Raw genomic sequence first — 72,089 nt, forward strand, 5'->3', positions numbered from 1 at the left:
CACAGATTGGTCCTGGAACTACAGGCCTCCTCCCCCCCAGCTCTCCAGCTGATGATCTCTTTCTGTCTCTCTCTAGCTTAAACCCCATCCCTCCCCCTGGCAGACTTCAGGACATATGCAGAAATAAATGCAAAGATGCTTTTACCCCTCTCTGGCTGTTCTCTCTCTCTCTCTCTCTCTCTCTCTCTCTCTCTCTCTCTCTCTCTCTCTCTCTCTCTCTCTCTCTCTCTCTTTCTATCTCCCTCCCTCCCTCCCTCCATTCCCCCCCTTGGACTGCTCAGTCAGTGGTCTAGAAGTGCAGGGTTAGGATTTACGTCACAACATGGACAAGAAAATATTCATAGAGCCACAGAGAAGAGCTTAGCCAAACAAGAAGCATCATTTTCTGTAAAATGACAGAACCACCCACTATGGACTGTTTAGATTTTTTAAGTCAAGGCTCATTATTCCCTATATTTTTTATCTATTTATTTATGTATATTCCCATTACTTTATCATTGAGATGCTGCTGCTGTTGGAATGACACGAATCATAAATGTCTGGATGTGTGGCCTGTACATTTGTATCTGTGCTTCAGAATCCAGAATTCATCTAGATTCTGTAACCTAAAATGTGATGTTTCTTGATCCAGAGACCTATTATTTAACTAAAACCATGAATTTATTTGCTCTCAAAATACTTAGCATTTGGTCATGGAAAAGGCAAAGGAAAATCACAATGCATTTCTCTATTTTGCAAAAGAACGATAAAAATACATAGAAAAGGAAGTCTAGCAGGCACAGAGGACCATTTTTTGATCCTAAGAGCCATTTTGTATTGTATAACATCCTTCTCTGGTCACACAACACATGCAAGATGCCGGGAGAAACTAATAAGAAGTGTACATGTTTGTCTTGTCATGGACCACAGCCAGGCCCTGTAACTTTGTAGGTCTTATATAACCTCTGCGCCAGCTTTTCCACTACTACATTCAGGAAGAATAGCTCAAAATCTTAGAGCACTTGCATTGCAAGCCTCTGGCCACAAGTTCAAATCCCTGATGTCACACATGAACTGAGTGGAAAGCAGGCAGCTCTGTTTTTTTATGTATGTATTTATGTACAAATGTACACATATATGTATATATATATATGTTTGTGTTTATTCCTTTGTCTGATCACTTATTTTATTTAGGTGATGGGACAGTGAAAAACAAAGCCTCAGTTTCCTCTTGCCAGAAGTTCCAACTATTCCCTTGCCTTAACACACATCCCATCTCCCAGAGCCTGGGTAATAATTTTTTTTTTTTTTAGTTTTTGGATCACACCCAACAACACTCAGGGGTTCCTCCTGGCTCTATTCTCAGAAATCGCTCCTGGCAGGCTCTGGGGACCACATGAGATGCCGGGATTCAAACCACTGTCCTTCTGCATGCAAGGCAAACACCTTACCTTCATACTATCTCTCTGGCCCCATGGGTAATAATTTACATATTCTCTCTGGATCTTAGAATTCGGCCCCACCATCACCATGGATGAATAAATTAATGGACAACCTTAAGGCAAATGGCCAAATTCAAAGATTTCAGACCAGTGAGACCCCTCTATAGGAACCTTGCAGTCTTTGTAATAGTCTTATGAATTGAAGATAAGGTCTTATCAGGCCTTTGAAGTCCTATCGTGAGACTCTGCTTTCCTTTAGCCCACCCCCAATACCCCAAAAGGAGCCATTTTGACTTAGTCCTATACTAAATTCTTCCCAATGTAGGGATTTCTTTTCTTTTTGATCAACTTTGCTACATTCTGAGTTTGAGCATCATGGCTACTCAATATTTTTATTCTTGAAAATATCAAGGCATCTGGAAACTGTGGACAAGCACAGAGAACTGCTGTTATGACTCCTATGTCAAGAGTATATGAAGAGAAATGCTCAGGGGTCTGAGACTTTTCCTAGCAATTTTTTGCCAGCCAATTTAGCAGGTCAGTGCAGAAATCTTAGCATGTGGTGTGCTCTATGGAACTCTGGGGCTTCTAGATTCAGATCTTCAGCAGTGCTTGTGGTGCTGAGGATTAAACAAGATTGGACACAAGCAATGCAAGTACCTTATTCTTTGGACTATCTCCCTGGTTTCTCTTTGAAATTTTATTTTATTGAAATATCATTGCGTAATTCCACTATGAAAGTTTGTGTCATGCATCATTGCAAAACTAGTGTTTTGAAGTACATTTATAGAACTTGGGAAGTCATGGGTATATATTATAATAATCAACGTCCACTGTGCATTAAAATTCAGCCCTAAACAAAATTTTCTTCAGAGGCAATCAATAAATCCATCAGAAACCAATAATTTGGAACGATTAAAGAAAGAAATGAATTATATCGAAACCTCTCAAATTCCAGCTTCTATTGTATGTGAGAATGGAAATGGGGTTGGGTTGTGGTCTTGAGACTCCCAATGGCATCCAACACCTCTTTTTGCTTGTCAAAGACCCCTTCAACAGATCTTTTTTGTATTCTTCCTTGAAGGCAAGAGTGACCTTTGTACAGGAAGGATGCTAAATAAGGAAACCGCACAAGAAAAAGTCATACAATGGTGGAGAAAAATAAAGTGGGAGGCAAAATACTGAGTTCCTGATGGTATTGTTGAGTGGATGGCACCATAAACCCTCCCTTCTGTCTGAATAAGCCAAACCAGAGAAAAGAACCTTAAGAAAAGTAATTTTTGAGAACACTATATTCTTGTTTGTGTTCTTTGGATTAGTTAGCATTACAAAATGAAACTCAATAGGATTTGTTCTGTTTTGTTTTGTTTTTCAGATCTCTGTCCCACCCACACCTCCAGGAATTTCACCTTTTCCTTATCAGAGTCTGCCACTGATCACTATCACCCCAATCCAGGTATATCCAGATAACCACAGGGATGTTTTCTTAATACAATGAAGATGTTGATAGAGATGTACAACAATTAGGGTGTGGGAGTATTTACAAGGCAAGAACAGAACATGTGACAGACTACTCAAGAACAGAAAATCCCAATGAACATAAGGTGTTATCTAGCACTTCAAAATTGTGGCTCTTTTTGGGTCCATTCACCTTCACATATACACATGTTTGTTCTCTATAAGGTCCTTATATGGTAATCCAGCAAACCATCAGCGAGGTTTATATATTCTATTCTATTAGCTATAATTTAAAAGGGAGAAATTATTACAGTATTTACTCCACCATGACGCTGATGGACATGCTCTTATGTATTTGCTAATGACTAATTCACTTTAAGAACTATCAGATCATTTCTTATGACACTAAAAATTACTGAGATCAAAGTTATTCTGATTTTCTCATCAAAACCACACACAAAAATGGCTTGAGTCATGCATCTCCAGAGATGATTTTGTGATTCATAAGTCAACAAAAGGTTCTGATGAATCTCTATTTTCCCATTTCCCTAAATTTAAAAAGTTATTATGTTCTTACATGGAAACATAATTATAATCTTAAGACTTCATCTTTAGTTTTATTTAAACTTTATCTCTAGTCTCAAAGAAGTTAGAAATTGATATGTAAATTAATCAGAAATGTGAATCATTGTGAATACATAGAAATAAAATGTGAAAGCAAACATAGATTATTATATTAGCAGATTATAGAACTATATTAATCTAAAGAAACAGACAATTGAGAAAAATATTCAAGGCAGCACATTAGGACTGGGAGATACCTCAGAGGGCTGGAATATATTTTGCTTGTAGAAGCCTAAAGCATCACATGAACACCAAGCTTTACCAAGAGCAATCCCTATGAGTATCTCCATGAGTATCTCCTGAGCACTGGCAGCTATGGACAAAAGAAAAGAGAGAAAAAGAAGAGTGAGTGTGATCAAGAGACAGAAGAAAGAAAGAAAGAAAGAAAGAAAGAAAGAAAGAAAGAAAGAAAGAAAGAAAGAAAGAAAGAAAGAAAGAAAGAAAGAAAGAAAGAAAGAAAGAAAGAAAGAAAGAAAGAAAGAAAGAAAGAAAGAAAGAAAGAAAGAAAGAAAGAAAGAAAGAAAGAAAGAAAGAAAAGAAAGAAAGAAAGAAAGAAAGAAAGAAAGAAAGAAAAGAGAGAAAGAAAGAGAAGAGAGAAAGAAAGAAAGAAAGAAAGAGAGAGAGAGAAGAGAGAAAGAAAGAAAGAAAGAAAGAAAGAAAGAAAGAAAGAAAGAAAGAAAGAAAGAAAGAAAGAAAGAAAGAAAGAAAGAAAGAAAGAAAGAAAGAAAGAAAGAAAGAAAGAAAGAGAAAGAGAGAAAAGAGAAAGAAAAAAGAAAGAAAGAAGAGAGGAAGAGAGAGAGGAAGGGTGGGAGGGAGGAAGGATGAAGATACAAATTAAATATAACACATTAATTTGTAAGCTCAAGATTATACAAAGAAGGGCCAAAGTGATAGCATAGTAGTAGGGTCTTGAATACAGCTGACCTGGCACCTACTGGTGTTAGATTCCAGCTTCCCATATGGTCTCCTGAGCCTGCCAGGAACAATTTCTGAGCACAGAACCAGGAGTAACCTCTGAGAGCCACACGATGTGGACCAAAACCAAACAAACAAAAAAGATTATACAAAGAAATACATAATACCGTGTTTTTTCTTCTGTTGTCAGAACATGAAAATTATGTTTCTAAATGTTGGGTAGTCAATTCTCAGCGCTAAAAAATCACATTTACTTGGATATTTTATTACAAAACATTTTATATGTCTTAGAAAAAGCCATTAAAGAAAATGGTCTTAAACTATAAACATATTTAAGAAAATACTTAGTGTTTCTGCTTAAAGGACAACATGTTGATTGTTAGATTCTTACTGTTGAAAATCAGAAAGAGTTGAAACCTCATTAGAAAGATTTGCCTCAGAAAATCATACTTTCTTGCACTAAACTGTGCTTGAATAAGTAATCTAGATTAATCATTTCATAACGATTTGTAAGCATAATGATAGTCCTCAGTGAAAGATGGACAGCTAAAAAATCAAATTTTCAGAAGGGGGATGAAAAGATATGAACCAGCATGATAAATAAATCTCAACTAAGCACACAGACACTTATTCCAGGGGAAAATATGTATACATGGCTTTCCTCCAATGAAGCCTGGGAAATTCTAGGGAATAGAAGTCAACAGTGATACCTACCAGTTTGTATTTTTTCATTTTCTTTACTTTTTCTCAACCTCATTTTTGGGGGCTCATCCCATCCAATACTGCTCAGAGGTTACTCCTGGCACTATGCTCAGAAATTATTTCTGGCAGACATGGGGGACCATATGGGATGCCAGAAATCAAACCCAGTTGGTCATAGGAAAGGAAATGCCCTACTCACTGTGCTATCACTCTGGCCCCTTTTTTTTACCTTCTCATCCAGCTTTCTGCACCATCTTTATTCTTCCATGAGACTCATCTTTCCCTTATTCACTGCTTAACTTCACTGTTCTCTTCCAACATTTAAACAGAAGATTTAAATATGCACGCAGTGCCTAAGCAACTAAAGAGTGGTCTGCGGTGATACAGATCAATCTAACTTCTAATGTTTCTTATTTTCAATATTCATTTATATAAACTCCCAGTAGAATTTAGGGCTTTGGAAAGTGTCCATTTTTCCTCAGAAGGGAGTCAAATTTATTGTTTTGTTTTGTGTGTTGGGTGTCACTGTTTAGTTTTCCTGTTATTTCTACAGAAGTGTTTTAAACAACAAAAAACCCAAACATGTTACTGAGATGCCAATGAAATAAAGTTCTGTCCCTGGTCCCCACAACCTTCTTATTCTTTGCTGACATCCAGTTCTGTCCTTGAACAGGTCCATTGTCATTCCATTGTAGATTAAGTAGCTCTTTCTTTTGTGTTGAATTTTCTTTGTATTTCCCCTCTGCTCAATGATCTCTCAACGGTTTTTCCATTTTAGAGCAGAGAATTATTCACATAAGCAAATACCTCATCTATTTAAAGTTAGCAGTTTTTACATCAGCTCTTTCAAAGTGGCCTTTTTACTCAGGAGACTTTGAGAGCCCTATTTGCTCAAATAAGACAATTATTAAAGGTTGAGGTTTCCTCAACTCATTCCCAATAAGTCTCATGTAAACAGGCTATTTCTTACTATCATCGTTATCTTCACTAACAGTTTTCTTCTTTCTCATTTCCCAATTTACCATCTTTATTTTCACTTTGTTTAGATGGTGGAATCTCTAGATGATTCAAAGCACTTTCCAAATGCTAATTGGAAACTTTGATTTCTACAAGAATTAATTTGGCTTTTTCCTACCTCAAATCAAAAGCATGTACAAGATAATCCATAGCAGCAAAGGAGTCAATCAACAGCAGAAGAACTGTGAGAATGCTGAAGTTAAAAGCAAACTCTCAAAAGTATAGTGTGGGGCATTGTTGAGATACCTGGTTTATCTATTAACACAGAATGCAGATTTTATAAAAACAAATAAACAAACAACCCTGCCAGACCACCTTTACCCTTCAGAACAATACTGGAAATACTTTCAATGGTCAAAGTGGAGAGGCCTTGCGTACTAGTAGCTGAGAGGTGGAGATGATCTGACTGACTCTGATATTCTCTCGAGATTTGCCAGTTCTCTCCTCATGATGTGGTATTTCTTAGTGGGGTAGCCAAGAAAATTGTCACTGAGCCATCTCTATCTCTGGCTTCTTTCTTGCCATTCAAAAAAAAAAAAGAAAATGATACATTCATATTCTCTTGATATTGACCTTGGTAAAGGTGAAAATGCGATGAACAGCTCCTCAAATGTGACTTCAGGTGAGGGAGAGAGTCCTTGACCCAAAGAACACTTGAGCAATTTAGGTTTCTAGAAGCATAAATGCTCTTTAGATACTTCTTAGAGCTTATTAAAATATTCCGCGGCATAAGCAGGAAACAGGGTTATAGAAAGAGAAGAGGTTGAGACAGAAACAAAATATCCTGGCAAATTATTTTTCCCAAGGCCACATAACAAAAAAATGTCCTCAGCAATTCTCACAGAAAATGCCACTATCTTGACATAATTTGACTACTTGTTCTAATATTATTCTTTTGTTGCTAAAGGATAAATCTAATTTCTTTTGTATTACACATAGCACCTCAAAGGTTGAGTGAGCATATATATATATATATATATATATATATATATATATATATATTCCATAGCTGTCAATAAATCCACTTACATAGTATTATATTGTTGGGGAAATGAGAATTTAGCAAGCTGAGGATTCTCTTCTTTCTCTGGACTCTTGACACTCAATGATTAAAAGAAAGTGGGAATTAGAATGAAGAATGAGAAATTATGTGTCTTATATTTTACATATGTCTTTACCTTTCATGAGTGGTTAAGATGTTACTTGGTTTCCTATTCCTACAGTAAAATTTATGTTATTAAATAAAGAAGAATTTGGAAAATGAGACAAGAGATAGAAAAATATTTCTGTGGTCTTACAGAAAAATATAGCCACTACAGGTCAATTCCAATATTGTGGAAAAATTAAAAGTCATTTTTGTACTTAGCTATCAGGTTAGAAAACAAAAAAAAAATAATGAAATAGGGCAAATGAACACAACAAAGAACTAAAGCTTACTTTTATGGTTACATTTTCTTTCCTGTACAACTGATTATGTACTCACTGAATTATACATGAGCTATAAATTCAGTATCTAGGTATTTATTACTCATATTACTATATATAAAATAAATAATAAATAAATATAAATTTAAAATATGCCATACATATTACATATCATATATTCATCAGAACCTTGGCATAATTTATTCTTATATGAAAGATATATATTTTTGTGAGGTTATAAAATTATATTTGGGGATGTAAATAATTGTAATTCCATCAGTCAATAATTGTAAATTCACTTAAAGTATGAGGTTGACTATGCTATGCCATCTTACTAGAGAAAGGTAATTATTATTATAACTATCATGAACCTGAGCAAACAAAATTCTTAAAAATTGAGGGCCATAGCAATTAGGTACTTGTGTTACATGCAACCAACCCAAATTCAATAACTGGCATCCCATATCACCCCTTTGCCCTGCCAGGAATGTTTCCTGAGCTCAGGGTCAAGAATATTACACTTGAGCACCATTGGATGTGGCCAAAAACAAATCAAAAGAGAGAGAGAAAGAGAGAGAGAGAGAAAACAATTCTTAAAATTGTCCCACACTTCACTTCCATATTTTTATTGTAGTGATTTGTTTGCTTTAACCTGGCCTACTGATAGAGGTAGATCCTTGTCATTGGATGGGTATGTTCAAACTTAGCTTAGGCTGCTTGTATGCCCCAGAATCTCAAGAGATGACATCACTTTATTTATCTTATTGAACTTGTCAACAACACAATGCAACTTATTCCCCACAATCTAGTCTAGAACTTTCCTTAGCAACAAGTCCATCACTCTCTGTGCTCCTTAGTAAGGAGCAATCAGAACTCTTAAATCACCAGAAGCTCATACCTTTCCTACTGTCTCAACTTCACCTTTCATGCCAGCCTCTTTGCTGAATTGGGTTATCTGCCCTTTAATGTACTTTCACCAATCACTGCTTAACTCCATTTTATTTATCTTTCATTTTGTTTGTTGCTTTTTTTGTTTGTTTGTTTGTTTGGTTCTCTATCAGCTCTTCCTCAAGAGGAAGACATTGAGCAAAGGGGGTACTAGAATCATTTCCAAAAATGGGAATTCAAACTTCATGTATACAGTGAATTATTTTTTTCCTGAAAAGGAGGAAATAAGTTACAAAAAGTTTGACAACCTCTGGTATATATCTTTTCTTTAACAGACAGATAATATCTGTCAGAATATCTCTGTAAAGGGCCCCAGATCTCAAAAATGGAGGCCTCTGCCACAGTTGCAGTGAAGGTTCTGTAGAATTTCCTGCTTCTTGAAAGAGAAGCACAAAAACAACTTTATTATTCTAGCTAATGCCCACATTTAACTCATCACAGTGTCTCATAATGGAGCATTAAATTATGAGGAAATTTAATTTAATTGTGCTATGAATTTATGGGAACACCCAAGTGAGCTACGTATAGTGTTCTGTATGTGAGTGAAATGGACCTGAAAGTGTCAAATGATAAGTCTTCACAAGTAGTTCTCACTACAAAGGTAGGGAATTTATAGACGGATTGAAAAAAATATTATTATGCCTACCTCGTAGTCTGGAATTCCCTGAGATATAAATTCAAATATATTTCCCTTCTCTTTAGGGGGAAAACATTTTAAATTGAAGAGCATTTATAAGAACATTGACAAAGGGGGCTGGAGAGATAGCATGGAGGTAAGGCATTTGCCTTTCATGCAGGAGGTCATCGGTTCGAATCCCAGCGCCCCATATGGTCCCCTGTGCCTGCCAGGAGCAATTTCTGAGCCTGGAGCCAGAAATAACCCCTGAGCACTGCCGGGTGTGACCCAAAAAACCACAAAAAAAAAAAAAGAGCATTGACAAAACAGAGAGAGAGAGAGAAACGCAGAATGGTCTCACTCATCTATGGGTTTTAAGAAAAATGAAAGACATTCTTGCAATAATAATTTTCAGACACAAAAGAGAAAAGAGCTGGAAGTTCCAGCTCACCTCAGGAAGCTCACCACAAAGAGTGATGAGTTTAGTTAGAGAAATAACTACATTCTGAACTTTCCTAATAATGAGAATGTATGAGGGAAATGGAGAGCCTATTTAGAGTACAGGCAGGGGTTAGGTGGGGAGGAGGGAGACTTGGGACATTGGTGATGGGAATGTTGCACTGGTGATGGGTGGCGTTCTTTACATGACTGAAACCCAAACACAATCATGTATGTAATCAAGGTGTTTAAATAAAAAAAAAGAAAAAGAAATGTTGGAAGAAAAAAAAAAAAAAGAACATTGACAAAAATGTTGAGCCATTTAAAGTCTGTGATGTGTTGTCCTGAGTATTTTAATCAATTATCTTATAAGTCATCAAAATGCTAACATAATATAATTAATTTGGATTCTCATATCAGGAGTTACATAAAGCCCATAATCATATTGTATATAGAATCCATAATAAGAATATTCTTCCAAATATTTTAAGCAATAAAAATTTACAAAGTGCTACAGTTTATAGTGGTAATAAGAATAATGACGATAGTGACATTTGTAATGCTTTTTCATAAATCTGTTTATCATTTTATCTAATAAATACATACTTTTTGAGCTATTTTTATGCATAAAGTTTTGAACAAAATTGGTGATTTTTCTGTCCTAAAGAGAATAGAAAGTTACTAGAATTATGTATATTCAGAGGGAACAGAAAAAATATGGAAATTTATGTAGAAGGGAGGAAACTAAGTCAAATTAGGCACCAGCACAGGTTCATATTAGGAAGAGGCTTTGGAACAGAAAGCTAAAGGTGGAAAGAACTAGACGAGGTTGTGTTAGGCGAGGTAAAGTATAGAGATAAGAATCAGACAGATACTGGAACCATCTCCCCATAACTGACAGCATTTCTCAACCTTCTGAAGCTTGTTAAAACTTTTGAGATTTATCCTAAGGGGAAATAGAAATACAGCCAACCCTGATTTGTTTTGTAAAGGGTATGAATCAATTAATCATAAAAGTTCCCAAGGTGTTGACATAGATACAAACAAGAAAATCTTGGCTCAATCCACATTCCAGGTACTGACAGAATCTCACGCACTCTCCTGATTAGCTCTTCCTTTTCCAATAACAATTTCAAAGTACATAAATGCTCCAAAATTTTAGCTAGCATCTTTTATTCTAGAATTTTTTGTCTTTTTCCTTGTGTATTTTGTTGTCAGTGGTGTTGCTTTCAGCCACTTTTCATAACTATATTTTTTTAAGGAAATAGAAGAATACCTGGCATCCAACTGCTATTAATATCATTTTGATCATTATCTCCTAGAATTTTCTAGCATGTGAATTTACACATTGTAATGATAGGACTATATGATTATTTTACTGGAATTAAATGATAATTTTTAAGTTTGGTTTTAGACATTAACTCCAAAGGCTTAGACATAAAAAATATGTATTCAACCATTGAGTTATATCCGTGACCTCTTTCACTAGATATTTTGGTTTTTTTCTTTTATTTTTAATCACTCCACAAATTCAACAACTTCTGAATTTTGTCAAACAGATTTTTATTTAAGCATCATAATTTATGTTTCTGTCATACATATTTTATTTTCATGCACACAGTGTTAAAATACTAGTCTCATCATCACCATCAACTTTCCTTTACCAATATCCCTCTATTCCTTTCATCCTTCTTTGGTCTGCCTCCTTACCAGGTACAATTGAATTATGTCTTCTCAATCTGAAACCACAATCTTCAACTTTTCTCAAATAAAAATCTGATAGCAAGGAAGTCCACTTCCTATACTAGTTATCCATTTACCAGTTAGTTATTTTCTTGTACGGGTCAGAAAAATCTATAAAGGTCTTAAGAGTATAACTATTTTAGGCACTGTCTTTTCTATGATCTTAGAAACAGCTCTTAAGTTTGTGACAGAAGCAGAAATATTCACAAATAATATGCAACTGAATGGCTTTATTTGGAAAAAAAACAACATGCTAAGCTTGGGCGCTACTTTGTAACTCCACATCCTTCATTAAGTTTTCTGTTTTTCAGTTTATGTAGGTTTTCTACATTTGCAGTGTGTAAAAAGTTTAATGGAGTACCTTCCATGCAATCTGTCTCACCAAAGTCATCATATTTAAACTCTTACTGAAACAACCCGCAATTGTCTCCTCACCAATGACCCAACTTCACCACATTATCACTGATCTTTGCAGAGATGCCTAACTAACCCAAACTCTAGGTAGGACAATATTGGGGACTAACATCACCAGGACTTTGTCAGAGTGATTGCAGGCTCCCCACTTCTACTTTTTCATACTTCTGTAAATCATGGAAGCCTTAGCCATGCCATAGAACTTGGAATTCCTGGATCATGTGGTTGCATATGTGGCTGCATAAAACCCACCGAGGTCTAACAAACAAATGATAAATTTGCAACACTGACTTCATGACACCAGTGCTATCTACAATAATTTTAATCAATTTTCTTTTGCTGTAGTTTTTTTTTTATAATTTTACTACTACTTTGCTGTAAATAAGCAATATAAAATAAATTATTTTGTGCCTTCCACTGGGGCAGGCTTGGGGATAGGTGGGAATCTGGAGGAAATGTTATACTTTTCATTGAATTGATGTTGGAATAAAATTAACAAATGTGAGGTTTTTGGTTTTTGTTTGTTTGGGGGCAACATCAAGAGGTACTCAGGGGGTAATTCCTGGCTCTGCTCTCAGAAATTCTGTCAGGCTAGGGGGACCATACAAAATCTGGACCAATTTTGGACCATACAGTCAAAGATCAAACCCTAGTAAGCAGCATGCAAAGCAAATGCCTTTCCTATTCTGGTATCATGCAAGACCCAACAAATGTATTATTAGCATCTATGTAAACCATAATGTTTAAATAAAGTAATAAACATAAATATCTCATTACTCCTAGACAATTGGCTCCTACAGCAGGGCTATCTGCTCGTGCCATTGATTTTATTTTATTTTTTTAATTTTTATTGTGACCAAAGTGCATTACAAATCTTTCACTGCATAACTTATGGTACATAGTGATGATGAATGAGGGGCATTCCACCACCAGTGCTGTCCTCCCTCCGCCCCTATTCCCAGCATGCATCCCACATCTCCCTCCTTTACCCCCCAGTATGCCAGTGCAACTGGTCTCCACTTTACAGTTTGTTGTAGATTGAGCATCCATTCCACTGTCATTGGAGATAAAAAGGATAAGAAAAAGGGGAGAAAAAAATTTGGTGACAACTACCAAAAAAAGAAAGGAGAATAGAAAAAAAAAAAGAAAAATGGAAGAAAAAAGAAAAAAATGGACCCGGCAAATAAAAATAAAAATAAATTTCTAAATAGTAACCACAAGTATGAAAAAGAAAGAGAAAAGTGGAAGAACAAAGAGAAGGAAAATAAAGTCAAAAACTAACAAATCAAAACAAAACAAGAAAAAGTATGGGTGCTGGAGTGGTAGGGTTTGGCGTTCCCCCACTTTTTTTGTTTGTTTGTTTTTGCATAGGCACAGTAAGCATTGGGGAAGAAAGGGAATTCCCATGGCCTAAGAGATTCAGGGTTTCTCCATCCTTGAAGCATACCATCATGGGATCAACCCCTGGCTCCATATATACTCATTACCCCATCCCAAAGGCTTTTTTGTGATGCCAGGAAAGTTTGCTCTCAGTTGTGTGTGAGAAAATCAAGACACTGTAGCTAGTGATCTTGGTATTTGTGCAGGTTATAGGTCAGGGTCTAGGATAGAGTCTCTAGGTTCTAGAGGTTCCTATCCATCATTGTTGTGGTGTTCAGTCTTCTGTAACACTTGCTCCCTGTTTTCATTCAGTCCCTAAGCCGAAGCCTAGGATATTATGGATCCAAAGGTTCTGCTCAGTCTCTGTTGTCCAAGTTGGACCTCTGCAATAAGACATCTTGTTGTTGTTGTTGTTGTTGTTTTTATGTGTCCTGGACTACAGCCTAGGGTGGGGTATTCCTTATTAGTGCCAAGGTAGGCTCTGTTCAGTCACAGTTGTCAAAGTCAGTTTTCTGTTGTTGGTGCTCTTATCTTTCACAGTTCAAAGAACGATAGCTCTTCTGATTTCCATTTAGTGTTAGGTGATGTGATAGGACAGCCTGGTCTTAGGTCAAGTTTTCCTTTCCTCATTGTCATATCAAAACTGGCACAAGTTGGTGCCAGAGTAGTGTTATAAATCTCCCAATGGAGCTTAGTTCCTGGTGGTGTTGCCCGGAGCTGTATCATTTCTACGTTGGGGATCTGGGATTTTGGATTGGACTAACATTGTCCAATCTCCTGGGGACTGGTCGTATCCACATGACACATGTTCAGGATGGGAGGCACCCTTCTGCTATAAAAAGTGAGTTCTTATCCCTAGAAGATAAGATCTTGTTTCTGTGTCTATGGTTTTCCCTTTTTTTACTGTGCCCATACAAAAACGTGTGATGCCATACTGTGTTGCTGGTGCTATTCTGGGTAAGGATGACAGGCTGCACACACAGTCTCTGTTGTCTGGTTTTGTTCTGAGCTTTTATCCCAGTCAAGGCATTTTGTACCAAGCACCGAAAATGGTAAGGAAAAATGTATATATTAAAATAGAACAAATAAATAAAACTGAGTTTAAAAGAAAAGGTATTTGAATAAAACAAGTGGTGGAGGAGGCTACTTGTATATTTAGGAATACACATCTTAACATGTATTGTTATACAGGTATTGAGCTTCCAATTGGCAATATAACACTCCCAAATAAGTCTTTTAATATATTCTTGTGGGGAGTAAAAGCCAAGGTACTTTTCGATTCACAGGCCTTGGAATTGAGTTTGAGAGATGCTTTGCTGCATTACAAGACCATATAGTGTCTTTGAGCTGGGAGTTTTGCTGAGGCTGATTCCTATATTGTGCAATAGTCCACAATTTGGTGGGGGTGAGAGGGGCCATCAGGCAAGAGTCAGCAGGCGTGCTGGTTGTAGTTCTTTGCCGATGCACGAGAACCGGGACCCAGAGGTATCTTTCACTGAGGAGCTGGAAGGTGGTCTGCTGGGGCAGGAGGTTGATCTTGGTGCCTACCGAGTTAGGAACTGAGGGTAAAGAGGGTTAAATTAGGGGAAGATAAAGTATCAGGATTGAAAATGAAGGGATAGTGGGGACACAGGGGAAGGGGAGAGGCAATACATGACAGGGGCTATATACAATATATATATATTGTATATAGCCCCTGTCATGTATATATATATATATATATATATATATATATATATATATAAATTGTTTGTGATTTCATCTTGGAGTCAGTACGGAAAGTCACGTCCATAAAGACTGACTTTAAAGATCTATTTGAGTGTTATCATCCAAATCTTTGGTATTCTGTTTCCTTTCCTAGGAACCGTCTAGAATGAAGAACATTTTTAGATAATGCTCAAAAAATTGCACCCGTGCGGTTATAAAAATGAGTATTAGTAAGAAAAGACACCGCTGCAGGGGGTCAAGTATGAATACGGGAGGAGTTTCCCTCTTTCCCCCTCCCCCCAGAGCCCAGTTGCCAAACCTGGCCCTGAAGACAGTTTGGCATGGAGGGGATCTCGATCTCCTGGACTAGTTGGTCAGCCCAGGAGGCCATTGGCCAGCTGTCTGTCCAGTTTCCCAGCCATACCTGTAGGAGAGGAACAGTAATCCTGGCATGTGAGATTTTCTGGGTCCAGCTGCAGCCTCCCTCTCCAGTATAAAAATGCATAGGGGAGGAGTTTGCCTCTTCCCCATTCCCCCAGAGCTCAGATGCCCGACCTGACCTTGAAAGCCAGCTTGGCGTGGGGGGCTCTCGGTCTCCAGGACTAACTGGTCAGTCCTGGGGGCCTTTGGCCAGCTGTCTGTCCAGATTCCCAGCCATGCCAGTAGAAGAGGAGCAGTAATCCTGGCATGTGGGATTTTTCTGGGTCCAGCTGCAGCCTTCCTCTCCAGTTTGAAAAAGCATGGGGTTGGAGTTTCCCTCCTCCCCCCTGCCCCCCCCCCCCGAGCCCAGTTGCCAAACCTATCCCTGAAGACCAGTTTGGCATGGGGGGGATCTCGGTCTCCTGGACTAGTTGGTCAGCCCAGGAGGCCATTGGCCAGCTGTCTGCCCAGTTTCCCAGCCATACCTGTAGGAGAGGAACAGTAATCCTGGCATATGCATTGATTTTATTTTTAGCACAAGAAATAATTGTTTTAATATACAAAGTGGAGAATTATTTACGATGAACACCTCCATATGTTCATGCATATAAACTAATTATTAAGTAAACCTATTAGGAGCTTTAGATCAGAGGAATGTTACAGGTTAACAAGAGAAATGAAACACTGTCAACTCAGTTCTTTAAAAAACATCAAGTTGCTTAGAACTCTGAAGGCAGGGTGAACACATGAAAGATAAATACTGGAGTCTAATGACCATGTTTTCAGGTAATCTGGTGATGTTTTCTAACACTAACAAATCATTCTCTGATTTTCCAGATACCAGTGGCAAATTTAACCATTTGATTGGATTTGACTGTAAATACTTCATGTTAGCACACACTTCTTGATGCATGGGCTCACTGCCAATGCCAGTCATAAATCCTGTGTCACCACTACATTAGATCAACTGGCTATATGTCAATCAAGATTTGCAGAATCTTCCCTTCAGGTTCAGTAGTTTTCCATCTCACACACAGAATTTGTACTTTACGAACTTTCCCTATTTATTATAGAGGAAACAGGTCCAGAAGAGTGGGATAGAAGAGACAGAAAGCACAATGAGCGGCAAAGAAGTATGTGTCTCTTCCTTGCCATTCCTGAATGTGCCAAGTAACATGGGTTCACTAAACTAAGAGCTCAACAAACTTCTTAAATCAAGAGTTTTTAAACAGTTAAATTATAAGGAACACCTTTTCATTGATTTGTGGGTGTATGTCCAATGCCTGAGCCCCCTAATCTCTAAATCTTTCTGGTACCACCTCCAGTCTGAGGCTAATTATGACTCAGAAAATGCCAAGAAACCATAGAGCTCTGAAAGAGAAAGCTATAGGATAACAAAGACTTTTTGCCATATACTACATCACTTCTATTTATCACACATATATTCTAGTTTGAGGCCTTTAAACTGATCTCAAATACAATGATGACTTTGTACACTTAAAATAAGCTACTAGTATGCTATCCTAGGCCAATTATTTCTTAAAATCAAAGTTAAAGCTAATCACCTAGGAAGCCAATGAAAATAGACCAAAACTTAAAGGAGAAAAATTTACTAATTAAAAAAACTAAGAGTGTTACTAAACATTACAACCTAGATCTTTTTTTTTTTTTTTTTGGTTTTTGGGCCACACCCTGTGACGCTCAGGGGTTACTCCTGGCTATGCGCTCAGAAGTTGCTCCTGGCTTCTTGGGGGACCATATGGGACGCCAGGGGATCGAACAGCGGTCCGTCCTAGGATAGTGCAGGCAAGGCAGGCACCTTACCTCCAGCGCCACTGCCCGGCCCCACAACCTAGATCTTAATATTTATACTTAAGTCATTTAAAATGCAATTCAAATGGCTTTTTATTACAAAAAAATATTCTTAGGTTGGAATGATACAAAAGGTAGAATGCTTGCTTTATATGGAATTTACAATGCCCATCATAGCAAAGAATCTCCTGATCACTGCCAAGTATGATCGTATGTACCACAAGCATTAATAGGTGTGGCCCAAAACCAAAATACAAAAAGATAAATTTTTCTCTCCTAACTCTAGATGATTATTCAATGTGTCCCATATTTATGCTACAGAAAAATCAACCTGCTAATTGGCTAGATTTCTTCAAACTTTTATGAAATATATTGCCTTACATGCAGAAGGCACCCATAAGGTAAGGAATAATGAATAAATCATATTTAATATTAAAAAAGAAGATCACAACCAAAGTTTGATGAAAGCATTTTTTATTTAATGCATATTATATGTGATTAATAAGGACTTTTAATCCAGATGATTTCTATGACTATATATTTCCCTGAACAATGCAAATTTTGGAATAAATATTCAAAAGCAATTAAACTTTTAATATAAAAAGTACATTTCCTGCTGCTTAGAATTAAAATAATCTGTTGATTGACTTCCTCAGCTTCCTCACAGGAGGGTGTCAATTACATAAGTACAATATTGTTATTTGGGTCAACAATATCTGAGTAGCTGAGGTTCAAGTTTATGACCAGTTGTTCAATGAGCTATTTAATTAGCCTCAATGGAACTAATAGGAAGACTGGCAAGTACAGGAGTAAGTGCTCTGGAGCACCCCGGTTGATGACTATGTTGAAATACAGTCAGGGGAAGCATTTAACTAAGGGAGTAAAGCACCCCCAGGGTTTCTTTATAACCATCCGGAGGGAAGAGAGATAAACAACCCAACCATACTGAGATAAAGGGAAAGTTGGAAGAGCCAACTGAATATAAGCTAAAAGGTGATTTGATTTATTTTTAAAGTGCAGTTAAAGGGACTGGAGTAATTGATTATTCAGTGGGTAATGTGCTTGTTCATATGTGGTTGAACCAATTTTAAATCCTCGGCATCCCATTGGTCCCCTGAGAGTCACCAGGAGTAATTCCTGAGTGCAGATTCAGGAGTAACTAGTGAGCATTGCCAAGTGTGACCCCAAAATCAAACCCAACCATAAAAATGTTAAAGAATGAGCCTAACTTCCTGGGGAAGGACACTATTAGACATATATTGGGCAAAACATTTATAAAATATTTTATAGCTTGCTTTCTCTTAGGAATGTCTTTGTTTTTGTTTTTGCTTATACAAATAAACAGATTCTAAAATTTATATGGAAAGAAGAAACTAGAAGTTCAATAAAGTATCAAAATTTAAAAAAGTTGATGAACTGATTTTATCTAACAACAGGACTTACTATAAAGTTATGACCTCATAATTTTGGGGTCAGAGAAATCGTACAGTGGATAAGATGCTTGCCTTTCACATAATATGTCCAAATCCGATCCTCAGCACCACCTAGGGCCCTCTGAGCCCTAATAGGAGTGATGGGTACCATGTGTATGTCCTTAGCACCACTAGATGTGCCCCCCAAATTTAACATAATTAATACAGCATAAACTCGACTATTTGGATAATTCTACGGTTACATCAAATCAAATCAGATTTATAATAACATAGGCCACACCTATATTTATTGCAGCACGATTTACAATAATTAAACTCTAAAAGCTCTAAATGTCCAATAAAAAATGAGTGAATCAAGAAACAAATGTATAATATATCTACAATTGAATACCACTTGGCTATTGAAAAGATTAACTTTTGCCTTTTGCTTCAATAAGGATGGTGTGGGTGGAAATTATAAGTTAAATGGGTGAGGGTGTGATCGTGAGTAAAATAGAACACAATCTGTTGTGTGGTATATAAAAAAAAAAACAAAGGAATGCATAGTGGCCAATGATAACAAACATTTGAAATTTGACTACAGAACTCAGATTGTCAAGCAAAGGGTTTGGGGAGAAGAACTGGAACGGGAAAGGAAGAATTAGATAAAAGTAACATAAGGATTTGAGGGGAGATTTTCTATCTATAGGGGTGGTAGGCGTGCAGTAATTTTATACACTATAAATATTGGGTTGATATTAATGTAAATATGCTAAACTAATGAAATTAAAATTTCATTAAGAAGATAGTAATGAAATTGTTACAATTAGTATAAAGTAGACTATTGGGTTACCTCACATTTTACCTAAAATGGTTTCTTCGTATCTGTTTGTTTACAACTTGGTTTCACCCAAAACAAAGATCCTCTTACTTGTAAACCGGGGTTCATTTACTGCCCCATCCAGGGTTGATGTCTGTATTCAATAAAAATGGTAGTTCTGGCAGGCAGGAGCTCCATACTAGGTAGAAGACTGCCAGACTACACTTGTTTCACCCTCAGCCTGGTCTGAATTGTTTCTTGTGTGACCCTGATTCAGACGTGTTCGCCCGGGCTTAGAGATATGATGCGTGAAGTGATTTTACAATAGAATAGATTAGAATATTGAAGATATTAGAAGTTGTATATCCATTAGAATAGTCCCATAGAATATAATGCTCTTAAATCTAGAATTCTAATTTAATCTACATTAGAAATCTAAAAGAATCCAGAGCACTGAAATGAACCCCAAATGTTGGCAAAAACTCTTAAAGATGTTCATTGGGGGGCCGGGTAGGTGGCGCTGGAGGTAAGGTGTCTGCCTTGCAAGCGCTAGCCAAGGAAGGACCTCGGTTCGATCCCCCGGCGTCCCATATGGTCCACCCAAGCCAGGGGCGATTTCTGAGCACATAGCCAGGAGTAACCCCTGAGCGTCAAACGGGTGTGGCCCAAAAACCAAAAAAAAAAAAAAAAAAAAAAGATGTTCATTGGTTAGAGTAGTCTGGGAGCAAAGAATTTGGGATACCACCATAAATATTGCTACTAAATAGCCAGGAAAGTGATTGGGAGAAGTTATTTAATTTCTCTAAGCATTCACCTCTTTTTCGTTAATGAGGAAATTAATGAAGCTTCCTCAATAGAGTCTATATAAAGACTGCCAAGCATATCTTGGGTGAAAGAAACTTTTTGATAGCTGAAATTACTATTCAGTACAAATCTAATCATTCTATCAACACTCTCTACATTAGAAAATGCAGTAAATTCCTAAGATCATATTTGAGCTTTTAAAATCATGATTCCATTAAACATAAATAAGAGTATCAAGTGACTAAACAGTTATTAAAGGATGTTACAGTGAATTAAAGAAATGGAAAAGTTAAATAATCTAAGCTCAAAACTTTTCTTCTGGGTGATTAAAGACACAGAGCAGAAAATAATTAAACACCTCTTTCTAGGTGAGAACCTGATCATTGTATTAGCAATCAGAATTGTTTTTTATAGTCTGTGAACCAGAAGAGAATAATTATTTTTCTTCTTGGAAAAAAAACCTGCGGTTAATATTCACAATAAAGTTTCAGTAGGTCACATCCTTCCTATATTTTCGGATACAACTTCTACAAGCAATCTGTCTCTCAAAAAGCCAGTGAATTTTGTTTCTATTTATTTGTTTGGGGGGGTCACACCAGCAGTGCTCGAAGGTTACTCTTGGCTTTGTGCTCAGAAATTACTCTTGGCAGATGTGGGGGACTGAACCTCGTTTGTGGATTGTGTGAAAAGCAAATGCCCTCACTCCCCCACTGTTCTATCACTTTGGTGCCAAATCAGTGATTCTTTAAAATGAGTCAGAGAAGACTCAATGACATAAAGCAGTTGACTGGCAAATAAGAGGCAGCATAGTTGACAGCTGGGGCTGCCTTACCCAGCACATTCCTAGCAGCTCTACTATTTGGGACCTCCAGGATCACAACTAATTGTGAGTTCTGGAGAACATCAGAGCCAAAGAGATGTCATTGCCTCATCTCAAATGTACAACCCCCACCAAACACCATAGCCAAAGTTGTGCCAACACATATATCTAGAAGTGTAACCACTGGAGAGTAGGTAATCCACCCCACCCCACACACACCGAAACTCAAAATTGCAAGTCCCAGCATGCCTATGTACCAGCATTGCAATGCCATGTTCAAACATCACAATTAGAAGAGCAAATTCGGCTACACACCACAACCAAGCATATTTCAGGCCAGGTCAGCACAAAAGAATGTTCTATGACTATACATAAAATGCCTATTAAATACAAAATATTCTCTATGATTATACACAAAATATATTTTGTTTAATGGTTATACACAAAATGTCAGATCTTCTATGATACTACATAGCGGTAAGGGCATTTGCCTTGAATGCAGCTGACTAGACCTAGGTTCAATGCTCGAAGGGACATCCCATAGGGTTCCCTCAGCCTGCCAGGAGTGATTCTTGAGTGCAGAGCCAGGGAAAATAAAAGATCAAAGAGAGGGTGTACTCTTTTACTACTCTTTTATTCTGAGTTATTAATATAAATTCAAGTTTTTAAATTAGGAGTTGCCTCATTTCTCCTTAGTTTATATTGTTACAAGAAAAATGGTTAAACTTAGAACCAATTTAACTCTCTCTTTTTTGTGTCTTTTTGTTTGCTTGTTTATTTCATGATTGATTAAATGTATACATGTTCTTAAATAAGTTTTAGATATTTGCAAGATATATTCCATTTCCATATGAGGATTGAATCTTTAGGGAAACACAGGGAATTCTTTATATGAATGTTTCAGAATAAAGGAGATTTTTCAGTTTTTCCCTACTTATTTGAACGAGTTTTTTAATAGAATATCTTGCTCGAAATATTTTTCTGCTCTTCCTATTTTTTTGACTCACAAAATCTACTGGTCTAAGCCCAGATTTATAGCATTAATGCTTCTGCATTTTTCGTAAACAGAATTGTGGTTTAACAGGGATCAATAAATTTCTCTTTTGCCACATGTTCTGCTTTCCCTCTTTCAAGACTATGTCCTATCACTACACAAATATTAGTATAAATGTTTGGTAACGGAGCAAACTGTTTACTGAATAAAGTTTCTGTTTTGTTTTGTGGCGCTGGGGATCCAATCTCAGGTATGTGAGACAGGAATTCTGGTATGAAGTAACATTCTCAGTTCCAGGATCCTTCTTCAATTCCAAACATTCAAACCCCAAACTTAGATTCCATATTAGTCATTTCTAAGAGGATTTAGCTATACCACTTAACAGTCCACTTCTGAGCTTTAAACACTAGAAAGTAGTTCTTTAAACTGTTGATCCCTTCTTCATTCTGTTTTTCCCATTTTAGCTAAAACTCGCTTACTATAAATTGTTCACATGTCATCTGCTTCAAGTGTGTGAAATCCTGACATTTCAAACATTTTTCTTTAGAATCAAAGCAAAGAGCATGTTTCTAAGTATAATTGAGACTCACTGTTTATAAACTTGGCTAATGTAATAACACTTCATGGAAACTACGTTTGCTAATTGTCAGATTTTAATAATCATCTTTGTCACAGGAATTCTGGACCTCAAGCTTCACAATTCCTTAGCATTTTCCAGGTGATTTTTTTCCTCATATTTTCAAGTGAAATTAGCTAATACAAATGACATTATTTAAGAGATTTTTAGTAAGAATGCTATTTAAAAGAAATCAAACAATGAAGACAAGATTTAAGGATTATAGCCCGAGTTTCTCTGTTTTTTACATGTCCTTGATGAAAGCAAATCTCTGAGAAAGGCAGTATTTTCATTTTGAAAGAATTAAAAATAAATTTTCTAAAATCTATACAAATATAAAAACATCTGCTTACTTATTCAAGAACATTTATTATTAGATATGTGAATTTTAAATTAAATTTAAAATACACTAAACTTTAAAATATTAGATCTAAAACACCAGAGTTTTGCTATAATTAATATCCTGATTTATGTGTATTTTCAATATATGCTCTCAATGAATGATTTCAAATTTTATATTTTGAAATGTATCTTTTATGGACTGAATAGAGAGGATAGCACACTTTCCTTGCAAGTGGCAGATTCAGGTTCTATCTCCAGCATCCCATATAATCCCCTGAGCCTGTCAGGAGTGAGCCCTGAACACAACTGATGTGTCCCTCAAACCTATATAATATATGTGTCTTCCCTAATAAAATTGCCTTAAATTTAGAAGATTTTTGGATAGCCTATATGAGTTTTTCCATTATTATCTAGTTGTTTAAAGGTATATGTATATGTATATGTATATATATATATATTACATATGTATGTATATGTAATGACAGCTTGTTACTATATGTTTAGGAAAGATCATTACCTAGAAGTTTCTTCACATTTCTTTTTTTTAATCTTTATTTAAGCACCATGATTACAAGTATGATTGTAGTTGGGTTTCAGTCATAAACAGAACACCGTCCGTCACCAATGCAGCATTCCCACCACCATTGCCCCTCCCACCTCTCCCACCCCTGCCTGTATTTTTTTACAGTTTCTTTATTAGAAGTTAGTAGGCTTAAATATACACATATTTTTATACATACAGATATATTGAATTCATACAATTTGTGAGAATAACAGAGCATGGACATGAGATCCCTTGGGATCAAATCTAGTCATTGAGATATATAGGTCATCTACTCTTCAAATTGAACCACATCCTTAGCCTCCTCCTCTTGTTTTCTTTTTTCTTCTCTTCTTTTTTTTTCTTCCTTCTCCTCTTCTTCATCCTCTTTTTCTTCTTTCTCTTCTTCCCATTCTTACTATTCTTTGCCCTCTTATTACTCTCCTTCCTCTTCTTACTATTTTTCACAATCTTCTTCTTACTCTTCTTCGCCTTATTCTTACTCTTTGCCTTACTCTTCTTCTTCTTCGCCTTATTCTTCTTAAAATTCTTCTTTCTCCTCTTCCTGTTCTCATTCTTCCTCCAACTCCTCTTATTATTCTTGTTCTGGGTTTCTGGGACTTCATTGATTCCTATGTTGTTTCTGTTGAATTTATCAAAGACTTCTATTTTCATAGGTTCACATTTGACATCAGACATTGTCTGATCATTTGTTTTAAAGTTCTCTTCCAATCTCTTCTGTTGTATGGAGTTGTTCTGCATCTCATCCTCTGGCTCAATGACCCCCTTTAGAGCTGCCATTACTCCAGTGGAGAGGTTTTTCATTGAGGTTTTCAATTCATAAGCCGAGTTTTTCAGACCTGTTATTTCAGTGTGAAATTTTCTTATTTCAATCATCAGATCCTCTTGATGCTTATTTGTGCTCCATTCAAGTCTATCAATGCTTCTTTTGAGCTTCCTGAACATCTTCCATAATTCTTCTCTAAACATCTTATTTGAGAGGATACCTGTTTGCTTTTTGTTGTTGTTGTTGTTGTGGTTTTTGGGTCACACCTGACAGTGCTCAGGGTTTACTCCTGGCTCCACGCTGGCAGGCTCAGGGGACCATATGGGACGTTAGGATTCGAACCGATGACCTTCTGCATGAAAGGCAAACGCTTTACCTCCATGCTATCTCTCCGGCCTTACCTAACTGTTTGGTACTTTTCGGATTATTAGAGCAGCCGTCTTGATTCTCTAAACATGGGGTTGTACTGTAAAAGTTCCCCATTGTTAAGGTTGTAGATTGCTTTTTACAATTTGCATAAGTGGGGATCGCTCCTCGGGTGTGGTTCCTGGAGAGATTATGTTCTTTGATGTCTCTGGGCTGCCTCCCGCAGAAAGAAGGCGGAGAGCAGGGCAGCAGTCCTTTATAATGGCTCTGGGTGCCCAATCACATGGCAGGAATCGGCCCCACATTGGTTGGGTGGGGACATCTTACAGGGTGTGTGTCCTGGAGAGATTATGTTCCTTGGTGTCTCTGGGTTGCCTCCTGCAGAAAGAAGCCACATTTCTTTATATTAGTAAACACTGAAAAAATTTCCTCAAATGGTTTGTTTCTATAAATACAAAATACAAAAGAAGAAATATGATATTCGATGATTTGAGTGGTTATGACTTTAACAAAATTGCGATTCAATTTCACAATAGAATATTTTTTAAGTCTGTAATGTTATGAATTTGTGGTTGTGTAAGTCCTTCAGGATTTCATAGATTATGTTATCATATCCAATATAAGCTTACATGATGAAATATGTAATTTAGATCTATTTTTGGTTTTGTTTTTGGCCACACTCAATGGTTCTCAAGGGTTGGTCCTTGCTCTGTGTTCAGAAATCACTCATGGCAGGTTCGGGGAACCATATGGGATGCTGGATATATCAAACCCTGGTCAGTACAATCCAGGTTGGCTGCATGCAAGGCAATGGCCCTATCTGTTGTGCTATCATCACTCCAGTCCTAGATACATTTTTACCAAAATTTTTACCAAAGTTGTTTAAAATGGAAAATAACTTTATTTATATTTTAAGCTTATTTTTTCACTTTTTTTTAATGGGATCACGATTTTAACAGTTTTATTATTTATGTTTTAGGCTTTTACTGTTACTCTACTAAATCCACTCCCAATATAGCTTTTCTATTTTGTTTTCAAAAATCTACCCAAGAATAAAATTCAGAGGTTAGCTGGTTTTACATGTGATTTAAACTTTTTTTGCTTTTTGTTTTTTGTTTGTATGTTTGTTTGTTTTTGGGGTCACACCCTGCAGCGCTCAGGGGCCACTCCTGGCTCTATGCCCAGAAATAACTCCTGGCAGGCTCGGGGACCATATGGGATGCCGGGATTTGAACCACTGTCCTTCTGCATGCAAGGCAAACACCCCACCACCATGCCATCTCTCCAGCCCAGACAAATTTTTTTAAGTTCACTTACTACCCAGCCTTCTTAAGTTCTTCAAGACTGTGGAAGAAATAGAAATTTTCTCAAAGAATTTTTAGGACAAGAAAACAAAAACTAACAGTAATACCATGAAAATAAAAGAGAGAACTTCAAAACAGTATCACTGATAAACATGCATTCAAAGATCCTTGGTAGATCCCTAGTGATCTGAATATAGTTTATGAAATACATTATATACCAATATAAAGTGAGATTTTTTAGGGATGCAAAAATAGTCGAACATATGCAAATCAATTGGAAAACACCACTTTCATGTTTTTGTTTAATTTTTAGTTGGGTAGAGGAAAGCCTATATATACCTGGTGGTGCTCAGGGATTTTTCCAAGCTCTATCCTTAGGAATCACTCCTGGGATCAGGGAACCATATGGGGTGCCAGGGATTGAACTAGGGTTGGCTGTATGCAAGGTACAACAGTTCATTCCAAAACGAATTATATGCTTTGTTCAGTTATGTACTGTATTAACGATGGCACAAGGTAATAAGAAAAACAGAAGGCCTATCATGAGTTCATAATTTCCTGTTGATTTCCTGTTAATGTCCTGTTACACAATTAGCATGTATTATGTATTTGCGAAATGTCAGACTATTACATCCAAAGACCTCCATTTTCTTATATTTAATATTGATATATAAATTTGATATATAAATTTTAAATAAGACACATTATTAAGGCTTTTTAATGTCTCATAAATTTTTTAATCATTTTTGATAAGTCCTCTCAATTTACCTTCATCCACTCAGTTAAAATAGCTTATTCTGTATTTGTAGCAATTCAGCCCCTGAAGAGATTGACTGATGGTGGGATGGAGAATGAGGCCTTTTTCTTCCAGCTCGGAGCACGCGTCTGCCACTCTGTCTAGCCCACGGTTCTGAGGTGAAACGGCGGGTAAACAGCTCGCAGACAGTCAGGCTCGTGGAAATATTCGCTTTATTCGGAGGACAAAACTGAAGTCCAAAGACTCAGCTTCCGTTCCAGCCAAAAAGCCCCGGCCTTCCACAGACCCTTGCTCTTATACCCCAGAGTCAGGTACCACCCAATGGTGGGATCAGATACCAACCAATGGTGGAAGCAGAATCAGGTCCTACCCTAGGGTGGGGGCAGAATGCCAGGTCACACCCTAGGGTAGGGCACAATCACCTAATCAGTTTAGGGTGAGCAACATAGTAATCCCCCAAAATATTTACATACACAACATGTATTTAGTGATTTTTGTTTTTGTTTTTGTTTTTGGGTCACACCCGGCGGTGCTCAGGGGTTTCTCTTGGCTGTCTGCTCAGAAATAGCTCCTGGGAGGCACAGAGGACCATATGGGACACCGGGATTCGAACCAACCACCTTAGGTTCTGGATCAGCTGCTTGCAAGGCAAACACCGCTTGTGCTATCTCTCCGGGCCCCGTGATTTTTAAGTATTGACTATATTTACTATATTTAATTATATATAATAATATATCAAATATTATTATTTGATGAAGAAATACATGTTTGAAATATATGTTGAGAAATTTCAATGTGACCTAAGATAAATCTCTATTTTTGAACCTTTATTAGTGTGTAAACCTCATTTCTACCTTATTTTATTTTATCTTTGGTTTCTATATATTTTGAATTAATTACTTTATTCTTACAATCATAGTTCATATATCTACTATAAGTATTTAAATATAAAATGCACACGAAGTACTATGAAACTCACATGTCTATGATAAAATTAAATATCTTCAGTTTATCACATTCCTTCTGTTTTCTTTAAAAATATTCATTCCTTTTGCTTTTGTTAATATTTAGTCATTATTGAGTGAGGAACTCTGATATATATATATATAATGCAATTAATGCTATAGTTTCATGTGTGCATAATTCCAATACCAAATTTATCACCAATGTATCAGCAATCTTAATCTAGAAAAAAGCACATTCAATCCCAAATACCTATAAAACCAACAATAGGTGAAATCCTAATATTGACACCATCATATATGTTTTTGAACTTTTCATTAACTTGTAATTTTATTTTGATGGCATTTAAGTTCCAAATGTTATTTTAACCACAAAGTATATCTCACGTTGTATGTCAACAACTACCTGATATTCAGCTTCCAAGATATAGGGTGCTTTAACATGTAGATTGAGTTTATTTCTATTGCTCTTTAGTCTTATCTTCTAGGAGAAAACAAATAACTTGCAGCACTCCTGTTGAAGATAATTGAGTGATTTCTAAGCTTTTAAATTTCAACTTGAAATTTCCTCTTCCTCCTATGCTTCTCCTATGACTAATTGTGCATACATCACAACAGTAAACATCTAAAAACTGCACTGATAGGGTATTTTCAGATTCGACTGTTATCAAACCATTCACTACTGTGGTTCTAACAACATACATATAATTAAAAACACCTGACAAATTTCTTTTTTGACTTAGACAACAATACATCAAAGTTTAGAAGCTTATTGTTTTCTCTAGCAGAGGGAAGTGTAAACAAATCACACTTGTATTTTAATTTAAGTTTCTTTGACTGGAGGAGTGACTTTCATTCTCTGAGTCTATTAGAAATTTAAATTTCCATTTCTCACTGTTTTAAGTCATTAAGAAAAAAAAAACCCTGGTTAGATTTTTACTGGACTTGTTTCCAATTTAGAAGTTTCTTTGGGCAGAATTTTTATTGTAAACATACTGAGACTTCCTACTTTTATATCTTGCTTTATTTTTATAGAACTCAATAAAGTTTAAACACTTTCTCTACAAAACTGATATATATATATATACATATATATTGATTTTAAGTCACTCTCATATTTTATTTCTGCTTTTCTGTTGTTCTCAATTATACCTTCTTTATGATATCTGAAGTGTTATTACTGGCAGAAAAATATAATTTTTCTTGTTTTACTTTTCCAACCTAGAAACTATCCATTTAGTAATTTTTCTTTGATTTGGCTCCATAAGCCTACCATTCAAAGGGAATGTATTTTGCCTTTTCAGACTTCACTGAGTTTTAGAATGGAGTGGGAAGATTGCTTTCCTAAGAATGGCAGCTAAGTTGGAACATAACTGTCTCAACTCTTTCAAGTCCTAAATGCTAAGCCACCCTTTCAGAAGACTGCTGTCACCATCCTGGCCCAGAGTACCTCTGCAAGTGACTCATGCATGTCCTTTGCAAGCCATCTATACAAAGCAAAACATGAGAAATGCAGTAAAACAGGCTCTTTGGACTTGCCTTTAGCCATAAAATTTTATCAGAAGTTTGCTTTTTCAGCTTTTCTTAGATTCTCTTAATTGACTTGGAAGTTGTTCTCAAATCTCCACTCCAGGCATGAGTGGACCTTCTGAAGTTTTCTATTTAGAAGAAAACAAAAGTACCATCTGTCAAAAGCCTACAATGACGCTTTGTTTTTCCTTTCTGTGTTTTTGTTGTTTTTAAATCATTGTACACTTTCTGGATTGATGCTCATTTTTTGCCAAGACTTCCAAGTAAACAGGTAAAGATTAACAAAGAATTTTCTGCAACTGTTTTGTTTTGTTTTCTGAGTTAAAAAATGAAGTTCAGAAATCAAGTGCCATACAGTGAGTAGGATGCTTACCTCAGATACAGCCAACTCAGACTGGATTCCCTGAATTCTATATGGTCCTTTGATTCCTGAGTAATTCTAGGGTAAGTCCTGAGCACCATCGAGAGAGGTTCAAAAATAACAATGCAGGGGCAGGAGCAGTGGCACAAGCGGTAGAGCATTTGCCTTGCACGCGCTAACCTAGGAAGGAACACGGAGTCCCCCAGAGTCCCATATGGTCCCCCAAGCCAGGAGCGATTTCTGAGCACATAGCCAGGAGTAACTGCTGAGTGTCATCAGGTTGTGGTGCAAAAACAAACAAACAAAAAGCAAAGAAAATAAAATAATCTTGGACTAGGGAGATATTTCAAAGAGTAGAGCCTTTGCCTCGGGGGCACAGTGTCTGAGATTTGATCCCCACTATATGACTGCTTGAGGACCAGTAGCCTTGTAAGTCTAGCTAGCATCACAGGGAGATTCCAAACTGCCTTAAAATTATCAGGATGCCTGAGATTAATCTACTATTTTTATAATTAAACTTCCCATTCAAGGAAGTTCCTGCTAGTTTATAGCTTTTTAGAATGTGATCAATTTGTAAATTTATTAAAATGTATCAAATCATGTGTGTTCATAAGTTTACATTGCTATAAAATTGTCTAGATTAAACCTTTCAAATGAATCATCCAATGCAATCATCCCACTTTGGTTCCTAAAACAGTCCTGCCATCTGATTATTTTTTAAACAGTGGCTGGGATTATTTCTGAATGGTGAATTATATTTATCTTTATAATAAGTATATTATGATCAAGTTTAGCCTATAGTACCATTTTTGGTGATGTTTTCATCTGCTTTTGCTATCAAAGAATATTTGGTCTCCTGAACTAGGTACTAATCTTAGTCTTTATTATTGCTATATTAATTATGAAATAAACAGCAACTTGCCACTAAAATAAGGCAAATTCAGTCTTAAAAGTAACCTATCACCTTGTTTTGTAGAAAAGTACTTCTAAATTATTAAGAAATTTACAGTGACCTTCAACTTACTACATTTTTCTTTGTTCATTTATTTAGAAAGCAGCTCTCCACAGCAGTGCTCAGGACCCTGGCAGTAGTTGGGGGAAAGGAGACATTGCTTGGTGACACTCGTCCCCTCAATACTGGGCCTATCATTTTACAACTTATTCTCAGTAGTTCTCAATGGCCATCATGGCTCTGTCAGTAATGCTCATGGTAACATACGTTTCTGGGAATCAAACTCAGGGTGTGAGCCCCAAAGCCTGTGTTATAACCCATTGGGTTTTTAAATTTATCTATATTAGAATCTTTAAATTACCCCAATTTTGTTATTTATTTCAAGGATATTATCAAATTTTTTATCACAAAACTTGTATTACATCTAGCCAATATTATTTTATTTATCCAATATTTACTTCTTCTGCCTTTCCTCTTTCTCAACCAGTCTCTTCAAAATGTATTTTGAAGTCTTCTTATAAAAAAATTCCTTTTGAGTTATTGATATAGCCTATTGTTCATATCGTTTTTAATTGTCAATTTTATGTTTTCTATTTTTTTTACTTAATTTTCTACATCAATTTTTATTTGCTTTCTAACCCTCTTGGATTATAACTAATTATTATCTTTCCACATAGCACTACCCCTTTAAATAGTTTCTTATTTTGCATAGTGTAAATTTAGAAATTTTGTACTATGAGGGTGTTGAGAGTAAAATCAACTATTTCATAGTTCTCCTAGCTAATTGTTTTAACCCACAATAAAGATAAAGATACATGCATTTTAAATTTACACAAGCAATATTTTATTATTACTATTCAAGTAAATCTTTATTCAGGGACATCAATGAATAAGATCTTTAAACTATATATATATGGGGGGGGTTGGTCCACACCCAGTGGTACTCAGGAGTTACTTCTTGGCTCTGTGTTCAGGAATCTCTCTGGGGATCATATGGTATACCAGGGTCAAACCCTGGTCAGCCATGTGCAAGCAAGCACCCTACCAACTGCACTATCCCTGAGGCTCCAGGTGAGTGTAAAGCATGTAGCATATAGGCGCAGGTACTATGTAGTTTACATGTGATTCATGACTAAAGAAACTGTCATTTTCTCTAAATATTTCCAGACACTTTCAATAATATATGTTCCTAATTATAGTGTCTCGAATGCATATGTATCTATATTTCATAGATTATTTCTAAATATATCTATCTCACTAGATCATTAATTATTTTAGTTATTCATTTATTTTCAGTAACAGACATCCATACCAACACTCAGTACAATAATTCAAATTAATTAATATCTGTATGCCATCTGTACTAATTTATTACACATATACTGGGAAATACAATTTTAGCGTTTATATAATTTAGTAACCACTTATTTAACTCCTTTGAGTAGTACAATTATTTCTATTGACAAATTTAATTTGTTTTCATAAATATTTGATTGCTATATTTGTGCATAGTTTGTGCTGTATTTTATTACTTTTTCTTCTTTTTAGCATCTAGATTAAATCTGCTTTATTTCTAGTTATGTTCTCTTCTCCATTGCTTTCAACATCACACAGTCAATTTCTTATGATATTTCTTTCCCCTATGCTAACATTTTCAACGTGCAAAGGAACAAGATCTAAATTAATATTTATGTCTTTGCTCTAATCACAAAGAAATCACTAGGCTTCTGCGGTCAATTACCAATCAACCATATTCTGTATTATTTCAGTTAGTATTATTAGTACCATTTTTATAAAATTAAAGCTTACTTTGAATAGTCTCTAAGTGTAAATTTCTTTGTAACACTTCATATAATTGCATTCCATTATTATTATACAGTGAACATACATGTCAAAATAATAACAATGATACTGTTTTTATAAATACATTCTCCAAATTCTATGAAATTCTTCCCATCCTGTGAAGGACTACCACGATCTTTTCTCAGAGTTGATATTCAGTAATACTATTTAGCAATAAAGTTTATATGAAAACTTCTAAAATCATGATGTTAAATAGATATTTACTATATTATAACAATGGGAATATATGACTACTGTTTCTTGGAACTTTGTTTTGGGACTGCACCGAGAAGTACTTAGGGCTTATTCCTGGCTCTGCACTCAGGGATCACTCCTGGAAATTTTGAGTCAAGAAGGTGTCCAGGATCAAACCCTGATCAGCCCTATACAAGTAGTCTTTGACACTCTTTGACACCATTTTGATTTTTCCGTAGGCAGTTAATTTATTGAACTATAATTGAAGCATTCAGTCAGCCTGTGAGAAGGAACCAATCCAATGTGATACTTCTAACATCACCTTAACTGACTAGAGGTTACATTCCATTGCTCAGTATAGGAACTATTTCAAGATGGTGCAGAGTTCGTGCATGTAGTTTGTGGCTCAGCCTTCCTGACTCACTACCTTATTTGATATCCATCTCACTTTTCAGTTTCTTTGGTCATCCTAAGTAAATCCCGTCCTTTGCTCCTCCAAGCCAATGTTTCCGTTTTCACTCCTCAGAAGATTGTGGGTTTGTTACTTAAATTAATAATTCTATTAAAATAATTCTCCATAGCTACCATACATGTGGGACAGTGGTTATTTAAGTTACTGCTGATTACATATAAAATTTACTATGCAGTACATCAGTAATGATTGATACAATTTCAGGACTTCTCCCCCCCCCCACTCGTTTTCCAATATTTCTTACATCACTCAAATGATTTCACAGCTTTTTACTCCAATTCTCTAACCATTTATATAAAGTTTTTAATCTTAAGTACTCACATATTTTCAATAATAAAGGTCATTAAACCCTACAAACATACACTAATTTTTTTATCTTTCCAATCTTGAGTCAAGTCAACTCCTTGACTTTACCATCTAATTTTTTTCATAATTCCATATCTTTAATCTCTGGTGTCTCTCTAGTTAAAATTATCTTTCTGTCAGCAATAAAAAACATTGTTTTCCATTCATAAATATGAACCCCACCAGCCAAATAATTTATCACATAAGGGCCTTTAATAAATATTTATTATTTCTTCAGTTTTTATATATTATCTTGGTCATTTGTAGCAAGTAAATTGTCTCCTGGGCCAGAGTGATAGCACAGTGGGGAGGGTATTTGCCTAGCATGTAAGTGACCGGGTTTGATCCTAGGCATCCCATATAGTCCCTTGATATCCCCTGAGTGCTACCTGGTGTGGCCCATAAACAAAACAAACAAACAAATAAATAAATAACCTTTGTGCCCAAGAGCATCTAATGGAGTGTGTAATACTAATGCTGATGGATAAATATTCCCTCACATCTTTCATTTATTCCTGTAAGTCTTGTAGATAGTGGGGTTTGGGGCCATCATCTCAAAAAGGGAGTATTCCTTTTACTAGCTACTACAATATTTTACTTTCTGTATTGCAGCCTTCTCCTCTGATTCTGATAACAATTTTTCTCTGTTTATATTCTTAAACAGAGCTTCTTAAACTAAATGATTCATGCTATTTCTCTGATTCTCTGTCACTTATAAATTCTCTAACCTGGAATTTGGTTTCTTCTTATCCAGAATTTAATCTGTAGAGAGATGAAACTCTGAAAATACTGACACTATCTATACTTCCCAGCACTTATGAGGAAGCAACCAAGAGTTTTTCACCCAATGTGGCCCTTATACACACATGGATGGCATTTCTGAATGCAGGGTTGGGTTTAGTAAGTTATCCAGGTGTATAACAGGATTATAGTAATTACCATGCTCAGTCATGTCTGCTCTCTCAGTGATTCTCTAATTTCATGCACTTAGATGGGTCCTAATTTTTTGATGATGTTCATCAGGTATATTAATTGAATAATCAATGTTTTAATGAAAAAGAACCATCTTTGTGTGATATGAATTAATAATCAGAATGAAAAAATTATCTTAGAGATTTCATTATCTGTATGGAGATTTATCCCCCTGGTAAATTGGATTTCCTAAAATAAGTTTTATTGTTTCATTTCTAATAAGATCTTTATTTAAGTACCATGGTTACAAACATGTCCATAGTTGGGTTTCAGTCATAAAATGTACACCCCACCTTCACCAGTGCAACCTTCCCACCACCAATGTCCCTCATCTCCCTTTTCTCCCCCCTCCCTGTCCTTGAGACAGACATTCTATTTCTCTCACTCTACCATTATCATGATAGTTGTTGGTGTGGCCATTTTTCTAACTGTTCACACCACTCATTACACACTGTGCTCACTTACCCCTTTGTGGTAAGCTATGTGGGCTGGTCCTTTCAAACCTCATCTCCATTGTCTCTGGGTATTATTACCATACAATCGTTTATTTGTCTTAAATCCCACAGATGAATGAGACTATTCTGTGTGTGTCTCTCTCTCTGTGACTCATTTCAATCTGCATAATAGTTTCATGTCCATCCATGTATAGGAAGATTTTATGACTACATTTTTTCTAATAGCTGCATAGTATTCCACTTTAAAAAAGTATCTTAAAGATTTTATTATCTAGATGAAGATTTATTCCCTGGTAAATTAGATTTCTCTAAAATAATTTTAAAAAACTAGACTAAATAAAATCTAGAGCAATAAAGGGCACCATTTACAATTAAGTCATTGAAGAAATTGCCAACAATACAAACGGAATTTTTATTATGGCTTGTATTCTGCAGGCTATAAAAGTAGCCAGATTTTTGACTTGGTATATGACAATGCAGCTGGGCAGGACAAGGTGAGTATCTTGTGTGAGGTGTCAGAAGGAGCAAATAAAGGTGGAGTCTGTAAACTGAATGTGAAATGGTGGAGGGGAAAGGTGAAATCTTGGAAACCTTATCAGGAAGAGAACTGGAAATCACAGTGCTGGAAATAAAATATATATATATATATAATAAAAAGTAAGTAGACTGATTGAAAAATAAATTGTTCTAGCAATTTATCTTCCTTGTCCACATGCCTTGCAAGTTAACTCAGTAGCTCCTTCCACCAAGAGGTGGGATAACAGACTTAAAGACTTACGCCAGAATTGACAATGTGACAGTTCTGAATTTTGGCCCAGGGGTGACTTTTACATACCTTTTTTTATTCTTAAGATGTTTCAAAACATCATCAAGATAAATATAGATAAAGCAATAAGATGGAAGAGATACAGCACTTCTATACCCCAGATAATAGTCAGAATACTGTTGATCTCAGCCACAAAACAAAATTCCATTTATTCCAGAAGTTAATGATATACAAAACACAACTGACTTTTGTCCAGATTAACAGAGCCTATTAGTCAATCTAAAGGACTGGGAATTAATCAATTACTCATCTAGATTTTATTGAGGTTTTACAGTTCTTTAACTTTGTAAGAAATGGCAGGAAAAAGAGATGTATTATATTTGGGCAGAATCTGGAAACAGAAGAAGTTCAAACTTATAATGGACAAGATATAAAGCTTTAACACTCAAACTTTTCCTCTCTCAGTCTTGTTTAATTTAATCAGTAGAGGGAGTTCTGCTATCAAAAGTGGTCATATGTCTACAAGTGAAAGTTGTACATACATATACACACATACACATAAAACACACTTAGAAATAAGAAAGTAAGAGCTCAAGGCTATCCTAGATCATGCATCAATGAATAATACAATATGTTTCTATCATACAAGTAATTAACATATAGTTATATAGCAAAAACTTATGAGTAATTGACTTTAGTCCCCCAAATTACCTTCCTCAACAGTTCCCAAAACTGGGACTTTGTCTATGCATAAAGATAAGAAAGAAATATTAGTTCTTCAAAATTATATCATATATTCAAAGAGTTTATGTCTTGTTGATTTATTCTTAAACAGCATAGTTTCCCCTTGGGTCCTTTTGCTTTAAATGTTTTATAAATATCTAGTATATGCATCACAGATATAATTATAGACATTTATTTTGCACATATAGTTGTTTTAGAACAAAATTTCCAAAACATTATGCATATCTCATCATTTCAAGACTTGGATCAACATGTTTGAACCTTGAGTGCTAAGGATCTAGGAAATGGATATATACCACAGACCAGTTTATGATAAAAAACATGGTCTAAAAAACACATTCACCCAATATTTAGTAACTGAGGAAAACAATATTATGTCTGAGTAAAATTGTTAAACTTACTTAAGATTCTTTTACAATGAAATAAGAAACAAGACCAATTTATATTTAATGATTTATAATGACCTGAAACTGTAAAACCGTAATAACTGTCTTTTACTAGCCATTGTTTTTGCATTTATGTCTTTGAGCCATATTAAATAGTTTGCTACCATTTGGATCAGATAGGATAAAATAGAATCTCTATTATTTTGTTAATAGATAAAAGACAATTTTATCAGTTATCAAGACAATTTGGTAAATTTGCCAAAAATAATCAAATATAAGGTTATTATAGTAGCTACTTTGTTCCTGGAAGTCGCTTTTAGACTTTAATAAAAGAGTATTGCAGGAAATGATCAAATATCTATTTTACTTAAAATATTTACTTTTATACCATAAATCTGTCTACAGAGTTATAAAAGAAGAATACAATATTACTTGGATGTCTAAGATGGAACAAATTATTACTTTAATTTAAATGTGCTGATTATTCCTTAGAGCTTGAAATATAAATAATTGGTTTTTAAAATATATTATTGTCACACAAATTTCCTCTTACATCTTTCGTACATGGGTATATATAACCACTCTACTTTATCTTTATGATTTATTAGCTATGAGTAAATATAAGAAAAATTATCTTTTTTGGTAACTGCAGCTGCAGTGTAAACATCATAGTCTATTTTTTTATTTCAGAGGAGGTTATGTCAAGACATATACAGAATGGAAATTTTCAAATGCTCATGTCAGATTACTATGTGGAATAGGCAAAGCCTACATATGTGAGGACATTTCTATGACACATGTCAGATGAGAGAAGTCTTTAGAACTGCAAGATGCTTGATAGCCTCTGCTACAAGTTTTGCCAAACTTTAGATCAGAAGCACACACACATAACATAAGAACATAAGTGAACAGGATTGCAATATACCACTCCATAATTAGTTCACTTATACAAAATTTTGAGTTTGCAGGATAAATCTTACCGTACTATCATTTTTATTCCAAACCATGTATACTGATACAAATTTGAGTCTCTACAGAGTGAGGAATACTTTATAACACCTTTTTTAAATTAAAAAAGAACTATTACTGCAAATGCAAAATAAAAACCAACTATCAATATGAGCAAAGTAAAGAGAGACATTACCACAGATCTTACAGATGGCATAGATTCCAGGAACAAATTACAAATATCTTTTTTACCAATATTTTAAAACAAGGAAAATTACTCAAATATGTAAAAGGATTAAAAAAAAAGGATGGAAAATTTGAAAAAAAAATGTTAAATAATTTTTATTGAGAGCCAGAGAGATAAGGCACTTGATAAGGCACTTGCCCTGTTTGTGTCCAAACCAGTTTTATGCCCTGGCACCTCAAATGGTCCCAAAAGCCCTGCCAGGAATGATCCTTGAGCAGAGTCAGGAGTAAGTCATGAGAACAACAGAGTATAACCCAAAAGCCAAAAGAAAAAAAAATAAAAAGAACTTTAATATACCATTTTTTGTGAATGATTTTTTGTCTTGAGCCATAGCTACTGGTGATCAGGGCTTACTGCTAGTTCTGTGCTCAGGTATTTTTGCAATAATCCAGGAAAATAGGTGATACCCAAACTGGAACCTGATTTGGTAGCTTGCAAGGTAGATATCTTAGCCACTATACTGTCTTTCTGTTTTATGTTAATTATACCTTAACACCTTTTAACTGTGATAATTTTAGACAAAATTGGCTTTACCAGTAAATTCTTTAAATATATCCCAAGAATTCAGATATACAATTTTTGGAGGGGCTACACTCTACAGTGCACAGGGGTTACTCCTGACTCGGCACTTATGGGTCATTCATAGTGGCACTCAGGAACCATATGGGAATCTGGGGACTAAAATAAGTCAGCTACAGATATACAATTCTTCAATAAACAATTATCAAGTATAATTAAATGATATGATAATGAAAAATCTAAATTTCATAATTTACAACACATAAAATAGGTTTCAAAACTTAAGTAGATGGAGAAAAAATAATGACTATTTTAAGTAAATGTTTAAAATATATCACCTATGCATGTTACAATGCTTAGTCTCAATTTAAAACAATCCCCTTAATCTGATAAGTACATTTATTAAAACTAATGCAAAGATATTTATTGTAATTTATTGAACACTTCCCAAGATAGAAAAATACTATACAAGATAATATTGTTAATAAATAAAATATATAAGATTATAAAAATTATAAACAGAAATAATTACTTATGAAGTAATTATGTAGGTAAAATAGGTAAATTTCAAACAACATACATAAACTATTAGAATAAATGAGCAAATACAGCTACTTATATACATATAATGCTGATTAACTTTTCATATGTAAAAATAAATATTTGGAAAGTAATAATGAAAATAAAAGGCTTTAGTTGTGTCAGCAAAAACATTGACGATCTTAGAATAATGCTAATAAAAGTAGTGAGTGACTTCTATAGAAAAATCTACAAAATATTACTGAAAGAAAGTAAGTAAAGTCTTAAGTATATCATGAAACTATATGCAGGGATTTTATATTTAAACTCTAATAATAATTATGCATCACTAACAAATTCAATTTCCAAGATGCACCATCTTGGAAATTAGATATATAGCAAACATGAGACCCAACTATTAGCAACTAAATTTAAAAAGATTCCTATTAAAATAGGGGGCTGAGGTGGGGGTTTGTGACCTGGAATTCACTCTGGGAATTTTGGTGGAAGGACGTTGACACTGTAGCATTGTATGCCTGAAACCCAACTATGAATAACTTTGTAAATCACAGTGCTTTAAAATTTTTAATACTCACTGGTGATGGGGGGTGTCCTCTTATATGACTGAAAACCAACCACAATCATGTTTGTAACCAAGATGTTTAAATAAAATATTATTAAAAAACGGTAATACTAATGATATATATTGTTCAGAGCATACTTTTCATGTCTTAGTGGCTTCCAAGTGCTATACACTTTTAAGATGTTGTATCGATGTCACCAAATACAGAATATCCAATTCAGATCTAACAATTGTGTAACATATCCTGTATTTAGCAATTAGAAGACAAATAACACACATGTGATATTAAAGTTTCAGTCTTGTACAATGAACATTTTATTTTCTCAGATGGTTCAACTAAAAGTGGCAAAGTTTGACTTTGTCTTCCATCACATAAGAGCTTCATAATTGTCATTTACATATTAGGGATATTGCTTTCTCTCCTATCATAAAATATCCTTTTCTGTACTACAGGAGCTCAATTACGGAGACTCATCTTTCTTTTATTCCATCGTGTTTTCTGGAGTTAATAAAATGATGTTATTTGTGTTTTTAATTTAGGGGAAAGATCACTATGCATTTGATCTCACGTCTTTCTTCCTTTTTAAGAAGTTTTAATTTTGTGAGATTTCTCCTTGTGAGGGAAATTGGATTGTGAGTCATGTGAGTTGAGTGATAATGTACAGTTCTAAGGCTCATCCGTCTAACTCTCTTGCTTTTGATATAGCAAATTCAAAGATTAGTACAGTGAAGCTTTAACCTCATCTGCCATGCCATTGTTGTGTTTAATTTCATCTTGTTTTGAAGTTGTGTCAGTATATAATGAACACAACACAGGTTCACTTAAACTACGTGCTTAAGTAAGGGCAATAGAAAATAAGGGCAAAAGAACTCATCTTTAATAAGAAGCTTGTCACAAGAAAAGAGGAGATTTGGGATCAGAGAAGGGACCATTATGACAGTGACAGATGGGAGTAGTCAGAATGGACCAAGACAAGGTCCTGAAGAAGACAAGGTGCTGAAAGGTGGTGAAGTAGGCATGCATAAAGCCTCGTCATGAGCAGTATTATAAACCACAGTATCTGAAATAGAGAGAAGGGGTGGGGGGAAAGGAAACAAAAAAGTATCTCCCACAGGAATAGGCTGGGCATAAGAGAGAAACTGGAGACATTGGTAGAGGGGAGTGGACACTGTTGAAAGGATTGGTGTTGGAACATTGTAAGTCTGAAATTCAATTATTAATGACTTTGAGACTATAATTCACAAATGATTCAAAAAAGTGTTTAAATTGTATACTTATTTGAAATTCAATAAATAGATATAGGAGAGAGCTATATCTGAGAGAAAAACAAGTCTCCACTTATATCACCCACAAATCTCTTGGGAAGATAGTACAAGTATTCTGACTATTAATATCTTCAAAGATAAATCTTTAAAGACATGCACTTGACAAAAATTTTGAGTTTTCCTATACTATGAAGTTAGATATTGCTTTATTATTATCATTGTTATTTTGCACAAACACACTTTTGAACAACAGACAGACAATTTCTGAGAAGTCATGAGCATATAGTCTTCCAACTATACTTTCTAATTCTTTACAATATAGTAACAAGAATTCAAAAGGTACTAATCCATAAAATTAAATTAAGTGGAGAGATGGAGATAAGAGAGAAGCTGTATTTTTGGGGGGAGGAAAACAGGGGTGATGTTAGAATCATGGCCACAAGCAATCATTATTAATCATACCATAAACCAAAACAATTTAAAAAAATTTGATTCTTTATTGAACAATTTCCCAATGAAGCTGTCTTTTATTCTTTTTTCCACACTAACAATCTGCTCACTCATCCCATTTGTATTTCCTGTGTACATAATCCCATCTTAAACTGTTCTTTAAATTATTTTCTTTATTTTCTCTTTTTCTTGACTTGAAGGTAAGTTAATGCAAAATCTCCTAGTCGCCAAGTTTGACATATTGTTTGCTGAACAAAGTATCTTGAATAATTTAAATTTGGTTAAAACCCTTCAGTCTTTGGTTAACATGTTCTAAACTAATTTTTTTAAATCTTCTCACAAACAGGATGCATTAGTCTGACCATTATGAAGTTTAAAAGATCCCAATACTTTTTCAGAAGGCATGTATTGATATTTTACAAATCTCAGAATCTTGTAGATCACATAATAATGAATTAACATCTCAATTATTTCCTCATAATGCAGTACTCACTGTGATCTGATTTGAGATTAATTAAGTTTCTATTATATCTGGTACCTAGTGAAAAGTTTTAGCCTTTATACCATATATACCATTAAGAAGCCAAGCTGGTCATTACAAAAGTAATCAACCTGGCAAGGACAAATGAGGTAGAAAACAACTATTTAATTTGACATTTATTTTTTATATATATTTTATTTAAACACCTTGATTACATACATGATTGTGTTTGGGTTTCAGTCATGTAAAGAACGCCACCCATCACCAGTGCAACATTCCCATCACCAATGTCCCAAATCTCTCTCCTCCCCACCCGACCCCTGCCTGTACTCTAGACAGGCTTTCCATTTCCCTCATACATTCTCATTATTAGGACAGTTCAAAATGTAGCTATTTCTCTAACTAAACTCATCACTCTTTGTGGTGAGCTTCCTGAGGTGAGCTGGAACTTCCAGCTCTTTTCTCTTTTGTGTCTGAAAATTATTATTGCAAGAATGTCTTTCATTTTTCTTAAAACCCATAGATGAGACCATTATGCAATTTTCTCTCTCTCTGACTTATTTCACTCAGCATAATAGATTCCATGTACATCCATGTATAGGAAAATTGCATGACTTCATCTCTCCTGACAGCTGCATAATATTCCATTGTGTATATGTACCACAGTTTCTTTAGCCATTCGTCTGTTGAAGGGCATCTTGGTTGTTTCCAGAGTCTTGCTACAGTAAATAGTGCTGCAATGAATATAGATGTAAGGAAGGGATTTTTGTATTGTATTTTTGTGTTCCTAGGGTATATTCCTAGGAGTTAATTTGCCATTTATTTTACACATGAATCTTGAAATAGGATGAGGGACATTGTAAAAAAAAAAAGGTCTCCTATAACTAGAACTTTTTCTTTCTTCAGAATTAGTAACTTCATAATAATTTCTAAATAATTTCTAGAGTGTATATTGAAAAATTCTCTTAGCAACATGATCATTAGCAATCCCTGAAAGACTGCCAAGGGTTAATTCTCAGCTTCCTAAAAATAAGGTTCTGGTTTCCTTCTTCAGAACTTGCATCCAAACCTGGAACAAGATAACCCAGATGAATGACCTGCATGGTGATTAGATCAGCCATGCACTGACTTTAAGAGCTGGTAATTTTCACTTTATAAATTTACCCGGGAATTTGGGGTCATTACTTTTACTTTATTGCTTTGTTTAATTTATTCAACAGTATTAGAAATGGGAATCAATAGCTTGAAAAATTTCCTTAAAGAATAATGAATCTCAGTAGGAAAATTTTGTTTCTAGTTAGAAGGTCACTTAACTCTCATGAGTCATTATTATAGCCAGTCCCATGAGCAAATGGGGGTGACAAAATGTATTATAATTTTAGTCCTCACTTCAGTCATTGGTCTTTCAAGGGTCTTAATAAAAGGCCTTAAACTCTTCATTATTTAGAATGTAGATGAGATAAATGATCCCATGGACTCTACACACAGATCCTACCTAGAGTTGAAATAAGTATTACATAATGGACTGAAAAAGAAGTAATTTATAGGAAACTTGGGCTATCCTCAAATATAAAATATTGATTATTTTAAAAACAAAGTAAGAATACAGCATATATAACAGATTTTATAGTCTATAGTCTACAATCAGGGTTGGCAAACTTTCTGAATGAAGTAAAGGTTTCCTTAAAGATTTTTCAAAGAGATAACATTGACAATTCACAGAAAATGAAAACCCAATGGGATGTATAACCATACAGTAGTTAAAACTATACAGACTTAAATACATAATCCTGGAGCTGTATATTTTAAGAGAAAAGTGTGCATAATAACAGTTTACTAAATGCTATTAACACATGAGAAAATAATCTTTGCACTCTGATTTGCATTACCTAAAACAGGTGAATCTTGGGCTTCCTTATGTTAAATCAGAATATATTATAATCTATAGATATTATAATCTAATCTAATATATTATATTATAATCCATATATAATAATTTCATTAAAATAAATTTTGAATAATTTCCTTATCCATTAAGGATGTTCTCTTAGTTTACCATTGGACTTGAACTTTCATTTGGAAAACACTATATAAACTGTATAAACCATACAACTAGGAGAAAAAAATCCTGGTTCTAAGAGGCAGAATCTATTCTTTAACTAGTCCATGTATGTATAAGACATTAAGGAGATTGAAGAATTATCTGTAGGAATGAAACCTAACAAACTTTTAAAAATTGATTTAATTACTCATTTTACATTCGGGGTCACACCTAGCTGTAATCAGGGGTTAATCCTGGCTTGGCACTCAAGGGTCACTCCAGATGGTCTCAGGAAATAATATGGATCACAAGGGATCAAACCTGGGTCTGCCACATACAAGGACAGTTATCAACTCTCTGTACTATCTTCTCATGCCCCCTAAACAAGTTTTAATTATGTTGCAACCTCATTAATAAGAAGATTAAAGTTTATTATTAATTGTAAGAAACCTTTCTCTTTAGATGATTCACACATAAGTTTGAGGTAGAATATGCATAACATATAGCCTGTGTATTCCTAAGATACTCTGGTTTGTCTTTTCTAGTCAAGAGAGAACTTAATTTTGTGGGGCATCACTATAGGGTAATAGCAGCAGTAAGGCACTGTAATATCTCAGAGGACATGCTCTATTGTGCCAGGATTCCCTAAACATAAAGTGAATGAAGCGTATTACCCACAGCATGTCTAATTGAGAGAACTCAGAATTTCCTCTGTAATGGCCAGATACTACCAATAAAGACCAGAGTCTCACAAGAAATCTACTAATCTGTTTAAATGTTCACAATGTAGTGCCATCACACCCATAATTCAAAGATCACACCCATAAAAAGATTACATCTATAAAAGTTCACATAAACTCATAACATTTATAAATTCATAAACATTTATTAAAAATCACACCCATAAAAATTCAAAAATCACACCCATAATTCAAACATACTATTCACATGTGAATTTATGTCTTAACTAAAGCAGACCTGAATATATTGGCTCTAACTTTGGGCCAGCAAAGTACCTAAACAATGATTTAAGATGGTATATGAATAAATATGTATGTATCTCTCTATATATGTATAGTGTATAATTGCTTATATAAAGGATTCTCCAAAAATTAAATTGAATCCTCCTGGAGAGTCCTGACACCAACTTGGCCAAAAAGGGGGAATCAGGCATTCAGGGGGAGTTGAAGGCCTTCCAACAACACTGCTCCTAATAGAGGTTGGAAGGATGGAAAGTTCCTTGGATGTGGTGTGAGAGCATGCACACAGACACCGTGGAGTGGAGGGATTCTGTCAGAGCAGTCCCAACTTTATTGAAAGAGACAGGGGTTTTATGGGGTACAGTTGACTGAAACTGGCCAAAACGGGTAATTCCATAAAAGGACAATGTTAGTTGGGCTCGCTATACTTTAAGGGGAGCAGCTTACTTTATCCTAGGTATGTCTTGCTTTTCTAAGGGTTGGGGCCATTGGCTAATCCTGTTTATGTAAAAAATGTAGGGAACTGGAAACACAACTTGTGTCTTTTTTTTTTATCATGATTAAGTTTTATCATGTACATTCTCTTGCTGAACAAGGATGGGGCAGAGATGCAAGACTGACATCACATCTCTTTGCTTAGCAGGGGTGAGAGTTGGAAATGCAAAGCTGAGGATACAACATGAATTCAACTTTGGATCTAATCATAAACACCATAGACAATTGTCTTCTCACAGACTTGCATATACATATGAGCTTGAGTACACAAATATATACACACACAATTCGTGGATTAGCAGGAAAAGACATCAAATAACCATAACTGAACTACATGTTATCTTGATATTTTATACCCATCCCAACTTTCCCAGGATAGCCAAAATAATGCATCTTGAGCTTCATTAAAATACCTGGAGAAAATAAAATAAAATTACCTATTCATGCAGGCCCCTCCTAAACATTTTCTGGTTTTGAGAGAGAACTATTTTTAAATACTGTAAGCATTTTTTTTAATTTGGTCACCATCAATTACTGTTGATGAAACAGGATGGATAATACATGTCTTAATGATGTTGTGACCAGAATGCCGTACTCTTTAGTTTAGGTTCCAGTCTCCTTTCTTCCTTCTACTATCAGTAGCACTATTTTATTCAACTATTGCTCTTCTTTTTGAATTTAAAAATAGCAGGAGCAAAGAGCCTTGCCCATTAATTCAGAGCTAACAAGGGTCTTTACCTGTTCCCTATGCACACTAGTGCTTCTGTTTGCTTTGCTCTCTCCTCCTTGGTGGAAAGCTGTCTTCATCTCTAATTAAAATTCATTACTTTCTCTGGAAAGGAAGAGGCTGAGAAATTACCAGCTGACTTCCTCCATCATGCTAATAAATCCCTGAAGAAATGTTCCTTTTGTGTTTGTTTGTTTGTTTATGTGTGTTTGGGGAAAAGTCAATAAGGGTTTCTCTTTAATTCCCAGTGTCTTGTTCCATGCAGTGTTCTCATCAGTTTTAGTTGACCTGCCATTTGTGGCATTCACCAATAGGAAGTTGTTGGTCATTCCCAATTCATGACCATTGTGTACACATATAATGACAAGCTTTGCCCAGGTGCTGCTCCAGGGCTGCCTGTGAGGTTCTCCTATACTTATTCTCTCTGGGTGAGTGATAATTCTTCATAAACTGTAATCTTACTCTCTGCTATTTATAATTCTAACTGTAGGTTCTGACACTAATAATCCATATCAGTGTCTTGATGTTTTATACCCATATCTCTGATCATGTCAGAAAGGATGGAAATATATTTAATTTTATTATTGCTTCCATATTGTCTGTAGAGTTTCTATTTGATCAGAACAAAGTAAGTGAAAGTGGATATGCCTGAAAATTGTTGTCAAGGATATGAAATCTGGGTATAGGAATTCTGCTTCCTCTCACATTCCTGTCTCAATCTATACACTCCTACCTTTTTTGCTCAGATACTCACAAATATTAATCCTATCACACTCTGAGTGCCATCAACCAAGAATGTCCCAGGTAGAAATCTAAAACTTCCAGACTGTTTTGACAAATAAGAAATAATAATAATAATAATAATAATAATAATAATAATAATAATAATAATAAACTACTCTGTAGCTTCTGACAAAGTCATTTAAACAAATTCATGTCTGGGCCATTGTCTCCTCATCAATAATATGGGAATGCAAATTTTCAATGTAAAAAATATTTGGGGAAACACATTTGAAGGATGAATGCTATGCATTTTTGTAGCAAATATATGTCATAATGTTATCATTCTTATATTATATGGATATAATATTATTCATATATATGAACAAATAATCTGGAAAACATCAAATGTCAGGCACTTCTCAGGAAGGACAGCATAAAGAATGAGATCTATATGAGAGGAAAGGTGTGTTGTCTTGATAATTCTGCCTAGAAGAAGTATACAGAGCTTATGCCTTACTTTCAAATACCATAGATCTCAGTAGCAAATTGAGAGTTTGGATTTCCATTTTTTCTTTCTAATTTCTGTCTCTTAATAAGGCCCTGAAGGCCCTTATATTTCCTGTCATCTAAAGGATGGTGCCTATCAAAGAGAGGATTTTCATTAACTGGTCTCCGAGTCCCCTCCATCAGGTTGCCCTGTCTCAGTGCATCTCAAAATCTGGTGAATACAATATTTGAAGACTTTTCTTTACCTCTAACAATGGAATAGTCAACCTATTTTGAAAAGACAGGGTGCCTTGAGAGTATTGGTCTTTATATCAAACCTAGAATGGTGGTAGAGGAATTAAAACACTTTTGAGTGTCTTTTCCCAGTTGGATCCCTATGCACCACTGAGTGTGGCCCAAACATTCCCCTTTGAAAAAAGTATCTCTATAAATACATAGATATAATAAACAATAGTAATCTCTCAAGCCTGAATAATAGTCTCTCTGAGTTGGCTTTAAGCCCAGCTTTAAGCTCCACCTTTAATTTCCAGTCCCCAATATATCATTCCCCTACTCCTGAAGTCTAGCCAGGAATTAGCCTGGCACCTCTGGGTACTGAGTTACATTGTGAACCAGTACCTGAGTACCACTAGGTACTGAGTACCACTAGTTCAATAACCAAAAATAAACAGAAACTACAGATCATTTTGGGTTTTATTTTTACATTATCCTGGTTTTGGTTTTGAACCAGAAGCTGAATTCGCCTAGTTGTGCTTCTAGAGAACCAATTGATGGTCTCAGCATCAGAACTTCTCTGCTACTTCCCTTCTATACTTAGGTAGTCACCGCCCATCTCAGAGAGTAGGACCCTCCTTTCCTCAACACCTCAAAGACTCAAGACATTCCAAGCACACTCACCCTGTTTCCCATGCTCACTTCAATGCTAATGATTGTCATGGAAATCATCTCTCTAGGCTGTTGAACTATTCAATCATTACTTTTTATCTGAATTGTGAAAGAAAACCCTGAAATCCACAGGAGTTGTTGGATAAATATACTTGCATCTGACATGAATAATATTTACTCTCCCCTGGGTGGAACTACCAGAAAGACAGAAGATCTGCCCTACAGATGACCTGATGAAGTAAGAGAATACAGAACTGTCTACCACACATTAACCTGTGAGTGTGGGAGTGGAAAGAGAAGGCAGAGGGGGAAAGAGAAGGTGGAAAGGAGGGATTAAGGGGAGAAGAGACGAGATGAAGAAGCAATAACGAGGTTGAGTTACTGTTTTTCAACTCTACCAACACAAAATCAAGTCAAGAAAGAGTTAAGGGTGTTTCTTGAAATACTGTTCCATGCTAAAAATGGAAACAAGTCTCAGTGGAGAGGAAAGAATGGAGCAATGGATATTCCTTACAGAAGTGGTCCCAGCTGTGCCTTAAGCATTCCACACACCCACATAGCCAGGTGTCTATGGACCATCCCCACCTGATTGTCCTGAGGTAATTCAAACAAAACATGTCCAGAATGGAAATTGTGATGTTCTCTGAGTGGCAGATATCTTTGCTATTTATTTACCACAGTCTCCTTTCTTGATTCAAGTATGAGACAATGCATTCCTCCTCACCTCTCAAATTCCAATTAGGAAAATGGGTTATGCCCTAGGTAGTAGTAGAAGCAGAATTTGACATACACAATTGTGCTCAATCTGGCTTAATCTGTTTCTATTGTATGGAAGAGTAGATAAGAAAGGCTATGAATCTCAGAGGAGCAAGATTTTTTTTAAGGTCGTTGGTCTCTATTAGCCAGAAATCAACCTTCAACCCATACCCAAGCTCTTTATCCATGGCATCCAGAGAGCTTTTGGAACTGTCATTTCAGGGTATACTCCTTACAAGACCCCCTCCATGTCAACACCCTCAAGGTTGCTTTGCAAAAATGCGAATGTGTCGGAGTCCATATACTTGCTTGAAGTGAATCATCTTCTCCCAGCCAAGACACAGCTGCTGTTTAATGTGAGGAATAGAAAACACTGCTCTCCTCCTCACACATCATAGGTGCTGTTTATTTAATTAATTCTAAAACCAGAAATGGTGGGCTCAATCCCAGCTCCTAATACATGTTTTTTATTCCCACTAAAAAAGAAAAATGCAATAATTTTACCTACCCTACCCAAACTTTGAATGGCAACACACTAATTGGGAACTACTAGATTGTGTTTGGAAGTAAAATATGATTTTACTTGGAAATTCTGAGGGAAGGCTGGGAAAGGAAGAGAAAAAGAGAACAATGAACTCAAGAGAAAATGCAGGCTTCTCCAAAGACAGAAAACATGACCCCCAGTCTACACCCCAAAACACTAATTGGAACTACAAGAACGTGTTTGGAAGTAAAATCTGATTTCACTTGGAAATTCTGAGGAAGAAGAGGGAAAGAAAGAGAAAAAGAGAACAAGAAACTCAAGAGAGAATGTAGGCATCTTCAAAGGCAGAGAACATGACCCAGTCTACACCCCAGACTGAGAGAATGAATGTGTTAATTCAAGTCCATATGTCAAGTGGAGAGATGCTGGAGACATGCATGAGGACATCATGCATATGGGTCAGCAACACATATGTGCCTTCTCTAGTTTTCACAGTTGTGTGAATTCATCCTTCAGCCTTCTTCATCACACACCTGTCACATTGAAGGCATTTCTGAACTTGATGTTGTCACTGCTTTGTCTCCTTAGATAGCACAGCAAGGTCTTCATGATTGTACCTCTCACCCAGGACAGAAAAGGACACTAAGTAGATTTTCAATTCCTATTTTTAGTGAAATGATGCACTAACAGCTAGGGAGTTAGATTTAGGAAGGGAGCAATTACAGGCTTTCTACTACTTACATTCCACCTTAACCTTGTAGGGTTTTGATGATGATATGAATTAAATTCACAAGCAAAAAACACTTTGATTCTCTAGCTGGTGTCAGGAACCTTCTACCCAGAATCACCTTAAAAAGAGACCAATGATGAAGCTGAAAGATAATACAACAGGACAACAGGTAAGGTGCTTGCCTTGCATATAGTCAATCTAGGTGAGAGTCCTAACACCAAAAAAATGGAGCCTCAAGTCCTGTCAAGAGAATTCCTAAACACAGAGACAAGAGTAATCCTTGAGTATAGCTGAGTGTTTCTCCACCACCTAAGAGACAAATTCCTCATATTCCCATGAAAACAAGTAAACTACAGTGAAGTCTACAGGTAGGCAATGTTAGAATCACCTACATATCCTAAGAACAGAAGGAAAGAGATGGTTATCTACTTGATCATAGGTTGAGGAAGTGGAACTGATTTTTAGGAAACCAGAAGGAAGAAAAAAATTTATAAGGGCTCAGGTACAAGCTGATAGCATGGATGTAGAACCAGGACAGAGAGACAGTAGAAGGAGGCCTTGAAATTATGTCACTTCTACTGGAGCTGCATGCCTGTGTCCTCAACTTCACAAGATGCTCTGAAAGCCACAAACCTTTTTGTGCTTTTTTTTTTTGTGTTATTTCAGAGTCTGAAATAACAACGTAAAATCACACCATAAGTAAAGTCCTCCAGTCTCATGTAAAATTCCACATTCTCTGAAACTCATAGATGGTCTTTAGATTTTGTGCTTGAAGGATGGTAAACACAGGACCCATCAAAGCAAGATGTTGAACTATCACTACCTTACTATCTGAGCAGTTAACAGATGACCCTTCTTTCCTCTCTGGCTCATGCCTCAGGCATTTATGTCAGATCAATAAACACCAGATTCACTTCAGTGGAATAACAAAGTGGAATTCAGCAACTGGGGTGTAGACAAGACTGAGTCAGGATTTTAAATTTCTCACAACTTCTATTCAAAAAGTCATTCTCCGTTCACCTTTGTTTCTCCATTGGGAATCTCAGAAAATGGTTTGACTCCTAGACTAGAGCTTTGGAGATGCAATTCAATTTCTTTTTTTAATGATTGTGATAATTTCAAAGCCAAGCAACCAAAGTTGAAAAATATGTTAGACCATTGTGAAAATCAATTTATGTCTGTTGGGAAGCAATTTTGATCATGCCACTGAAAAATACACTGTATGTGTATTTTATGAGGTCATCAGTGTCTCTGATTTTTTTTTTCAGAGAAATGTTAAGAATCTGAAAATAAGCCAATGTGCTTAAAATAAAATACTATTCAAAATGTTGCAGTGAAGCTTTGGTAATATAAAGAAAAATACAGAAGTATTGCTATTAAGTCTACCCCCCTCATATCCATAAAACACTGAGCAGTGCTCCCTTCACTCCAATATAGACATAGATTTCTTTACAAAGCACAGAAATAAAAGTGGTCTTCGCAATCAATGAAAAAAATAGCTAAAAGTTATGCCCTATCCTTTTGTAACTAGAAATCTTTTCGTGTGTGTGTGTGTGTGTGTGTATGTGTGTGTGTGTGTGTGTGTTCATTTTTCAGTTTGGTTGATCTTGAAAACAATTTGTGATGAGGTTTTCTTCTCTATTTCTATTTGTGATCTTTTCTATTCTGGTAGTTTTTATTACTAGATGAGTCTGGCATTTCTCTGAAAAACCATGGTTCAAGACATAATTATTTAAAACAAGATCAGAGGACACATTTGCAAATAAACTGCAGCACCTGAGGCCATATACACATAGGTATATATGTGTGCAGAAGATGCATCTATGTGCATAATGAAAACACACATATATAAATTTTCTTCTCTTACCTCTAACAAGCAAGGGAATCAGCAGGCTCAACATCACAGAAAAAGCAAAGTAGAAAATCTTCTAAGAGAATAGAAGAGTAGTTCTCAGAAAGAAATCTATCTCTTTGACCACATTATCTACACAATGTTTCATGAGACAGAGTTAAGAAAATAATTAAAAATATTAATGGCAAGAATATCAACAAAATAAAATTCTAAATTAAAATGTATACCCTTGAGCCAGAGCGGTAGCACAGCAGTGGGACATTTGCCTTGCATGCGGCTGAGCCAGGACGGACCTCAGTTTGATCCCCGGTGTCCCATATGGTCCCCCAAGCCAGGAGCAATTTCTGAGCACATAACTAGGAGTTAGCTCTGAGCATCACCGGGTGTTACCCAAAAACCAAAAAAAAAAAAAAGTATATACTCTTTTGGAAATCAATAATTTTTTGCACAGTTCTGTTTTACTAGCCATAAACTAGCATTACTTGGCAATAAAAGCATGTATTAAGTAGCTAATAATTTCTAAGTCATTAATATATACAGCTTTTAGAAGTACATTTTTATGTTGTTATGACATTTTATTTGACTGCTTAGGATTTCTAAAGTACTCAGATTTCATAATTTATGAGCATGGAATGATACCTTTTCACCAGTCATTTGCCAATACAAGAAGTTTCTGTAAATTTCTTAAAATTGTGACCATGTAGAGAGAGAGGTATAAATATTAGAAACATAATTTGATTTCATTAACATTTTTAATATATATATTTTATTTAATCACCTTGATTACATACATGATTGTGTTTGGGTTTCAGTCATGTAAAGAACACCCCCCATCACCAGTGCAACATTCCCATCACCAATGTCCCATGTCTCCCTCCTCCCCACCCGACCCCCGCCTGTACTCTAAACAGGCTCTCCATTTCCCTCATACATTCTCATTATTAGGACAGTTCAAAATGTAGTTATTTCTCTAACTAATCTCATCACTCTTTGTGGTGAGCTTCCTGAGGTGAGCTGGAACTTCATTAACATTTTTAAAATTTAGTTTTTGATAAACAACCAAATTGTGACTGAGGATTTTGGAGGGGCAATAGAAAGGCCTTATCTTTTAAGAAGTAAGATCTTTACTGAAAGTATGTCTCTCAATCAATTCCTGGGATATCTTTCTCTTATCAATTCAGAAGATTCTCCACTGACATGGCATTGGTCACATAGGAGACAGAATGAGTTCTACATTTTCTCTATCTATACCAGCTTTCTTCCTTTATATCCTATTTTAATTTCTCAACCATCAATCTGAATGTACTCTAAATAGTGTTTTCAGTAGAATTAGAGGTCACTTAGAGCTTCATGAAGACTCACAAATACTCCAGGGGGGATCTTGAACTCAGGCTCAAATTCTCAAAAGCCTTAATTAAGGGACAAAAGTGAGCTAAGTAGGATTAATTCTGGAGCCAGAAATAATCATTAAGTACCACTGGGTGTGGCCCCTTATCCCCCCACAAAAGTGGGCTTAGATGTGAAGATGGCCAGAGACACAATATAACTAACTGTACAGTTTTTGCCCTTCCACACAAGTGGCCTGAGGTTAATCCCCAGCACTGCATGGGATCCCAGATAACAACCAGGAGATTTTTTGAGCACAGAACAAAGAGCAAACTGAGAGCATCTCCGAGTGTAGCTCAATCTTCAAACCTCTCACATCATTGAGAATCAAATCAAGAGAAACTGTGGAATTAAAGGTCAGAATATAAAAAGTGCTATAGGAAAGATCAGGGAGACTTCTGGGGTCAAAAATTCAGGGTTAGTGAAGTGAAAGGTCAATACTCCAGATTAAATTCAAAGGGCAAAGGCCCTAGGGATCAGTAATCATTCCAATGTCAAGAGTCAGAGGTTAGAGAGTGATCTTCATCCTGAGTTATTTGACCAGACCCATGGCATCACCTCACCTGGTTCTCTCACATAGGTGATAACAGAATTGACTTTGACTGGAGGTAGCAAGAAGGAATACTGACAGTTGAGATTGCGTTGGGTGCCCCCAAAGTGGCTGCTGGCCCAGCCATTCAGACAAGACACAGACTCCCAGGTAGACTCATCGACCAAGTCCCAGAAGGTGAGACTACAATTTGAAGGTTCTCCCTCTCAGTAGAGCCCAATGAGATATCAGGGCCATTTGGCTTGGTCTTCAGTGAATGTCACAGCTGGGTCTTTAGGAGCCAAGCAAGAAAGTGGACTCATCACACGGCTCCACATTGGAACTGCATGGATTCCCCTGACTTCTCAGAAGACCAACTCCCTATACCTCTCACATTTTTCTTTTAGCCACACAGAAAACCGTCCTGTCATCCATGGGGCCCCATCACAGCCAGTTATCTCTGCCAAGCTCCAGATGAAAAGATGGTCTAGCTGCCCACACAGTCATAGGCATGTGGAGCCCATGGAATCCAATAAACCATCAAACCAATAAACCAATAAGCACTGTAGGTGCATCCAGAGATGAGGAGTCATGGCTCAAGAATCTGTATCACTGCAGACATTTATACAGCTGCCGCTCTGTCCACTGAAGCTGGAGCAGAAGCCTATGGGCAAGGCTGCTTCTCTTTGGTTTCTTCTGATCAAGGATCACAGAAATGACAGAGAGAAAATGGACCATTAGGGAGAAGATCGGTGACCACTGCTTCCACGTTAAGTCTTAGACTCACAAAAATCACATCACCAGGGTGATATTGGGTCATTTCTGTTCTTCACAGCCTTCAGGACTGCTTGTCCCTACAAAGATGATTAGAGTGAATAGGTCAACTCTTCATAAAGCATACATGCTCTTTCTGTGAAAAAGGACCATATCTACTACTGTGTCCCCAGATGACACAATTTTTCCTTTCATAGGTCCTTACATTGCTATTAGTTAATATATCAGAGATTTAAAAACAAAGTAATAAATGAAGTTATATATCAGAGGTTCTCCAAAGTATTAAAAGATAAGCACTCTCCATATCTATAGAGGCTAAATTGATGTACATTTTCTGGGAAAACAATTTTGTAAATATTTATCAAGGTGTGCAGTATGCCTACTGGTCTCCCAGCTGATTATGCTTATGCCAAGCTCTCCTATAATTCATAACTTAAAATTTATTCTAGCAGAAACCTAATTCTTGAAACAATCATTTATAGAACCAATCTAATTAATTCCAGGTAGAAGAATGATGAAAAAGATAATAGTATAAATACTGGACATGGTAGGACTTGTAATAAAGAATTTAGAATTAATTATTACTTTTCTCAGGAAAACACTGTACTGTAACATTGAATTCTGTGGTAGAATACAAAATTGAGTATTTAGTATTTATGAGTCTTACAAATCTTTATATAAAACAAAAGTTAGATAAATACATAAAGATTAATTTCTATGTAGTTGGGGAGTGGTATTTACATTCTGTCAATTTCTGTATTCGATAGGTATTGTTGAACAATAATAAAATATAATCTAACGGTTGTAAAAATATAAGTTAATTGTCAAAATAAGAAATTGTTAAACCAAAGTCATGTCAACTATAGTGCTAGAAATGCTAAAATGTTTTGTTTGGTATGCAAATGTAAACATTTGTAAAATTTATGTCATTTTCTCATTTCAGTAAAAATGTCATATTTTTTTCCTCTAAAAGTTAGTTGGAATTGAAAGTGAATAATTGGAAGTAGGTTGAAAAGTTCTTGAATAAAAAGAAAATCAAATGTTCTGTGAATGGTCTTTATGTTGCTATACTTAAAATTAGATTGGGACAGAGCAATAGGACCTTGCACATGGCCAACTCCAGTTCAATCACTTTACCTCATATGGTCCCTCTATCCCAACCATGAGTGAGCCGTGCTGGATATGGCCCCAAAACAAAACAAATAAAAATTGTTGACAGAACTTCCCATAATATTGATTCTAAGGGCAGCTTCAATAACTCAATGTCATGGACCAGAAATCAGGAGCAAAAATAAACAAATGAGAACACATTCAATTAAGATGTTTCTACATTGTGAAAGAAACAATGAGTAGACTAAAATAAAAATATTTTGCAATCTGAGAAAAACTAAAATCCAAGATTTATAAAACATGCACAAACTTAACTACAGTGAGGCAAATGGTCCTATCACAAGGTAGGGAGGAGGACTAGGCATGTTTCTTCAAAGATGACATTTAGGTAGTCAATACGTACACAAAAGTGTTCTTCATTGATAATTATCAGGAATATTTTTGTTCGTTAGTTTTGGGCCATACTCTGCAGCGCTCAGGGGTTACTCCTGGTTCTCAGAAATCGCTCAGAAATCTCAGAAGTCACTCCTGGCAGGCTTAGGGACCATATAGGATGCCAGAATTTAAACCGTGGTCTCTCCTGGATCAGTCACTTGCAAGGCAAATGTTCTACCACTGTGCTATCACTTCGACCCCAATTATCAGGAAAATGTGAATAAAATAACAATGAAAAATCATTACTTTTGCAAGTGAGATTTGCAAACATCAAAAAAAATTAGAAATACTGCCACATATAGCTAAGAGGTTTGAGTGGATGCATTGCATACAGGAAACTACAGTTTCATCCTCAGCACTGTGTAAACACTGAGCTCCAAAGAGACCAACCCCAAGCACAGAGAACAAAACATAGTCCCTGAGCACTTCCAATGTGTCCCTCAATAGTAAAAATAACTGTTACAGTAAAAATAATGGTAATAGCAAAGATGCTAGCAAAAAACAGAACACTCAAAAATTGTTGGTGGAAATGTCTCTCATTCAGCCTCTGTGCAAATATAATAAAGAAAGAGGAAGAGAATGTGGAAAAGGAGGAAGAGGAAGGGGAGGTAAAAGATGAGGAAGAGGAAGAGAAAAAAGAGAGAGGGAAAGAATGAGGAGAAAGAAGATGAGAAAGAGGAAGAGGAAGAGAAGAATGAGGAAACAGAGGAGGAAAAAAGGAAAGATAAATCAAATGAAAATGAAGCAGAAAAGTTTTTTAATTGAATTTAATTGGAATTTAATTAGAAAAGTCTTTGTACTCCTATGTTCATTGCAGAGCTAGTCACAGTATTTAAGATATGACAAGAACAAATGAGTAAACAAAGAATTTTTGGTGTATAAATATAAAGGAATATGAAATACTACCCAGCTATAAGAAAAGATGAAATCTTGTAAGTCACTGTTAAGTGGTTGGAATTGTAATGTACCAAACTGAGTAGAGTGAGCCAGAGAGGTACAAATACAAAATAGCTCATATTTGGAGTCTAAGGAAGATAACCAACAATGGGTATTGATGACAGGCACTGAGAACTGAGTGTGCTAAAGAATTTGGGGGATAGAGGAACCTACATACATTGGTGGAAAGACATGACATTGGTAGTATGTGTGGTAGAGCAACACTACATGCCTGAAACACTACTATTAAGGGTATTTGGGAGTCAGACAGTCAATAGGAAATGTGATTGCCTTGCATGTGGCTGACCTGGAGTTGATCCCTAAAGTATGCAGGGTTCCCTGAGCACTTCCCAGTGTAATTCCTGAGCACAGAGTCATGAATAAGCCTTGAAAATGGTTAGGCATTTCTCTAACTCTCCAAAAGGACATTGTAACTCATAGTGAATAATTAAAAAGTTGGAGGGAGATGGTCCCAGAGATAACCTAGAGGAGTGACCTCAAGGATCACATAGGGAGAAGTACTTGAGCATCACCAGGTGTGGCCTAAACAGAAACAAAAAAATGAGTGAAATATGGGCAACACAGTTTAGTCATAGAGAATAAAATGAGAAAATAGAAAAATGTATATTAACTTTCATATTAACCTCTGGTAATAAGCAAATAGAAATATATATCTGGATTAAACTAGTGATTTATAGAGAACTTATATAAAACCATATTTTACATTCACAAAATTCATAAAACTTTTTCATTTTATTAAAAACTTACTATCAATGTTTAATTTCACTAGATAATATTAGCTCATTCTTCTATTAGTATAGAGCATTTTATAAGGAACTTGGGACAGAGCTGATAAAAAAAAGAAATAAGCTACTCTAAAAAGCAAAATGTAATATTGCTTATTAAAGATAATACTAAAAATAATGTGTAGGCTTTTGCTTATTTTTTTCTGAATATTGGGATGCCTACTAACTCCTTTCATTGGCTACGGAAGTTTCTTCCAAATGAAGGAATAAATCCCCTAGTGAACAAACAGCCAAGACCTTAATAACTTAATATTTGGGGTAAAAAAAACCCTGAGTCTTGAACCCCTTCTCCATCCAGTAAGTAATTCAAAGAAGAAATAAAGTCATTTATCTCCATTCCCTATCCTCATATTCAAAGGGGAAGAATCCCTCTTTTCCAACCTTCCATTTCCTTGAATCGCTTTTCCTTTTTTTTTTTTTTTTCAGAAAGAAGCAGACATTTTTATAAAAGTTCCCATTTCTTTATTTCAGGGTCTTTACTGGCTTCTTATTCTCATGGGAGGGGGGGGGGGGAAAGGTGGCTTGGACCAAAGAGTTAGTATAGAATTTAAGGGACTTATCTTGCATGAAACTAACCACTGCTTGACCTCTTCACTATATATGGTCTCCGAGATAAAACAGTGCCAAAAATGATCCCTGATTATATGACCAAAAGTAAGCACCACCAGGTACAAAATAGTCCCATTCCACTCCCACCAAAAAGAGGTAGAATTCTAGTCTCTAGAAAACAAAAAATGTGTGAAATTCTAGTCTCTACTGCTCTATTAGGTGAATGATAGTGTTGAAAAACCTACTCAAGCATTTAGTTGAAAAATCCTACTCATGAGCCCCTTCTTAGTTCTTTTTTTTTTTTCTGTTAGCTGTAGTAGTTCATCATATTCATTATAACCCTGGAATGGACAGGTCAGCAGCAAGGGCATAGCACAAAAACTAACAAATTTACAGAAGAAGGAGCATAGGGCTAGGGGGTTGAGCAGCCTCTTGGAGAGAACTGACCCAGCTCCTTTTGTATCTCCCTGCTGTTTTTTTTTATTAGCAAAAGTTAACAGAACAAAGATAATTCACCTGAAGAGCATGGTTGACATAGTTAAGAGTACTTAATATTAATTAAACCTAGATGTTCCCCAATCAGAACTGGGTGGGTGGATTTTTATAATTCAAAAATGGTGAGAGAAGGAAAGGGAAAGCAAGGAGAGTTTAGTACAGCTACAGTCTTCTTTTATTGACTTCTTTAAACTGAATGTTCCCCATTCATGCTGAATTCATCTAACTCCATCTGGAAGAGGTTCACAAAAATGTTCAGTTTAAAATGATCTGGTTATGATTTTCTTTTAGTGTCAACCTCTCTAATACTGCTTAAATACGCTGTATAGATTTATCCCAATATCAGGAATGTCTTTATATAGGAAAATCAGGGTCAAAATTTCAGCCTCACGGCCTTGTCACAGAGATATATTTATACTTTACAAAGTCTAATACTTTGCATATACAAACATATGTGTCATTCTAAGTGTCATGTGTTTCTTTGTCATTGTTCTCTCATTTAAGAAACCTCAGGAATAAATGGGTTTTCTTAAAAGATGAGATTCTTTTAAGATTTAATAGCATTCAACACATAATAACTGATCAATAAATTATGGGAGGTGGTGCGATAGTGCAGCAGTAGGGCATTTGCTTTGCACTCAGCTGACCTAGGATAAATCCAGGTTTGACCCCCAGCATCCCATATGGTCCCCCAAGCCTGCCAGGAGCGATTTCTTCAGAGCCAGGAGTAACCCCTGAGCACTGCTGGGTGTGGCCCAAAAAACCAAAACAAAACAAAAATATGATCAATAAATTTTAGCAGTTGTTATACAGTTGAAGATTAACATTTCTGGTATGTCTAACTGAGTTCATGAGAATATTTAATTTACTATTAACAACAATGATAGGTAGAACAACTTATATCATAAATCACGTCTACTCTTTTCCTTGATCTTTATTTCTCGGGAACTATTCTCCATATGATATTCACAACTAGATTTTTTTTGGTTAAATAGTATTTTTGAGGAAAAATTAACCAGGGAAGAATTCTGATAAAGACATTCTGAGAGGAAATAAAATAGGAGTTATTGCAGCCTCTGACTTTAAACTATACTACAGAGGGATAGTTATTAAAATAGTATGTTAGGGTAAAAGGCCTAACTACATTACTAAATTTGTGTTCCCATCTCTATTAGATAAGAACTTGTTTGCATATTATTATTTTCCCATTTTAATGTGCCTATGCAAAAGAGAAGCAATGCCACAAGATATTGTTGGTGCATCTGTGGCTGACAAATAAAGTCCAACATTCCCCGTAACTTGGTACATACATGAAATCTATACAGAGATACTCTTCTACCAGTATTGCTTATAAAACAGATCTCAAAGGGGGAAAATCAAACAATCAAATAACAAATCCAGTGGGCAAAATTGTCACTATATGAGGATATTCGAAAAGTGTCATAGATGTTAAGGGAATCTGAGATATACAAAGGAGATACACGTGACCCTTTTATGTTTTAAAAATAATCAAGAGGGAGGGGGGTGTTTCCAAGACACCACTTTGGTCTGTGATTTGGACAAGCAAAGAGAGCATGGAGCCATGTCCTCCCCTTGTTGCCTGCTGAAGCTTCTGACTCCCCAAGAGGCATTTCCTTCCTAATTGCTGGAAGTTGAAAGTTCAGCAGTCCCTTCCCAGCCCCTTGCAGGAACAAGAAAGCCTGGGGTCTCTTTTAAATTGCACCTCACCGGAACCCACTTTCTGGAACCCTGAGCAGTTGTCCAGGAATACATTGGCATAATGATTTGGCTCAGACCTCAGAAGAATGGGCATAGCCCACACACACCTGAACAATGGATACCATCTATGGAAACAACCACAATTGTCTATAACATTACCAGGATCCAAGCCTCTACCAGGGAAGACCTACCACTGCTTTGGCATTGACTTACTCCAAATAGTGATCCCAACACCCAGACGACTCAGCAACAGTCTGCATGCAAGGCAGATCGCTCTGCATTAAATAGTATGCTGAAACTAGAGGATGCTCCACATCAGCCTGACATCGATGAAAGAAATGCACAGAATCCAGAGTCTTTAAATATAAAAATCTGATACCAACAATAGCTAAAGTGTGAAAAAGTTTCACCGGGACCTTGAGAATGACTCGAGTTGGACGGGACTGGTATGCCTGGAACCCAGAGTCGGTCTTATGCCAATAAACTTCTGTAGTGAGGCCTTTTGGTAATCAGGTCAAGGATTTTTTTCCATTTTCCCCATTTTTCTGGACCTATGCAAACAACGGTGATTGCCACTATCACACCCTTACTATATTTTTTTACTCTTATCCTTTAAGGAAAAAAAAATACAACTTACTGAACTTAAAAACAAATAACTGTAGTAGAATGCCTGTCTCAAATACAGGCAGGGGATGGGAAGGGGGAAGGGGGTAATGTTACACTGGTGAAGGGGGGTGTGTTCTGGTTATGACTGTAGTCCAACTATGATCATGTTACTAAAATAAAAAATATATTTAAAAATAGTATGTTAGCAGAATGATAACAGACACTCAAAGCAATGAAACAAAGTTAAAATTCTAGAGATAAAAGCTCATGCATATTAGTTAATTTATAATCGAGAAATTAAGAGCAAGTTAGAAACATTCAGAAACCTTGTGATCCTTGGAACAGGAGACATAGTATGAAGGGTAGCATGTTTGTGTCTCATAGGACTAACCTTTTTTTAATCTCTGATACCTCATGTGGTCTCCTGAACTCCCCTAGGAATTATCCTTGAGCAGAGATCTAGGAGTAAGCCATGAGCACTGCAAGGAGGTTGATCTTCAAACAATCAAAAATAAAACATTATTTATTCACAGGCAAAATAATGAAATTGGATTTCTAACTCACAGTATTCATATAAGGTAAACAAAATGGATTAAAGACTTAGATGTTAAACTCAAATCCATACAATACATCAAAGAAAACAGGAAAAACTGTGATGTTGACTTCAAAGATTTTAATCTTTGGTTATTTAATTCTTTGTCAGATTATTCATATACTTTAGCTTATTTAGGATAGGCATGTGAAAATTAATTTTGATTCTTTGCTTGGTTCATGTTTTTTGTCTGTATGCTTCATAATTTGGGGTTGGGGGTCTGCATCCTTGAAAGAATATACACCCTACAAGTTTTTATAAACTGACTTCATACAGAGAAATAACTTTACTAGTTAGCTCGGAGGTTCTATCGACCATTTAAATCTTTTTTTGAATGCACCATCTCTGGATAAATGCCATCCAAATCCAAATTATAGAAACTACAAGACTTCTTTTTTTGGGTACCTACAATCTCATGCCCTCCATGTCAATCTATGTTTGGAAACTGCCATAGGCCACCCAAATCTACTTCTCTGCTTTGTTCTCATTAGCAAAGAGACTTCTAGAATATCTAGATTCCAAAGGTGAAACAAATCAGGTCAGTCAAAATTCAATCTTTCAAAAACATCCAGTCTTTCTCCTCCCCACTTTTATCTTCTTTTCAAAAAGCTAAAATCCCATCCCAAGCAACACATATCACTTTAAACCCAGAGGAGAAGGTCATCTAGTATTGTCAGATTTTGTTGCATTCTTTACAAGTGACCCAGTTTTTTTCCTGGTCTGATTAAGCACTACTGGGTATGATCCAAACCTCCTCTATTTAAACATATATAAATATATGTGACATATAGTTACTAGGCATCACATTTAAAAGCAAAAACAAAATAACAGATAAAATATAAAACATTTTCAGAAAATTTGATGCTAAGGAAAATTATATCTAATTGGTTGCTTATAAACATATTTAATGCTAAGTTGTCTCATTTTGAAATAACTCACATTTGTATTGAATAATGGACATAAAAAGGATGTAAAACTAGAAATAATCCTAAAGTTCCATTGTGTGAAATGAAGGATAGAAATTACTCAGATGCCCAGAACACAGCAAAGGAAGTAAAGAAAATAACTCCACAGGCAAAACAAGGCTAGAATTTTAAATGCATTCTTGAATTAAAGAAATAAACAGAAACATAATTAAATACATAAATAAAAGGAATCCTAGAAGACTACTTTCAGTCAGACACCATATTGATATAAAACTGAGAAACAACAAATGTCAGCTCATTCTTTAAGTCTTTGTTTCCTTAGACATGTATCTCTCATGCTTGTCTCATTGTTACCTTGCTTGCTTATTGACTCCCTGGAGATGCCTGTGTTCTCTCTTGAGCATGTACATCTTTCTCTGTACCTCTTACCCCTTTCTCTTTCTAAATAAATTTAAATAAAAACTATCTTCCTTAAAAATATGCTCTTCTGTATAGTAAATAGTTAAAGAGAGGCAGATAAATTTGGAGAACTCAATAATTTAAAAGTATGTAAAAGATGGAGTGTAAAATACAAAGTAAGATGCCTTGAATGAGGCAGTCTGGTTATATTGATAAGTATGAAAGTACCTTCACTAAAATAAACAATTATTTTTTATAATTTCTTTGTTTGTTGAGCATGAATATGTTTTGTGTTTTGTGTATAAAAAATTAAAATTTGGGAGTCAGAGCAGGGCATAGTGGTAGGGCATTTGCCTTGTACACGGCTGATCCAGAATGGACACAGGTTCAATTTCCATCATCCCATTTGGTCCCCCTAGCCAGGAGCCATGTCTGAGTGCAGAGCCAGGAGTTACTCCTGAGTGCTGCCAGGTGTGGCCCCAAAACCAAAATAAATAAATAAATAAATAAATAAATAAATATAAGTTTACTTATGATAAATGCTTACAATTCTGTACAGAGATGAACAAAATTTTTTCAACTTTAAATTCATGCCTAATGGAAATATGTTGCAGGTAACTTGATACCTTTGGGAGCTCATGGAAGCAGGTGACTAAGACTAAGAAGGTATTTTTTTTTTTTTTTTTTTTTTTTGGTTTTTGGGCCACACCCTGCAGTGCTCAGGGGTTACTCCTGGCTGTCTGCTCAGAAATAGCTCCTGGCAGGCACGGGGGACCATATGGGACACCGGGATTCGAACCAACCACCTTAGGTCCTGGATCGGCTGCTTGCAAGGCAAACACCGCTGTGCTATCTCTCCGGGCCCTAAGAAGGTATTCTTACTACTTTTGTATTACTGTTTCAATGAACAGAACAACAGAAGACAGAGACCACTGCAGACCCAGTGGCCACATAACTTCATAACTTACAACTAATTCACATGTTCATCCAATTTTCCAGAAAAAATACATACTGTCAATACAATGAACAGAACACTCTACTCACTGAAACTGGGGTGAAGATACACCACAGGTTTACCCCTTGCTAGTGAAACCTAGTGTATATAACACAAAACATCCTTTCCCCTTAAGGCTATTCGAAACTTGCAGATCCAGCTAACTCCTTGTGAAAAACATTCCTATCATTACTCTTTTTATTATGCCTAATAGAGGCCCCATCATTTATAAAAATGCTTGTAATAGTATTCAGACAAGCAATATGCCAACACCACCAATTCGTGAATTTTCAGTTTCAGATGATTTACCATACTGTTGTCTCTGTGGTTTAGATATAGACATATTCTTCTCTTCTACACCCCAATATGTCTCAGAACATTTACTCTCCCAGAATCTAGGAAGTAACAGTTGGGAGAGTCTAAATGTTTCTTTTTACTTCCCTCCTCAGTCTTTCTCTTTCCTGGTCTTTTCACTTCTATAGTCTACGAAGACTTTTCCACATTTGATGCCCTTATTTTTTCTGTTTTGTTTTGTTTTGGGGTCACATCCAGCACTGCTCAAGGGTTACTCCTGGCTCTGCTCTCTGTGGGTGTACCTATTTAAGACCCTAGACCCACCCATTTCTGGGAGGGGTCTTGGGAACCGGATAGTAGGTGTAACCTTACCTGCTAGACCCTCCCATTCCTGGGAGGGGTCTGGGAAATGTTATATAAGGCTTGGACCAAGGGAATTCGGGCTTTTGGCTCTTGGCCCTTTCTGCGCTGCTGGGCGCTCTGAGGAAGATGGCTGAAAGGAGTTTAGATGCAGGGCCAAGAATAACTAGTGCTTAAAAGGTTATGAGATAGGCCACACACATGTGGTGAATAGGGTATGAATAAAGTTAATGCTTCCTGAAGCCTGCCTGTGAGTGAGTTTTGATTACGCCGATTACCTGGGCCTGGAATCCGCCAGCTGGATGGGGATGAAGCCACGTGGCTGGGGCCTAAGCACAAAGGCCTCCATCCATCGCCATCCAGCCCCGTCATTATTTATTTAATACAACACTCTCAAAAATCACTTCTGGCAGTCATGGGGGACCATATGGGATGATAGAATTCAAACCGGAGTTCGTCCAGATTTGGCTGCATGCAAGGCAAATGCCCTAGTGCTGTACTATCTCTGCATCCCCATGATGCCCTTATTAAAATATTTTATAAATATTTTGTATTTTGCATGCCATAGATTGTCTTGAATCCTGCCAAAAAGGTGTTATAGCCTTGTTCAGCAAGGATGCTGAAAATAATCAGACAAACAGACACACAGGAGTCAAACACAGGAACTGTTTAAGCTTTAGGGGTTATAAACAGCCAGAAATACCATATTTTCTGGCATATCAGACGACTTTTGAAACAAAAAAAAGTCAACCGAAAATCGGGGGTTGTCTTATATGCCGAGTATATCCCGAAAAATGTTTCAATATGCCGCTAAATGAATATTGTCTGAATATTAACACAAAACGAATTTTCCAACTCGATCCTGCACCAATCACTGCCAGGCTGCTCGGACCACTTCTCTAATTCAGCCAATCCAAGCAGGCTTTTTATGCATGCAAATTAGACAATGTTTTGGACCCAAATCTACACTGTCAAAAGCCTGCTCAGATTGGCCAGAGTCAGAGAGGAAGTCTCTGACAGTAGAACCTTTGAACCTTTGCTTGTTGTGATTGGCTCACTGGGGTACATACAGTTGCAGCACAGGAATGTTCTGTCTGATACAGCAAATATAGGCCTAAACCTATGTTTTAACTGCAAAATTAGGGGGTCGTCTTATACGCCCAGTCGTCTTATATGCTGGCAAATACGGTAGTCATTCTCACTGCCATTGATTTAATACCACAATTTCCCCACCCAGGCCACCACTATTTAAGTTGACAGAGACATTACCATATAATAAGTACATTAAGATTACAATTAGTAGTATTCACATAGGCAATCATTAGACAGCTTTAAACGTGCAGATAAAACCATGGCCATTTTCTATTCTATTTTGACCTTGTCATCCCCTCAGCCCAAGAACCCTATCAGGTTTTTTGTTCCGTTAGATTGGTGCATTTTGGGGGAAGATATTTGTTATGTACTCTACTATCTCCTGCTATATCCTTGGTTGTATCTTTGCAAACACTTTGCATTCTGACAGCTAAATTACATTACTTAGGAGCATACCCCATCCTTAGGGATTTTTTGTTATGGTGGGAAGAAAATTCCCACACAGATTAAGAAAAAATTTATGAAAATATAATAACATAGATAGGTAATAGATACCTGTTACACCTTTCTCCACTCCCACCTTGATCAGATATAGATGCCTGTTAAGCCTTTCTTCACCCCACCTTCTTGATCCCCTTGATTTGGAATGTCACCTTGAGACATCAATGGCCTGCTGCCCTGGTAACCATTAACCAATGCCCCTCCAAAGAGGAACTTGACATATTTGGGTAAAAGAATAGACATCTGCTCACCCCTCCTAAGGTTCTCGCCTTATTTGAAAAAGGACAAGCTCACCATCTGTCTGGACATTGTGTTTAAATATAGAATAGGGATTGGTGCATTCTACAAGCCCTACTTTTCATATAGACCCTCCTCCTACGGTTCCTTAAATTTATATATAAGACACCCCTCTAGATTGCTCGGGTCTTCCAGTTTCAGTCTTTACGGCAGATTCCAGTGCCCCGGCTAGCTGGGCAAAAAACTCGATTTTGCTGATTGCATTCTCTGAAGATTCGTGGTCTTTATTTGAAGCAGTGGGCTTTCACGGACCCTTAACAAGATGAGTATACTGTATTTGGGGCCAGAGCGATAGCACAGTGTTAGGGCATTTGCCTTGCACACAACTGACCCTGGACAGACCCGTGTTTGATCCCAGGTATCCTATAAGGTCCCCCAAGCCAGGAGTGATTTCTGAGCACAGGGCCAGGAGTAACCCTGATCATCACTGGTTGTGCCCCCCAAAATCAAACAAACAAACAAACAAGAATATACTGTATTTACCTTCTTCTTCTGACTTATATCACTTAACATGATTTCCTCCAATGTAAAATAAAAATATAAATAATCCACTAGCTGGAGAAAGCGCACCAGGCACCGTTTTTCTAACCCCTTAGGTGGAGGGGGTCTGATGAAGCAGGATAAAGGTGGAGAAATAATACACAGCTGTCAGAAAAGTTATTCATTAGAGTCAGCTCTCTCTGCCATGTGCTGCCTATGCCATGTAATTTCTCTCTTGAGTCCAAAACCAGACTTCTTTCTTTATTCAAATCAACCCCAAAGACTAGGTAGGGGAAGTTGGATTCAAATACAAAAGCAACTACCCAATGGGTTTTTACATCTCAAAGAAAGAGGATAGGGAAAAGGGAAGTTTGGGGAAGGATTTACCTTACACTCTAGTTCCATCTAGATTGCTGTAAATTGCATGATTTCATCATCTCTTGCAGCTTCATAGCTTTTTATTGTGTATATATTTACTATTCCTTCGTAATCCACACAGCTGTTATTGGGCGCCTGGGTGGATTTTATATCTTAGCTATTGTACTGAGTGCTGGAAGGAACAATAGTGAGGAGGTATATTTCAAATGAATGGTTTTTGTGTCTTTGGGGTTGATATTAAAATGTAGTAGTCTTCAAAGACAGGCACAATCAGGAGGTTACAATCATTCTTTACTAAAGTGTTCGATGCTTCATTTTCTTTCTTCAAAGATAACATACTGTTATATTTATTCTTAAAACTGAGATTACATTAAATTATATGACTATGCTTTAGATATACAATTTCATACTTCTTTAAAGTGTATGTTGTAACTAGCAAGCTATGAATGACAGTGGGTAGTGTGCTTGCCTTGTAAAAAGCCAGTTGGGTTAATCCTCAGAACTCAATATGAAGAAATCACAAAACACAGATCCAAGAGTAGGCCCTGGTCACTGTCAGATGTGGCTACCATCCAAAATATTAAGAATAAAGCATATGTAAACAGTTCACTATGCCCACCAAAGTATGAATAACTTTCTATCAGGATTTGTAATTTTTTGAAGTTCTAAAATAATAATTTATATTTATTCTGGTGAAGATTTTTTCTCATATCAGCATTTTTTTTATTTTGCTGAAAAATTTTCTTTTCTTTTATGTGTTTATTGTGGTAAAAGTGAATTATGTAATTTTTAAATATCTTCATGAAAATGCTACTAGATAGTGACTCTTTCTTAATAAAGTCCTTTATAGTAATAAAATTTCATTTTGGAATCTCTAATCGATCACTTTCATATATCCATAGATCTAATATACAAAAATATTTTCAAACGGTTTCTAAACAGTGAATTAAAATAACCCTAGCGCTACTTGTTGCAAATGGATGGAAATTAATCTTTTGGTTTATGCCTGGGATCTCATTTTCATCAGGTAACTTTGTTTCCTCTACCTCTTTTTTTCTACTGTTCCTGGAATTGCTCCTTAATAAAGGATTTGCATAGGAACTCAAAATCTGTTTGTCATGATTTTATTAAAATCAAATGTAGGTTAAATCTGAATATGTCAAGACAAAGAAGAGGGTTGCATTCGAAAGTCCAACCAGTTTTGGTCTTTATGTGGTAAGCAAAACAAAACTTAAACTTTATTATAAGGTTCTTATGCTTTCTCTTCAAGAGATCAGTATTTTTTGATAATTTGTGTTACAGAGAGTATCTGATATAGGTGTACCTAATTTTAAATGGGCCTTATTCCCTTTTTTTTAAAAATGTAATACAATCCCAAATCTGTTGTGATTATTATTTGAATTACCTGAAGAATGAATCACAAAGACCAAGTGATTAATATTCACAGGAAATTACCATTTTCCTTCTACAATTAGTTAGCTTGTTCACATGAAATATCATTCATGAGTCTTTCAGCCTTTTTGCGACTTCAATTACAGTTTACAAAGTTTAACTTGATTAATAAACACTAGATTCAAGTCAACAATTGTTATGTTGACTACACAAATAATGAATTTTTATTTATCAAAAAAGCACCCCAACATATCAGCTCTGACTATTAAAAAATAAATATTCATTATCTTTTTTTATTGTATAAATTTTAATTTATTAAAATTAAAACATTTTAATTTTCTGTTTAGAAACCATTTGAAAATATTTGTGTATATTTGACCTGTGGATATGTAAAAGTGAGCCGATAAGAGATTCCAAAATGAAATTTTATTACTGTAAAGGACTTTATTAAGAAAGAATATCTAGTAACATTTTCATGAAGATATTTAAAAATTACCAATGCTAGTAGAAAGGTAATTTGTACTTTGGTGGGCATTGTAACCAGTTAACATATAATTTATTATTTTTATTATTTTGGGTGGTAGCCACATCTGACAGTGATCAGGACCTACTCCTGGATTTGTGTTTTGTATAGTTTTGTATATTTAAAACTGGTGTTCAAGTCATTTTTTTTAAGGGAGGGAAGAAAATGTGTTCAAAAGAGACAAGAATCAAAAAAAAGAAAAGAAAAGAAAGAAAGAAGCTGGGTCAATTCATAGTTTCCACAGTTATTTACAAACTGTCTGAAAAAATATTTGAAGAAGATGAATTCCATACACTGCGACTCAAAATTCAAATTCTGCCTTTCAATATTGTCGCAAGTTCACTCTTAGCATGACAGTCCCCAAGAACTGATCAGAGCTCCGAGAGCAGCTGGTGAATTCCCAATGCTGGGGTGAGGCTCTGTCTAAATCCAAGTAATTGAATCTTGGGTGTCAATGATGGGGACATTTGTAAGACAGAGAGCTGTGCAGATCCTTTTGGGCTGCCTACAGCCCAACCAAATCAGATTAATCAGACAGAAATTCAAAGAATGAAATATGGTTAATTGGCCTGATCCACACAAATCAGAGTGAAGTCAACTGGATTAAAGGAATTGCAGCCAATTGGACCACCTGGGATACTTCTGGATTCTATTTTCAAATCTGATCATTTGCTAGTCTGACTTTTTCATGAGAAGAAACTTGGAATTTTATTTTTTTTTATTTTCAACTTAATGGAATCCTCTTTATCAGCCCAATATTAAGATGTTTGAAATTGCTTGCTATTTATTTCTCTGCATTTTAATCTATTTGCTCTGCATTTCCATTTAATCACAAAATAGACTGCCCTCCAGTTGTCCTGTCAGAAAAAAATAACAAAATCCCTCTGGGTGAGAGCAACGCAAATGCCAATGGATATGGAGACCAAGAAGACTTACATTCCCCCCACCTTTCCTGCTTTCTTTTCTTCCTTTATTAAAAATATAAACAAAAACCGGAAATGATGGCAATGTGCTGAGACAGAGGAGTCTGGGAGGCAGGACTGCTGAAAGATGGTGGAGACCAGGCATGACAGTGAGGTCACAGATGCCAATGCTCATACAGGGAAGCCCACCTGCATTGTGCAGAAGCGAGGCGTCTTTAGCAACTATATTTCAAAAATCTCAAATTTGCAATTCATTCTGCGTCAGACTAGTTTGGGGAAAGGCTCATTGATTCCTCCTTTTGTTTATTCAGAAATCATTGGAGGATTTTCTCTGAGCAAAGTAAGAAGAGGAGGGACGGGAAGAAACGCATCTCTGTTACCTAACTGCCAGATTTACAGATGCACCAAATTTGTAAATCTCTTATACACGATAAAGCTATTTTCCCCAGAGGGATGGTGCTCCCTGACTTGAAAAGGGAACCTAGGACTATCTCAAAAAAGACTTGTTTAAATATGCAAGCCTGATGGGGCTGTACTCTGTCCCAGTGGTGAAACCTCAAGCACAGTGCCAGGGATCATACGTGGAGCAAGAAGACACAAAAGTATATTCCCTGTTCTTATATATCCCCTATACTGACAAGCTATATTTTGAAAAATCAGAATGGTAATTATCTATGGATTTGAGTTGTTAGTAACAGTTTTGCAATAATAACTGGCACTTTAAGTGACTGTCCCAAAGAAAGAACTCCTTTGGTGAAATCACTGAGCATAATTTCTAAGCACTTAAGACACTGATATGGAACAACTTTAAAAAAAAATAAGAGGTAGAAAGAAGCCAATTTTCTTGGTAATACCAGCATTATAAAAATAAGATCAAGCAGTTCTTTCTGCATACCTGAAAGTCACCTTGTTTGCAAGAGGCAATCCAAATGCATATTTATATTAAGTATCCCTGTTTACCTGTCTGAAAATGCTTCTTAATTATTCTTTAAGTAAATTGTCTACTTATAATTACAGAAAAACCATCATGTGTGTTATTGAATACACCTGTCTTTATCATAGCTAATGCTTTTCAATATGCTTTCCATGACGTGCTTCTGAAAACTCCTTTTACCCAAGAATGCTCCATTTTCCCCTGCCTATTTTAGATCTTTGGCAAAACTGGGTTCAGTAAAGCTTCTTCATGGATTTAATATCCCTTTCTAATTGTAGAGGAAGATATCTAGTTATGATATTTAGAGTCTAAATACATTCCATCTACTCTACAAAGATAATTTCCCTCTTTTCCTGTCTACTTCATTTTTTCACCCACAAATTAGAAAACATTAAACTTATAGTCGGAATAGTATGATACTACAAGTTTTCTTGAAGATGCATTTTTCTAAAGAATAATACTGACTGTTTTATACTTTTCTATTTAAGTAATAAATAGGAGATAGAGCTTCTGCACAAGGAAAGTCTGTATGGTAGGGCCAGACAGATAATGCAGTGGATAGGGCACTTGCTTTGTACATGGCCAACATAGATTCACTCCCTGTCATTCATATATGGTTTCCTAAGGACCTCATTTCTAGGAATAAGCACAAATACCAATAACTATAGCCCAAAAAACATACAAAAATGATCTATGTGGAAATGCTCAGATAGAAACTCTTCCTTTTTTGGGGGGGTCACACTGGCAGCACTCAGGGTTACTCCTGGCTCCTTTCTCATAAATTGCTCCTAGCAGGCTCGGGGGACCATATGGGACACCGGAATTTGAACTACTGTCCTTCTGTATGAAAGGCAAACGTCCTACCTCCATGCCATCTCTCT

Source organism: Suncus etruscus, chromosome 12 (assembly GCF_024139225.1).
Source record: "Suncus etruscus isolate mSunEtr1 chromosome 12, mSunEtr1.pri.cur, whole genome shotgun sequence".
NCBI classification, from domain to species: Eukaryota; Metazoa; Chordata; class Mammalia; order Eulipotyphla; family Soricidae; genus Suncus; species Suncus etruscus.